At 33.9% G+C, this 72,089-nt stretch overlaps 1 pseudogene; it reads left to right on the plus strand.

The window, feature by feature from the left end:
- The first annotated feature begins 3,102 nt into the window (after nucleotides 1-3,102).
- LOC18594883 (uncharacterized) lies at nucleotides 3,103-45,328 on the plus strand (annotated as a pseudogene).
- The last annotated feature ends 26,761 nt before the right edge of the window (nucleotides 45,329-72,089 follow it).

Consider the following 72,089-nt stretch of genomic DNA (forward strand, 5'->3'; position numbering starts at 1 on the left):
TCATTTAGATTTAGAAAGCCTGAAATAGTTTATGAGAAATTGACACAATTTATTAAAATTCGTGTCACGTATGATGTATAGGTGAGCCCTCTAACAAGAGTAAAAAGATTGTGCCCGAAGACCGAGAATAGGAGTATATCGAACTTTTAGTACTGTGAGTAACCTTATCATCATTTTAATTATCTAAAGTATAATTTTAATCGATTTTGGTGTAATTTTATGAAAATGAGTTTAAATGGTTAATTTTTGGTTTTACAAATAAAATATGTTTAAATAAAATGATTTTATAAATTATCTTGAAACGAAATAACGATTTTGAAAAATAGAGTAATTGGAGACCACTGGTTTGTTGTAGATTTATGATTGGAATTGATGGCTTATGTTAATGTGTTGGCATGACTGGCTGGGTTGTGATTTATGAATTGTATGAATTGTTTTATTTTACCCTTGCAGGCTGGGTAGTAATATATTAGCCCTGTCATGCTGTCAAAATTTTATTGATTGGTGGGATAGTTATTAGCTTACTACAGTGGGCAGGTTTCCGTGGACCAGCCTATTAGAGGGGCATGGTAAACCCCGTTATATCTTACCTCAGTATCAGAGGCGCGGGTGGATGACTCCTGAGGCTAATAGTTTTAGAGTTCACTTCACGCCGAACCACCTCGTGATGATGAACTCCGCTAACGCCAAGGAACGACTATATTTTCAAAATAAAAACATGATTTATGTGTTCAAAACTTTTTAACAGCCTTGGCGGACTCGGTTGGGATAGCCCTCGATCAAGGTATCTTTGATATCTGAGTATGATAATGATTTTGGCACGAGCCAAAGTTTTAAGAAGTTCATAAGCCATACTGATTACTTGATTTAAATAAATTGATTTCATTTGGTTGAAATAAGTCGAAAGATGATAAATTACAGTTTGATGAAATGTTTTAATAGTCTCCTTTTACTCGCCTTTAGATATTTTAAATGATATTTGTTTACTCACTGGGATTATATAATCTCACCACCCTCCTTCCCACCCATTTCAGGCTCAGGATAGTCGGTAGATAGCTCATTTCATCGAGGATTACAATTGGACTGGCATCCTCAAAATATGTAGGTTTATCTCTCTAGATACTTTTGATCGTTCGTGAGCCCACGTGTCACTGCAAATTTAATTTTATACTTTGATTATCTGTATTATAATATATATGAATTTATTTTACTTTTATGCTGTAAAAAAATTATTTATGCAGTGTTCTTAAAATATTGTTTTATGAGAAAATTGAATATTTTATTCAATATTTTTATTTTATACTAATAGTCATAATTTCATTTTAAACGAATGTTTTAGACATCCAAAATTATTTTTGATTATGAAATATGTGTTTTCCACTTGCATACTACATTTTTAATTGATTTCGAAATTTTCAGTGGAAAATGATCAAAATGCCCCTGTGAGATAAAATTTTCATTTTATCAGTTTTAAGTTGGAAATAGCTCAAAATCTTTTTGAACATATTATTTGGCAATAGTTACTCACCGGGAAAAACGAGAAACTGATATTAAGCCTTATGGGGTTTCGGTTGGCATTTCGGGAGATGAGTGCCCATCGAGACACTACAGCGGTTGTCACGAACTCGAAGAGAGTTCCAAGTCGTGACAAAATCTATCTTCACCAGTAGCGAACAAATCCTCATTTTCCTGATTAGATACAGTATTAGTCACATGGCCAACTACAATAACTTCACCGTGCACAACTCGCTACAATTATTCTTTAACAACAATTGAGATGACTTAATTAACTCTTCTGATCGATGATGGACCTTGACTGAATGCATGAGCGTAAATGAGAGTGATTTGTCTACAGTTTCACCAGCAACAAGAATTAGACGAAAAAAATTCCTTGACTGAATACAAAGAAATTAGTTGAAAATTCCTATTTGAGAGTCTACTTTGGTAAACACTAAAATATAAACACTATCGCAAAGAGCATACAATTTTTCCAGATAAATCAAGTTAAATGTATAATGTTTAATTGAAGTAAATCATTGTTGAAAACTTACATATTTAATTTCTATTTGAGAGTGATTAGCACGAGGCAACAACTTTCTTTTGGATAGGATTCCGTTATTTCCTACTCTGAAAAAAAAAAAGTTCCTCATTATTTGGGAGACTCTGTGTCCGTTGTAGCTGCAAAAGTAGATGACTAGGCATAGCTTGCCTAATTGCAGAATTGGCAGAACCTATTCGTAGTCATATAGTCATGTGATTTACGGTAATATTGCAATAAATTTGACTAGGCAAAAACAAATATCTTGAAACTCGAGATTGGCTTTGCCTTGTAAGATAACTTTTTTTTTTTGACATTTAATCAAATAAACTGGTTTCTTTTTGCTATGTTTGGGAAAAAAAAAAATTTTGGATTTGATATATTATATTAATCGTGAGGATGAACGAAAAAATTAGTAAATATTCAACACATTTATATATTTGAAAGAGCAGAAAAAGGTAAATTTAAAATTTAATTTTTCAAATGTCTATCAAATTTACTACATAAAAAAGATCTAAAATATCCAAGAATTTGATATATCTCATGAATTTCATTCCATAGTTTATACTAGCTTTGATTTTTGAAATCCAAATCTCTTTTTGCGAATTTAAATTTCCACATGGAAACTCAGACAATTGCAGAATTTTTAATATCATCTCCAGTGGATTTATAAACAAATTTTTTTAGGTATATATGTTAAATTATCGAGTTTATGCTGAAAATACTTTCAGATAAGAAAAAAAAAGGGTAATGAAGAGTTGTCCATCGAGCAAATAATAAACAGATACTAATTTATTAAGTCAGTGTTTGAGAAGACTTAATAAATTATAGCCACCAAAAAGTCTTTGGTAGAATTAATTATGGACCTTCAACATTGTTCTTTAAGAATTCTCTCAAATATGCCACGCGGTAAATCTTCTTCAACTGTGCAAGGGCAATGAAAGAACGTGGAAATAAGTCCCACGATAATTCTGGTCACCTTGTACATATTGAAAGGAAACATCATCTTTCCCATTTATAAGTCAAAAGTTTTCCTTGCACAAGTTCCACTTCTACATAACTTCATGGGAAACACTCGGTTCATTTTGGCACTTATATTGGTGGTGGTGCTGCCTAATTTCGAGGTTTAATTCTCTATGAAATCATCAACCAACATCAAAACAGATCAGCTGGCTCTTCTTGCAATAAAAGCCCACGTCCACAGTGATCTGCTGGCTACCAACCGGTCAACTGCTACCTCTATTTGCAATTGGGTTGGTGTTGCTCGCGGATCTCGACACCACAGAGTCTTTGCTTTGGATCTATTTGGCATGAATCTCTCTGGCACCATACCACCAGACATGGGAAATCTCTCTTTCGTTGCTTTCCCTGACATTGGAAACAACAGTTTTCATGGTTCGTTGCCTATCGAGTTGGCTAATTTGCGTCGGTTGAAATATTTAATTCTGTCTAACAATAATTTCAACGAGAAAATCTCATCCTGGTTTGGTTCCTTCTCTAAACTTCAAAACTTGAGTTTGAATGGTAATAACTTTGTGGGAGTTATTCCATCTTCTTGGTGCTTTTTGTCGAAACTAGAGATCTTGAGCTTGGATAATAACAATCTGCAAGGACATATCCCCGTGGGAATCAGAAATCTCTCTAACTTTAGATTTTTATATTTACACGGTAATCAACTTTCAGGCTCCATACCTTCCTCAGTCTCCAATATATCTTCATTGCTAGAGATTGTTCTCAGGAACAACCAACTTATTGGTTCCATACCTTCCATCTCACTCAACATGTCCTCCCTCCAAGTAATTGATTTTACATTTAATAACCTCACTGGTCATATCTCATCAAATATGTTTGATGGTTTACCTAAATTAAAAGGGCTCTACTTGAGTTTTAACCACCTTTCTGGTCCTATTTCAATGAGTATATTCAAGTGCCAAGAGTTAGAAGATTTATCCTTATCTCATAATCATTTGGAGGGAACTATACCATAAGAAATAGGAAATTTGACGATGCTTAAGCGTCTGTATCTTGGACACAACAACCTCAAAGGTAAGGGAAATATAAATATTGGGATGCATTTTTACCATATTTCTAGTCCGTTCTTTCTCACGATAGCAAAGCCTTTTTCTTTTTTCTCTTTTTGGGCCTACAATATTTTAGTTTTTTTTTTCTTTTGGGGTCTTTTGGCAATTGGATCATTCTTTTAATTCCTTATTGCTTTTTCTATTAAATTCATTGCGATCGTTTTTTTAATTTATATATATTTTAGCCTTTTTCTTTTAGATGTAAACTATAAGATTTGATGTTCGTCAAGACTGGTTTTCCACTACCAATTCTGCTAGATTAAGAAACCACACATTCATGAACATCATACGTTATTTTATAATGAAACGAAAAAATGTAAATTTCTTTATTGCAAAACACTAATTGCTCTATTGATATTGCATCAATTAACAATTGTGATAGTTTACATTTTACCTCTTTTTGGGCTTATGATATCATCTAGATTTTCCACAGCAAGCTCTTCTATATTTTTCTGGTTTTTGGTAATAGTGTCACACTCTTTATTTAATCTCATTGTTTTTTATTCAAATTAATTTTTACCATTGATCTTCGCCTTTCTTAATTCCTTTTCTTTCATAATCAAGAATTTTATTTCTATTCCGTTCATGAATCATTCAACCAAAAAATCAAATATACTTGAATTTTTTTTCAACTTTTTCTAATATACTTTCATTATATTAAATATAAGTTGAAATAGAAAATAATAAATTAACCGCAACTGTAGACACTACACTTTTTCATTATTGGTATTATTTATTTGTTTTGTGTGTTATTAAACATTATAGAGGATAAAATAATAGACAAAAAAAATAAAAAATGCTGTATAACAGGTAGGGTGGGGATGCACCCTTCCAGGCACAACGCTGTGGCAAGAGGTGGAAATGCCACCCCAAGAACATAATCGGGTATAAAACGACTTCTCTTTCCTTCTTAGCTTGTAAAATATTAGTAAAACGATTCCGTGGGTGTGTACATATCATTTTCCATAGAAAATGACCAGTGAGTTAGTATCATTGAGCTCAAAGTCAAGGATTTGATACTCAGTTGGGCTTCAAAAACTCCTAGCAGTCATTGACTAACGATGTGATGTCAAGTTGATGCGGTTTTTCCGGATCATTGATTGGTTGGCAATTTGCATATAAGTGCGTCATTTGATCCAAATTTGTCATCAGTTTCTTTCAAAACAGCTTTTCAGTAATATTTCTCTAGCCAGCAATGGTGTCGAAATGTGTCAGTTTAATCGTAGTCGTACTTTGTTCTGTTTTAGTTAATGTACTAAGTGCAGAACCAAGCTTGGAAGTTGAAGTTGAGGCCCTGCAGGCGTTCAAAAGTTCTATCACTCATGAACCATTAGGACAACTTGCAGATTGGACAGAGGCAAATCATCACTGCAACTGGTCTGGTATTGCCTGTGACCCTTCCTCGAGTCGAGTCATTTCAATCTCCCTGGTTGATAAGCAGCTCAAAGGGGAGATATCTCCATTCCTCGGAAATCTTTCAAGCCTCCAGGTTCTTGATTTAAGTTCAAATTCATTCTCACGTCATATTCCACCTCAACTAGGACTGTGCTCCCAGCTTTCTGAACTAACTCTTTACGATAACTCTCTGTCGGGTCCAATTCCACCAGAAATAGGAAATCTTAGAAATCTGCAGTCAATAGACTTAGGTGATAACTCCTTGAATGGAAGCATCCCTGATAGCATTTGCAACTGCACTTCCTTGTTAGCTCTTGGTATTATTTTTAACAATCTCACAGGCACAATTCCAAAAGACATAGGAAACTTGGTTAATCTTCAAATATTGGTAGCGTATGGCAACAATTTGCAAGGTTCAATACCTGTTTCCATTGGCATGTTGGGAGATTTGCAATCCTTAGACCTAAGTGAAAACCAACTGTCTGGAGTAATACCTTCACAGATAGGGAATTTGTCAAGTTTAGAATATCTTCTGCTTTTTAAGAACTCATTCGTGGGAGAAATTCCATCTGAACTAGGTCATTGTAGGATGCTTATGGCCCTTGAACTCTACACCAACAAGTTCACGGGAGCCATTCCTTCTGAGCTTGGAAATTTGATTCACTTACAAACTTTAAGATTATATGAGAATAGGTTGAATTCCACAATTCCTCTCTCCTTATTCCAATTGAAATCATTAACCCATTTAGGACTCTCGGTGAATGAGTTGACTGGGACAGTACCAAATGAGCTTGGATCTCTGAGCTCATTAGAGGTACTGACCCTGCATTCCAATAAGCTCAGGGGGGAGATTCCTTCATCAATAACCAACTTGACAAATTTGACGTATCTGTCTATGAGCTACAATTTTCTCACAGGAGAACTTCCACCCAATATCGGGTTGCTTTATAATCTAAAGAACTTGAGTTTGGAAGTCAATCTTCTCGAGGGATCAAATTAATATCAATAACAATTTTCTATTGATATTGCATCAATTAACAATTGTGATCAATAGTTTACATTTTACCTCTTTTTGGGCTTATGATATCATCTAGATTTTCCACATCGAGCTCTTCTATATTTTTCTGGTTTTTGGTAATAGTGTCACACTCTTTATTTAATCTCATTGTTTTTTATTCAAATTAATTTTTACCATTGATCTTCGCCTTTCTTAATTCCTTTTCTTTCATAATCAAGAATTTTATTTCTATTCCGTTCATGAATCATTCAACCAAAAAATCAAATATACTTGAATTTTTTTCAACTTTTTCTAATATACTTTCATTATATTAAATATAAGTTGAAATGGAAAATAATAAATTAACCGCAAGTGTAGACACTACATTTTTTCATTATTGGTATTATTTATTTGTTTTGTGTGTTATTAAACATTATAGAGGATAAAATAATAGACAAAAAAAAATAAAAAATGTTGTACAACTGGTAGGGTGGGGATGCACCCTTCCAGGCACAACGATGTGGCAAGAGGTGGAAATGCCACCCCAAGAACGTAATCGGGTATAAAAGAGCTACAGTAGTAGCTACAAAGACACAAAGGGAATGGCAACTAGAAAATCAAAAAAATCCCTAGTTTTATAGGAACCAAAAAACCAACTGCAGCCATAGAGCAAACAAAGAAAGAAACCAAAAAGAAAAAACCCTATAGTAGCAATAAGAAAAACACAGCAAAATTCCCTAAAGAACCACCCTAGAAATTTAGCAGCCGCATAACCACAGTCAAACAATAGTCAGAAAATAAAAAATATATATATACAAAATGGAGAGGCAGGAGGGAGATCTGATGGGAGCCAATAGAGAAAGAGGGAGCTCGATTTCTTTGGGTGGCGACGGTGAAGAGACCCGATTTAGGCAAATGTAGAGGGAGAGCTAGTTTGAGTAGCCGACGGTGAGGGGATCTAGTGCGATTTGGCTGGAGAAAGGAAAGAAGAGCCGGCAAAAAGTGGTTTACAGGAGTTTTGGGTCCCGTTTTCGGGTAGCTGGTGAGGTGAGTGAGGATAGAGACAGAGAAGTAGGAAAGGAGCTAGTGAAAAAGGAAAGGTTTAGAGAGAAGTAAGGGAATCGATGGGTAGATAGAGAAACAAAAAAGGGAAAATGGAGAATGAGAAAGGAAAATAATGGTTTTATATTTAGGGTTAGAGTGGAACGGCATCATTGTGGAGAAAAAGGAGTTGTAATCGGAACGGCATAGTTTCAAGGAGTGGGAAGGTGGTGGCTTGTGCACAAAAATGGTGTGTTTTGGGAGGAAGGTCTGCCGGCTGTAGAGTAGCAGATTGGTTGAAGTGGGTTGTTTATTTAGGTCAACCTAACCCAGAAAGGTAAACCATTTATCATTTTCCTTGGATCTTCTGTGTTTTGGGCCAATTCATCTTAGTGGTCCTTCAGATTATTGTTTAATCATGTAGGATTAGTTTCAGATTATTTTAGCATAATGTTCAAAAAAATTCTTAGATATTATTTTTAGGTTAAAGAAAATAATACATGTAGAGGAATATAAATATATATAAAATAATATAATATAAAAATAAAAATATATATAGTTAATTAAGAAAAGAATTTAAATGTAGGAGAATATTTATTAAAGGTATTTAAACTTAGGTAAGTGAAGTTCATATGCAAAACAAAAAATAGATTGCTAAACGGAATATGTTTACAGTGATGGAGTTAAGGAGATAAATGATAAATATAAAAAAAATAATATATATATATAAATGAATGAAATAAATGGTAGGCTTAAGATTTATATATAGATTAGATTAAGTAAAAAAATGGAAATTATTGAATTATAGATGTGGTATACCTAGGTGAAAATTATAAAAAAATGTGTAGAATAAATATATATACATTGAAATATGAAAATATATATTGAAAAAGCATAAAAAGGGAAAAAAAGAAATACTTAATAATTAATATTAAAATGTGGCAAAGCTAGTCAAATAATTGAAATAACATATGTAGTAAAACCAATCATAGAAAATTGACCCTCAAAATACTATAAAACTAATTATATGAGTAATGTATAAATGATATCGATGATGGGATGATTGGTCGGGACGCGAGGAGTCGCAATTTCAGACTAATTTTCCCTAGGTTTGGAATCCAAATTAAGGCTCCACCAGTATGATGGGAGGGCCTCGATTTTGAGGTTTTGAGATTTTTTTTTTAATTTTAAATAAGTAGAAAATTACTATATAATAAATTAGTCAAACAAAATATAAATACAAAGATGGCATATATAAGAGAATCGATGACATATATTTAAGTTGTCCAAAGATAAAAAATGAAAATTGTGAAAATGGTAATACTCATGACAATAAATAAATAGATAAATAACTAAAATATTCAATGATGGAAATTTTAAAATAATAAATATGTTTAAAACACAAAATTTAAATATCTAGTTGTATAAAATATATATGGTAATAAATTTATAAGTCTTATGAAACGGGAATAGGGTAGATAATAAAATGAGAAAAATGGAATCAAAATATATATAATTATGAAATAGGATGTCTTGCCATAGATTTTGAGTGAAAAGATAGTTTATATAGTAAATATATACATTCAAATAACATAGAGATATATATATAATTCATAATATGCATAATTATAAAAGGGAAACATAGAAAAAGAGAGTCCATAAGAAATAGCAAGGAAGACATAGGAGAACTTAGAAATAAATAAATAATAATGAATTCCATAAGCATAGCATATATCTTTATTGCATCATGCATGTCATGGCATATAGATACTTTTGTTCACAAGCATAAGTCTCGATGATGGGATTTTTCGAAAATCTTGCGCAAGGTGAGTTTCTCTCGAAAAGTTTCTGTAGTACCCCGTACCTTGATATGGTGGCTAACAATGCTAGTTTTATGATATTTATATTTATTTTATGTTTTTATAGGAGTAGGATCAAAAATAATTTCAATTGGTGAAGAAAGGTGCACAATGGACTGTTGCTCTATTTGCACATGTTTCGGTTTTTCAAGTATATCTCCCACTACACAAGTCAAAATGACATGATTTTTTGACCATTAGAAAGGTAAGAGGCAGGGATACAAATTTTATTTTTACTACTTTGCCCAGTTCTGGTGGGAAGGTGGTCAAAATATTTGTTGAAGTGAAAGTACTGTGCCAGAGGAACAGAATTTGGCTGAACATTTGAGCGCTGCGGCGCTGGAAATTAAGAGCAGCGACCCTCACCGTAATTTCCACAAATAACAAGTTTATGGGATTTGTAGACACCTATAAAATATATATATATATATATATAATAAATAATAAAATAAACTAAAATATAAAAAAGTATATTAAAAAAAATTAATTAAAAAAAAAAAAGGAATGGCTGGGCGTACGCCCAGCCATCCCTTTCCCATCCCCCACTCACTACGCGTGATGGGGGGGAGGCTCTGACCACCAACTCCAGGGGGTGCCAGAACCCCCCTCGCCGGGTTGTCCAAAAAATTGGACAACCCGGCTCTTTAAATCCACCTGCAACCTGCAAAGAAAATGAGGAGACGAAAAAAACCAAAAATCACCAGCAGTTAGCCACAGAAAAAGAACAAAAAAACAAAAAAAGCAAGCAAAAAAAAAAAGAAGAAGAAGAGAGAGAGAGGTGAGAGGTCGGCAAAGGAGAAAGAAAGAAAGAAGAAGCCAACGGGGAGAAGAAGGAGAAGGAGAAAGAAAGGAAGAAAGAAGAAGAAGAAAAAAGAGAAGGGGGACCCGCGGGGAGAAAGGAGAGAAAGAGAAGGAGAAAGAAAGAAAGGAAGAAGAAGCCAACGGGAGAAGAAGGAGAAAGAGAAAGAAAGGAAGGAAGAAGAAAAAGAAAAAAGAGAAGGGGGACCCGCGGGGAGGGAGAAGAAAAGAAAGAGAAAAAGAAAAAAAGAGAAAGAAAGGAAAGAAAGGAAAGAAAGGAAAAAAAAAGGAAAAAAAGAAAGAAAAGGAAAATAAAAAAGAAGACAATGCAAGTTGACCAAGAAACAAGACAAGAAAAAAAGTGTGGGCTCTTGAATTCACCTGGATTTCGTCGGACTCAAAATTAGGTAAGTTTTGTATTTTATATTATTTGAGTTATTATATTATTAGTATTAATTTTATTAACATTCAATATAGTTTTTACAAAAATTATAAATGTATTTATAAAATAATAAATAAGAAAAAATATATTTAAGAAATCAAATAAATAATTAAATAATAATAATAACGATAACAAGAGTAAGTAAATGCGAAAAATAAAATAAAAAAAGAGAAAGAAATAGTTATATTATAAATATATTTAGATAGTTGTAAATATAATATACATACAAAAATACATGATACGAATATAAAAAAAAAATATATATATATATATATATATAAAATGAATAAAAAAATAAAATGATTATTGGAAAAATTTCACTTAAGAAAGGCAAAGAGTTGCTTTTTTTTAAGTGAATTTTTTTTTGGGTGCAAAGTTCGAGACGGATTTTCACCGAAGCGTCGGGATAAGTCCGAACTCTAAACTCCAATACCCGTTAAGTCAAATAGTCATTGTTAAAAAATAATATATGTAGGAAAATTTTGTTACATTCGAATTAATTTAAATAAATATTACTAAATAAAGTTAATCCAATCGTTTAAAAATTAATTAATTATTTATTAGATAAGCTTTGAAATCAAGTAAAAAATTGACCAACAACAAATATGGATTTAAATAGAAGACCAAAAAATAAAGTATATATATAAATAAAAAATAATAAATAACAAATAATCAAAATTTTTAAATAATCAATAAACGCGTACATGTACATACCATCCTTTTATAATGTCATTGCATGCCACTCTTATTTTGCAAATGGCGCGGGAATCCCGATGATGGGATTTCCCCGAGGAGCTCGTAAAGACGAGTTCTTCCGGGGATATCTCTAGGTGAGGAGAATTTTGAGACTTCACCAAAGCGTTGGGATAGTCTTCGAATAATTTTCCAATAAAAGATTACCGACTCCATCATTTAAAATAAACAAGTCACGACATCATTCTACGCTTGCATCATATGCATACGTAAGACCAAGTGAATAACTCAGTCTGACAATTCAATAAAAAATTTAATTAATGAAATAGGGATTAAACTAAGAAAATGCTATATTAAGATAACTTAAGATTGAATGGTACCGTTCGTAGAACGGGCGTCACGGAGGTGCTAACCCTTCTCCGTGCGTAATCGCACTCCCGAACCCATCTCTAAAACGTGGACCAGTTCTCGTTCTTTCGACGGACCTAAAATTAATTTAGGACTTCGTCGATTAAGAATCGGGTTAATAGGTGACCAATCAGACCTAGATAAAAAAGATTGGTGGCGACTCCCACACCTTGCGATTTTAATTTTCGCCCCGCGTCTGGCGGACGGGTTCCCGGACCCGCACGTCACGACAGATGGCGACTCCACTGGGGACTTCGAGAGTCAAGCCATTAATTAATCATAAGTTATCTTTAGCCTTGAATAATTTGTTGTTTTCCCTAGCATCAATTTTGCATATTTTTGTTTAATGCATTTATTTATTTTGCTATTATTACTTCACTATTTTAATAATTGCGGGAAATTTAGGATAAGGGGAATGTGAAATTATTGGTCCAAGGTCGGTATATTCCTTCTCACACACTACACATCTTGCATTCATGCATAAGCCTTCCACCCGGGCTTTATCCTTGATTAGGAGGGAGTTAAGTAGCTACGCTCTCGTGAGGTGATAACCTCCGCACGGGCTAGTGAAGACTCCCACTCAAATCGAACCTAGTCCGTTTGAAGCCTGTAATGGGTGAGGACCGGGGTGCCTTACTAGTCCGTGTGGACGACAGTGAGGAGCGATTTGGGAACCTTTAGCTCCATTTTCAACCCAAACTCAGCATGTAGAATACCGAGAGTCGCCTTTGCTTAGGTAGAGCTTCACCCGTGAGAATATACCTTTTGACTAGGTACACATGAAGGAATTTTCATAATCCCCTTGTTCTAAATGTTTCTCCGCGAATAATAAAGGTATCAGGTTACTAATTACTTTCATTCATCTTTTGGAATTTTTGTTTATAGTGCTAACTTGAACTTTTTGCATATGCATGTTTGCATCATAATTTTGTATATAGGAAAAGTATGTCATTTGACAACCATTGACAAAGTAGATGCAAAAGATGACTCCTGAATTGCAACAAGAAACAATAGCTTATGCATTGAATTACTTTGTTGAGGGGTGTTATGTGACAGATACTTTTAGTACATGATCATTCATATGTGCATAAATCCTCATTTCATGACAATAAGTATTTTCACCTGTAAATAAAGATAAGGGGTTCATTTTTTCATTCATACATGCATCTAATTCACGTTTATGATTACAATAAGGTTCCAAAAATAGCTCGACCACCTAAGCCAAGTGACCAACGTGTTCATAATACGCGTCGACGAGCAAGGATCATGGAAGAAGAACAAAGTGAGCGAATGGATAGAATGGAGAGAGCTCAAGAAGAAATGAGAGAACAGTTAGCAAAGATGATGGAATTGATGATGAGTCTCAGTAAAGGAAAAAGAGCGATTGAAGAGCCAGCTCCGTTAGAAAACCCACCAGCACAAGACAGTGAAAACCAAAGGGGTGATCCATCCTATCCCCCAGGGTTCACTCCACCACATGCCCAAACCTCTCAAAGGGTCCACCCTCAAGTGATGCCATCCATCTATTACAATGCACCACTCCCGCTAGGCCATCAACCGACTCAGGGGTAATTTGGGCCATACCTTGGGATAAATCCTGCTGAACCAGTAAATGTTCCAGACTTAGACGATCCAAAAGAGCAAGAGAAACTGAGAAAAGACTCGTCACAAACGGGGGAAAATGAAAAAGATCAGAAGAAGTACGATCTGTTGGAAGAGCGTCTGCGTGCTATCGAAGGAGTTGATAGGTTTGGTACCATGGACGCAACTGAGCTATGCTTAGTGCCGGATGTATTGATCCCTGCCAAGTTCAAGGTTCCGGAATTTGAAAAATATGACGGAACAAAATGTCCCATGGCACATATCACCATGTACTGTCGGAAGATGGCTGCACAGTCTCACGATGATAAGTTACTGATCCATTTTTTCCAAGACAGCTTGACTGGGTCAGCTGCTCGGTGGTACGTACAGCTAGATCGAAACCGTATCAAGACTTGGAAAGACTTAGCAAGAGCCTTCATAGCTCAGTACAAGCATGTGGCTGAATTAGCCCCTGATCGGTTGTCATTACAAACTATGGAGAAGAAGCAAAGCGAGAACTTCAAGGAATATGCCCAAAGGTGGAGAGATACAGCAGCGCAAGTTCAGCCACCTCTCACTGATAAGGAGATGACTGTTTTATTCATAAATACCCTCCGAGCTCCATTCTATGAGCGCTTGATCGGCAATGCCACGAAAAACTTTGCAGATTTGGTCTTATCGGGAGAAATAATAGAAGGAGCTATCAAAAGCGGAAAAATTGAAGGGCATGAAGTTGCCAGCTCAAAGAAAGGGAGTATGCCCAAGAAGAAAGAAGGAGATGTGCAAGCAGTCGCTCACGACAGCCAACAAGCCCACAACTTTAACCCATATTACCCGTACCCTCCATACCAACCCTTCTATCCGCACATAGGCAACATCACACAAAACCCATATGTGTACCAACCCGCCCCGCAACCAACATTTCAAACCAATGTTCTTCCACAAACTCCACCACCAAGACCGGTAGCTTCAACCAATAATCCTGGCAATGGTCAAAGAGGACCTAGAACTACCCTAGAAAAACCAAAGTTTGATCCTATTCCAGTCCCTTACACTACATTGTTGCCACAACTCATAGAAAATCGACTCCTTGCTCGAACCCCTTTAGAACCACTCCGACCACCTTTCCCAAAATGGTATGACCCGAATGCACATTGTGATTACCATTTTGGAATTCAAGGGCACTCCACCGAGAATTGTACTGCTTTAAAACATAAGGTCCAAGCGCTCATTAAAGCAGGACTTCTAAATTTTGCCAAAAAAGACAATTCAAATGTTGATGGGAATCCCTTGCCTAACCATGGAGGTCTGACAGTGAATGCAATACATGAAGGGATGATTCGAAGGGTGAAAAAGAATGTCGACGAGATTCGAACACCGATGGATAGAGTGTTTGAGGCGTTGTCCAAAATAAAAGCCATCACTCCAGAACCGATAGAGATAAAAGAAGTAGGACATGATCTCACCCTTTCTTGTAAATTCCATATGGGGGTTGTTGGACATTCCATTCAAAATTGTGATGGCTTTCGTCTTAAGTTGCAAAAGTTGATGGATTTGTCAGAAATCGAGTTTTATGAAGAAAGTGAAGAGGAAGAATTTTGGAAAAAGACAATTCTTTTTTTGTATGAAACCTTTCGATTCGTGGGGTGCAAGGCATCGGACGAGGTCAATCAGGTTCTACGGATATTTGATGAGCTATCAATCCATATGATCAGAGATGAAGAACCTGATGAGAAGATCCCTGTGGTGTATCCAGTACTGCCAGGAGAGGAGCTAAGTAATTGGATAGCCATGGAACTGCCCATCATCTTTAAGTCTTCCAAAATGTAATGAACAATTTTATCTAAATGCCTATGCCCAAGGGTGTTAAGATTAATTTCCTGTTTAAGTAGGGCTTTCTATTACCTTCATCATTTGAATAAATGACAATGCATAATGTGTTTCATAATTCATCAATCTTTTTGCATATTTCATTTCATCTATTCTTTTAGCCAATAAATACTTGCCCATACACCCCTCCCACTTTACCTGTTTGCAGGTCTTTAAATAATGAACACGAAGACAATCTAGACAACGATTTGAATATCGATTTTGAGATAATTCCGAACATTGATGAATTGAAAAATGAAGAGGAGGTAGATGACTACAGCTTACCCCCTGATTTGTCGAGAATGTTGGAACAGGAAGAAAAGGAGATTTTACCTCATCAGGAACTCACAGAAATGATTAACCTCGGAAATGGGGAAGAGAAGAAAGAGGTTAAGATTGGCACCTCGCTGTCATCCGATGAACGGCAGAAGCTGGAAGAATTGCTCCGTGAATATGTGGACGTGTTTGCTTGGTCATATCAGGACATGCCAGGTCTTAATACTGACATGGTTGTTCACAAGTTACCTTTGGAACCAGATTGCAAGCCTATTAAGCAGAAGTTGAGAAGGATGAAGCCAGAGATGTTGCTGAAGATTAAAGAGGAAGTAAAAAGGCAATTCGATGCTGGATTTTTGGAGGTGGCTAAGTACCCTGAATGGGTAGCTAATATAGTTCCAGTTCCTAAGAAGGATGGAAAAGTTCGAATGTGCGTCGATTATAGGGATTTGAACAAAGCGAGTCCGAAGGATAGCTTCCCTTTGCCACATATTGATACTCTTGTGGACAACACGGCAAAACATGCTTTGTTCTCATTCATGGATGGCTTTTCTGGTTACAATCAGATTAAGATGGCACCCGAAGATATGGAAAAAACAACATTCGTGACCATGTGGGGAACGTTTTGTTACAAAGTAATGCCATTTGGATTGAAGAATGCAGGCGCCACTTACCAAAGGGCAATGGTAGCTTTGTTCCACGATATGATGCATAAAGAGATAAAGGTATACGTGGATGACATGATTGCAAAATCTCATACAGAAAGGGATCATACTGTCAATCTCAAGAAACTGTTCGAGAGATTGCGGAAGTTCCAGCTTAAGTTGAATCCTGCAAAATTCACTTTCGGTGTAACCTCTGGGAAATTGTTGGGATTCATAGTCAGTGAAAAAGGAATCGAAGTGGACCCGGATAAAATACGAGCTATTCAAGAGTTACCACCTCCCAAAACGCAAAAAGAAGTGAGAGGATTTTTAGGGAGGCTGAATTACATTGCTCGATTTATATCCTAGCTCACCTGCAAATGTGATCCAATCTTCAAGCTGCTTCGGAAACGAGACCCAGGAGAGTGGAATGAAGAATGTCAAATAGCCTTTGATAAAATCAAAGAATATCTCACAAATCCACCGGTGTTGATGCCACCGACGGTCGGAAAACCTCTCATTCTGTATTTGACTGTGAACAAGAATTCTATGGGATGTGTATTGGGACAACATGATGAAACTGGGAAGAAAGAACGAGCCGTATATTACTTGAGCAAGAAATTCATGGAGTATGAGTCCAAATATTCTGCGCTCGAAAAGATGTGTTGTGCACTAGCATGGACCGCTCAGAGGCTCCGGCAGTATATGTTGTATCACACAACATGGTTGGTGGCGAAATTAGATCCCATCAAGTATATTTTTGAAAAACCCTGCCTGTCCGGAAGAATAGCTCGATGGCAAGTACTATTGTCTGAGTATGACATTGTGTATATGTCCCAAAAATCAATCAAAGGGAGCGCCATCGCCGATTTCCTTGCAGATCGAGCTAATGAAGATTATGAATCTGTAAGTTTCGATTTCCCACATGAAGATTTGATGGCCGTTTTGCATGTAGAAAAAGTTGGTCCCAATGAACTTAATCCATGGAAGGTGTATTTTGATGGGGCATCCAATGCTTTGGGGCACGGAATTGGGGCAGTGTTGATTTCTCCAAATGGGAAGTACTATCCAGCCACGGCGAGATTGAATTTCAATTGTACTAACAATATGGCGGAGTATGAGGCGTTGGTACTGGGATTACAAGCAGCAATTGATATGAAGGCTGATGCGATAGATGTTTACGGAGATTCGGCTTTAGTGATATGTCAAATGAAAGGTGAATGGGAAACTAGAGATCCAAAACTAGTTCCATATAAAAAGCTGGTTACAGAATTAAGCAAACAGTTCAAAGAAATCAGCTTCAACCATTTGCCTCGAGAAGAGAATCAGATTGCTGATGCTTTGGCCACCCTCGCAGCGATGTTCAAAATAAAAGAGGCGATCGATGTACGCCCTTTTGATTTAGAAGTCCGTGAAGTCTCCGCACATTGCTTGAATGTTGAAGAAGAGGTTGATGGTAAGCCGTGGTATCATGATATCATGCAATACATCAAGCACCAGACATACCCTGAGAATGTCACGGATAATGACAAGCGAACTCTTAGAAGGTTAGCAATGGGTTTCTTCCTTAGCGGAGAAGTGCTCTACAAAAGGAGTCGAGATCAAGTACTCTTGAGATGTGTGGATGTTTCGGAAGCCAACAAAATAATGAAAGAAGTCCACGAAGGAACTTGTGGAGCTCATGCTAATGGACATATGTTGGCTAGACAAATTATGAGAGCTGGTTATTATTGGTTGACGTTGGAATCAGACTGCATAAACTTTGCTCGAAAATGCCACAAGTGTCAAGTATACGCTGATAGGATCCATGCTCCACCAGCCCCATTGCACGTTTTCATGGCACCTTGGCCATTTTCAATGTGGGGAATGGACGTGATTGGACTTATTACGCTAAAAGCCTCTAATGGACATCGATTCATATTAGTGGCCATTGATTATTTCACGAAATGGGTAGAAGCAGCTTCCTATGCCAATGTGACACAAAAGGTGGTGTGCAAGTTCATCCAAAAAGAGATCATATGTCGGTATGGGCTTCCAGAAAGGATCATTACGGATAATGCAAGCAATTTGAATGGTGCGATGGTGAAGGATGTTTGCGCTAAATTCAAGATCAAGCATCATAACTCGACAACTTATCGTCCGAAGATGAACGGAGCAGTAGAAGCGGCCAACAAAAACATCAAGAAGATTGTCGAAAAGATGACTGAAGCTTATAAAGACTGGCATGAGAAACTTTCGTTTGCCCTACATGCATATCGAACTTCTGTGCGTACCTCCACCGGGGCAACTCCGTACTCATTAGTATATGGTGCAGAAGCAGTTCTACCTGTTGAAGTAGAAATCCCATCATTGAGGGTGTTGATGGAAACGAAATTGGAAGATGCTGAGTGGGTCCGCTCCCGCTACGAACAGTTGAATCTGATTGAGGAGAAAAGGCTGGCGGCTCTTTGTCATGGTCAGATGTACCAACGAAGGATGATACGAGCATACGAGAAAAAAGTTCATCCTAGGCAGTTCCGAGAATGAGAGTTGGTTCTCAAGAGAATACTCCCTAATCAAACTGATTCTCGGGGAAAATGGATGCCGAATTGGGAAGGGCCATACGTGGTAAAGAAGGCTTTTTCAGGAGGAGCTTTGATTTTGACTGACATGGATGGGGGAGATCTGCCTAATCCAATAAATGCGGATGCGGTGAAGAAGTACTATGCCTAACAAAAAAAAAAAAAAAAAAAAAACGGAAGGAGTTCGTGCTGAAAACCCGAAAAGGGCGGCTCGTACCTAAAGGAGGGGGTTCGTGCTGAAAACCCGAAAAGGGCAGCTCGTACCTAAGGGAGGAGGCTCATGCCGAAAACCCGAAAAAGGGCGGCTTGAGGCCGAAAAATAGGAAGATAGAATGGAATTTGGGGATGTCAGCCTAAATACACCATGGATGGAGCTCCACAATTTCACAAAGAATGGGAAGCTAAGGAATCTGCAACCTACAGATTTGATCAAAGCATCAATCAAGGACAATTCTTGAAGTCGAATATCAGATTGTTTTCTCTTAGTGGTCTGGGTGTTCATTATTAAAAGATCTAATGTCTGCCCTGTAAATTCTGTTTACCTTGAACTATTTGATTCCTCATATATGAAGTTTTTCTTCGTCTCTTTATTTCAACTCTTTCGTTATTTACCATCCCATGATTCACATAATGATTGTCATGAAAATGAATGATGATTGGTAAAAGAAATAAACTAATTAAGCAAGAAATTACACTCATTGTTCAGCAAAAGACTTAAGGATGAAAAAAGGAATGGCAGAGCCCTGAACCTAAGGCAAAGTCAAATGTCAAAGGAGAGGTTACTTAAGGGAAAGTCTGGAGTTACCTGAATTCTACAGAAGGAAAGAAAACAGGTAAAGAAGATCGAAAGTTGCAGCGAAAAATCGGATGAAGCAAGAGGATGGTCTTGGAACCTTAATGAATCGTAAACATGAAAAGCATTCGATCATGTCAATCATGCATACATGCATACATGCCTAGCCACGCACTCGACAAGAATCAAAATTAATTCATGACCCAAGCGTCGAAGGTAGAAAGTCACTCGACCTAAAGGGTTGAGATTGTAAAACTCCAATGGAAGGATTTGAGTCTTTTCATTTCATGTTATTTCCATTAAGTTAGCATTAAAGAAATTTTGTTTTAAATCGAACCTGTTGTGAGATAGGTCGAGCCTAGATTAAGTCTAGGAATTTCAATTTTGTTTAGATCAAACCTGTTGTAAGATAGGTCGAGCCTAGATTAAGTCTAGGAACTTCAATTTTGTTTTAAATCGAACCTGTTGTGAGATAGGTCGAGCCTAGATTAAGTCTAGAAATTTTAATTTTCTTTAAATCGAACCTGTTGTGAGATAGGTCGAGCCTAGATTAAGTCTAGGAATTTTAATTTTGTTTAAATCAAACCTGTTGTGAGATAGGTCGAGCCTAGATTAAGTCTAGGAATTTTAATTTTGTTTAAATCGAACCTGTTGTGAGATAGGTCGAGCCTATATTAATTCTAGGAATTTTAATTTTCTTTAAATCGAACCTGTTGTGAGATAGGTCGAGCCTAGATTAAGTCTAGGAATTTTAATTTTCTTTAAATCGAACCTGTTGTGAGATAGGTCGAGCCTAGATTAAGTCTAGGAATTTTAATTTTCTTTAAATCGAACCTGTTGTGAGATAGGTCGAGCCTAGATTAAGTCTAGGAATTTTAATTTTGTTTAAATCGAACCTGTTGTGAGATAGGTCCCAGCCTAGATTAAGTCTAGGAATTTTAATTTTGTTTAAATCGAACCTGTTGTGAGATAGGTCGAGCCTAGATTAAGTCTAGGAATTTTAATTTTGTTTAAATCGAACTTCTTGTGAGATAGGTCGAGCCTAGATTAAATCTAGGAATTTTAATTTTGTTTAAATCGAACCTATGGTGAGATAGGTCAAGCAAAGATTAAGTCTAAGAATTTTAATTGAATTTGTTCTAACATGGGTCAAGCCCAGATCAAGTCTAGAAATTTCATTTTTGTTTAAAATCGAACTTATTTTGAGATAAGTCAATTCTAGATCGATTTGATTAAACCAACTGGCTTCGAGATAAGCCAAATGTGGTGTCTACGTCTTTTCACTATCCTTGATTCTCAAGAATGTACAAAGAGGGGCAACTGTAGACACCTATAAAAAATATATATATATATATATATAATAAATAATAAAATAAACTAAAATATAAAAAAGTATATTAAAAAAAATTAATTAAAAAAAAAAAAAGGGAATGGCTGGGCGTACGCCCAGCCATCCCTTTCCTATCCCCCACTCACTACGCGTGATGGGGGGGAGGCTCTGACCACCAACTCCAGGGGGTGCCAGAACCCCCCTCGCCGGGTTGTCCAAAAAATTGGACAACCCGGCTCTTTAAATCCACCTGCAACCTGCAAAGAAAATGAGGAGACGAAAAAAACCAAAAATCACCAGCAGTTAGCCACAGAAAAAGAACAAAAAAACAAAAAAAGCAAGCAAAAAAAAAAGAAGAAGAAGAGAGAGAGAGGTGAGAGGTCGGCAAAGGAGAAAGAAAGAAAGAAGAAGCCAACGGGGAGAAGAAGGAGAAGGAGAAAAAAAGGAAGAAAGAAGAAGAAGAAAAAAGAGAAGGGGGACCCGCGGGGAGAAAGGAGAGAAAGAGAAGGAGAAAGAAAGAAAGGAAGAAGAAGCCAACGGGAGAAGAAGGAGAAAGAGAAAGAAAGGAAGGAAGAAGAAAAAGAAAAAAGAGAAGGGGGACCCGCGGGGAGGGAGAAGAAAAGAAAGAGAAAAAGAAAAAAAGAGAAAGAAATGAAAGAAAGGAAAGAAAGGAAAAAAAAAGGAAAAAAAGAAAGAAAAGGAAAATAAAAAAGAAGACAATGCAAGTTGACCAAGAAACAAGACAAGAAAAAAAGTGTGGGCTCTTGAATTCACCTGGATTTCGTCGGACTCAAAATTAGGTAAGTTTTGTATTTTATATTATTTGAGTTATTATATTATTAGTATTAATTTTATTAACATTCAATATAGTTTTTACAAAAATTATAAATGTATTTATAAAATAATAAATAAGAAAAAATATATTTAAGAAATCAAATAAATAATTAAATAATAATAATAACGATAACAAGAGTAAGTAAATGCGAAAAATAAAATAAAAAAAGAGAAAGAAATAGTTATATTATAAATATATTTAGATAGTTGTAAATATAATATACATACAAAAATACATGATACGAATATAAATATATATATATATATATATATATATATATATATATAATGAATGAAAAAATAAAATGATTATTGGAAAAATTTCACTTAAGAAAGGCAAAGAGTTGCTTTTTTTTAAGTGAATTTTTTTTTGGGTGCAAAGTTCGAGACGAATTTTCACCGAAGCGTCGGGATAAGTCCGAACTCTAAACTCCAATACCCGTTAAGTCAAATAGTCATTGTTAAAAAATAATATATGTAGGAAAATTTTGTTACATTCGAATTAATTTAAATAAATATTACTAAATAAAGTTAATCCAATCGTTTAAAAATTAATTAATTATTTATTAGATAAGCTTTGAAATCAAGTAAAAAATTGACCAACAACAAATATGGATTTAAATAGAAGACCAAAAAATAAAGTATATATATAAATAAAAAATAATAAATAACAAATAATCAAAATTTTTAAATAATCAATAAACGCGTACATGTACATACCATCCTTTTATAATGTCATTGCATGCCACTCTTATTTTGCAAATGGCGCGGGAATCCCGATGATGGGATTTCCCCGAGGAGCTCGTAAAGACGAGTTCTTCCGGGGATATCTCTAGGTGAGGAGAATTTTGAGACTTCACCAAAGCGTTGGGATAGTCTTCGAATAATTTTCCAATAAAAGATTACCGACTCCATCATTTAAAATAAACAAGTCACGACATCATTCTACGCTTGCATCATATGCATACGTAAGACCAAGTGAATAACTCAGTCTGACAATTCAATAAAAAATTTAATTAATGAAATAGGGATTAAACTAAGAAAATGCTATATTAAGATAACTTAAGATTGAATGGTACCGTTCGTAGAACGGGCGTCACGGAGGTGCTAACCCTTCTCCGTGCGTAATCGCACTCCCGAACCCATCTCTAAAACGTGGACCAGTTCTCGTTCTTTCGACGGACCTAAAATTAATTTAGGACTACGTCGATTAAGAATCGGGTTAATAGGTGACCAATCAGACCTAGATAAAAAAGATTGGTGGCGACTCCCACACCTTGCGATTTTAATTTTCGCCCCGCGTCTGGCGGACGGGTTCCCGGACCCGCACGTCACGACAGGATTTTTGAAGCTAGGGCTTTTGAGGGCTATTTAAGGGACCTCTTTAAGAGGATTTTGGACCTTTCTCAGTGTCAAAAGAGTAAAAAGATTGCACTAGAAAAAGAGGAAGGCAAGTGGCCTTGTTAAGGGCATTATTGTAATTGCATGAGAAATTAGATAAGCTGTAACTATAAAAATCTCATCTTTTCCAGCAGCTTCTACATTTCTCCAGCAACTTCTTCTTCTTTCTCCTCCCATCTCACGTTTCTCTCCTCTTCCATGAAAGCTTCTCTCAAGCTTCCATCACTCTCTCAAACTAACCTTAATTTTCACGCTTTACACACCCTGTTGTAGGGTTTTTCATACTCTTTTACTCCTTCACCTTAAACAAAACCTTAAAAGTCTTTCTTCAATACTTTCTCTCACCAGCTGAACTTTGTAGAGAAAGAAAGAGAGGTTTCATGTTAGCTTGAGGACTCTTGGGAAGAAATTTCATTACAATCACCAAGCTGAGTGATGAATTAGGACTGGTTTTAAGTTGTTGATGATGGCTAGTAATTAGAGTTATGAGTTGTGTTATGTGCTGAAATTGTTTATCTATTTCTAATGTTGCTAAAGTAGAGAAGCGAAATAGCCAATCAAATGGTAATTGGAAGATAAATAGGAAGGGCTATTGAAGCTTGATTTGGGAAACAGCTTTTGGAGTGATATTAATGTAAATTGGATTAGCTATGATGCTTTTGTGCGTGATAGGTTCCAACAAGGCCCCTCGGCCCCATTTAGACAATTAGGGAGGTTATAGTCGATTAAATGTTCAACAAATATCGATGAGTGAACTTGCATTTCAAAATGTTTTGGGGAAATGTTTACGTGTTTCAATGAATCATTTGGGAATTTTATCGGTTTTTGCTTTAAAATTTCCTGGGAACAAGCCCTTGATAAAATGTTTGATGTTGTGAAATGTGAAATGTGTAAAAGGATGAATCCATATGTTTTTGTATAATGTTGATATATATATATATATACTATGTCATAAATGGTACCATTGTGTGACAAAAGCAACCGTGCATGTGCGGGGTGAGTGTGCACCTGCCGGTGATGACGGTGGTGAGGGAGATGGATGGTGATACTGTCCTGCTATGTGAACGATGTGGTGGGATGCGCTGGGTGAGATGAGATGTTCGGCTATGTGCACGATGTGGTGGGATGCACATGAGCTGGGTGAGATGCATATGATGAACCTTGAAAATTTGCCGTTATTTGCAAATTGATTTTATTGCAACGAGAAACATTCTGTTTATACTGCCTTACTAGGATAATTGTTGAAAATGTCCCGTCTTTCCAATTTCATGCTAAATGCGGTTCCTTCATCATTAAATGATTTTACAACCAAGGGTTTAATGGAAGGATTTTAATAAGAACTTGAACTAAATGGCATTGTTTTCAAATAAGTGCATCATGTTTTCTAAACCATTCCTTGTCATTGCTTGTTCCCTTCCTATGTCTAGGTGGTCAATCACACCTAGGAAAAAAGCTTGGTGATGACTCCTAGTGTTTTCATCACGTCTAGCGGTTAGGTTTTGGACCCGCACGTTACGACAGATGGCTGCTCCGCTGGGGACTTAGAGAGTCAAACCATTAATTAATAATAGGTTATCCTAAGCCTTTAATAATTTGGTGTTTCCTTTAGTATTAATGATTCATTTTGTATACTTTTGTTTGATGCATTTATTTATTTTGTTATTATCATTGTCATTTTATTGCTTTTAATAATTGCGAGATTTTAGGATAGAAAGGCATATGATGAGTGGTTAAAGGTCAATTTATTCCTTCCCACACACGGCACGATTTGCATTCATGCATGAACCTTCTACTCGAGTTCTGTCCTTATAAGGAGGGGGTTTAGTAACTACGCTCTCGTGAGGTGATAACCTCCGCATGGGCTAGTAAAGACTTCCACTCAGATCAAACCTAATCCGTTTGAAGCCCGTAATGGGTGAGGATCAGAGTGCCTTACTAGTCCACGTGGACGATAGTGAGGAAGACTTAGGAACCTTTAGCTCCGTTTGTAACCCAAACTCGACAAATAGAAAATTATGAGTAGCCTTCCTTTAGGTAAAGCCATTCCAACATACTGTGAAGGAGGGTACACTTAAATAGGAACACATGAAGGAATACTTCTCAGTCTCTCTATTTTTATTTCTTGCATAACATTATGGAAATAATGAAAAAAAATGAAAAAAAATGAGGAATTGTAGAGCAGATGAATATGTCAATATCGACAATAATTTTGACTATTTCTCCTTAAATGGCATCTTGGCCAGTCTAGAAAAATATATATAAAATAAATAACAAAAAGGGAGTTCTTTTCTTCAAATGATATTTTTAAAAAAAAAATAGTAAGGAAAAGAAAACAAACAAAGTCTTTTCTTTTATTCTTTAAAAATTATGAAAAAAAAGGGGTTATTCCATTTAAATAGGAATGAAAAGAGAAATAAAAAGGGTTTCATTTCTTTCATTACGTTCAAAAAAGAGAAAAGACAAGGATTTTAATTTTGAATAGATCTTCCACTTTTCACTTTACATGATTTTTAATAAATTAGTTTTTATTGCACTCGCATTGCATGTACAGTGTTTAAATTTTTTTACATTTTAAGAGCACTCCATTGCATATCACTTCATCCATTCATCAAAGCATCATTGAATTTCATGCATTCGAACACATGACATTTTTGCATCCATATCCATATATTCATCTCTTGTTTATTTCTAGCCATGTTTATTCCCATAATAAAGAACCACACAATTTTATTAGGTTTGAAGGAAATAGAACAAATCTACTTTTATGAAAAACATTTAAAAAGGTTTCAGTCAAATTTCAAAATTCTTTTTCTAATTTATTTGAGTTAAGGGGGTTGAAGGATATGGAACATCAATTGGAAGTAAGGATAAGCGCACTAGAGCGCAATCAAGAAGAGTTCAAACATGATTTTCGAGAAATGAAAGGACAGATTGCCAAATTGATGGAAATGGTTGAACGTCTTAACAAAACCAATGGAATTCACCTTCAAGAATTCCAATCACTTCAAACTGAACAACACCTCAAGCGACCATTGAAGGAAGGCCAATTTGTCTTTGATAGGACCATCATTTCACTCAATGACCCAAGTAAAGATCAGGGTTTAGAAAAAGTTATGAAAGGGATAGAAGAGTTGAATATGTAGATGATTGAATTGAAGAGCTCAATATCCAATATGGGACCTCTAGGCCTTACATCACCTTCAAACAGTGGTTTGCCACTGATCACATACTTCTAACCTACCACTTTTCTACCAACTTTTCAACCCATGAATATTGGTCTGTGTCCAAGTGTGCACCCTTGCCCAAACACCTTTCGACCACCTTTTCAACAAGCACATCAAGCTTAATTGTTCACACCATCACCTACCACCCCTGCTCCTAGCCTAGGTGTCATCCAAAAACAGTCCAAAAAGAAACTACATAAACAGTTGGATCCCATTCCCATTTCTTATGGAGAACTTTTTTACCAATTGGTTCAGGATCACCTTGTTGCTACTATGCCTATGTAACCCTTGAAACCTCCATATCCAAAGTGGTACAATCCAAATGCAAGATGCGATTATCATGGTGGAGTCATGGGACATTCCATTGAAGATTGTACTGCATTCAAGCATAAGGTGCAAACATTGATAGATGCAAAGTGGTTTGATCTAGCAAAGATGGTCGAGCAACGTGATAAGGTGTCCAAATAGGCGTCTCGATGGCAAAAGTGGACTTTATTGGGACTTTTTCTTTTTGAGTAAAAGTTTTTAAGGTTTTAGGACATTTAATGTTTAGACATGGTTGTGCTTAACTTCTTTTGGAGTTTGTTAAGAAAGGATTTATGTTCGTGAACAATTATCAGAAAATGAATGTGTTCCTTGAATGATGCAAGAAAATTATCACAATTTGGATCAAATGTATCAATGATTGACTTTTCAGATTCTATTTAAGCATATTCTGAATTTTGTTTCATAACAACAAGGACGATTTCTTAAAACAAAAACCATAAAAAACAAAAAAATACAAAAAAAATGAAATGATGATTAATGGAAAAATAAATGTTTTACACAACTTAGATTTTGTTGTAATCTCATCATGCATAAAAAGTGTCCCAAATCATTCATCATCTATTGACTCATAAGTCATTTTGACATGCATTTAAACATCCATTGATTTTGACACCCATGCATTTATCATTCATCCACTTTTTTGTAAGTACTATCATTTGACTTCGCTATATACAATGAAAGGAAAGGCAACAATGTTATTGGTTTCATAGGATAAAAGATCTTTTTTCAAGTTTTGTATGAAGAAGGAGTATATTTAGGAAGATCTTTAGTAAGGTAGACCTTATCACTCAATCTAATTTATTTCCATTTTGTGAAAAGATAAAATCTCAAGAAAGCCCTTTGGCTGTTTGTGTGATACGTGGACTCAAATTAGAATCATGGGAGATGAGCAGTCAAAACGAATGGACGAGATCGAGAAACATCAAGACGAGATAAAGGAACAGTTAGAAAGGTTAATGGAGATGATGATTACTAGTAAAGAGGAAAAGTCTTTCGAAGGATCATCAAGTTTGCAGAAACAGAGCCAATTGCCGGTGAAAGGGCAAACTATGTCGTTTTTGGGGGTAAATTTCTCTAACCCAACTCCTATTCCTGACTTAGATAATCCTGGAAAGCAAGAAAAATTGAAAGTAAAATCTTCTAAGCTAAAGAAAGAATTGCAAATGCAGCAAAAGCATGACCTTTTGGATGAGCGTCTTAAAGCTATTGAAGGGATGGACATCTATGGTTCTATTGATGCAATAGACTTGTGTTTGGTACCTGATGTGATTATCCCACCTAAGTTCAAAGTACCAGATTTTAAGAAATATGATGAAACCAAATGTCCAAAAGCCCATCTCGCTATGTATTGTTAGAAGATGGTTGCACATGCACATGATGATAAACTCTTGATTCATTGTTTCTAAAATAGCCTAACAAAGTCTGCAGCTAAGTGGCATGCTCAATTGGATAGGAATCACATTAGTTCTTGGAAAGATCTTGCAAGAGCATTCTTAGTCCAATACAAACATGTCTTGGACATGGCCCCGGATAGACTTTCTTTGCAAAACATGGAGAAGAGAGACATTGAGAGTTTTAAGGAATACGTTCAAAGATGGAGGGATGTTGCTGCACAGGTTCAACCACCTCTCACTGAAAAAGAAACAACAATATTTTTTATTGGTACTCTACCACCACCATACTATGATAAACTAATCGAAAATGCTACCAAGAACTTCACTGACATAGTGATTTTAGGAGAGATGATTGAGAATGCAATTAAGAAGGTAAAATTGAAGAGAATAATGTCAATAGCATGGAAAATTGTAATGCCTCAAAGAAAAGGAAAAGGGAGGCACAAGTTATTACATGTGAAGAGCAACCATGGGGCATCAATCCATATCATCTTCATTCGTCATACCAACCTTCCTACCCCACTTTAAATCATAACTTGTATCCCTATCAACCGATTCCACAACCAATTTTTCATCTAAGAGCACCCACACCTTCACTTATGCCTCAATCATTTCCAAAACCAAACCTTCGCCAATTGCCCATGCTAATCTCTAAACTTTTTCCTATACTAATTGAGAATCAATACCTCAGTCTGGTGCCAATGAAGATAGTTCCAAATCCATTGGCAAGGAATTATGACCCTAATGCTAAATGTGACTATCACATAGGGGCAATTGGACAGTCAACGGAGAAGTGTAGGCAATTAAAAGAGAAAATCGAAAATCTCATCAAGGATGGCAGTTTGACTCTTGAGCTTATGGAACGTTGGAAATTGGTTGTGCCATAGAGTGGGCTATTGTTAGGAAGTTGAAAAAGCCTCAAGTCTCAAGCAAATTACTCGGATGATTCAGAGTTTTTATTTTGTAGTTAGATGCATGATATAAGTAGGATTTTGCTAGAAGTTGTAATTGAAGCGTTAATGTTTTGTTGAATGAAAATTTTTGAAGTTTTATGATGTTATACAATTGATTCAATAAAGGTTTTATAACATGCTTTCAAGATCATAAAAATTTTTTTTAAAAAAAGAGAAGGGTTATAAAGAAAAAAAAGGCTTTTGGCAATAAAATGTGCGCATGATCTCGAAAGAATTGATGGTTACTATTGGGAACAAACTTGTCCTTGCAAACATTCTCTAACCATTTCTTCAAACACTTTGGAAACCAAGACCATTCAAATAAAGACTATTCAAGAACTTGAGTCCAAAAGGAAGCAAGGTTTCGAAAGTTTATTAACCTTATCATGTGATACCAAAGGACAATGATCTTTGTCTAAGCGATGACCAATGTTATAATTGATTATTTTACAAAATTCTTCCTTTAAAAATCAAGCAAATCAGGCACTCTTATAAAGACTCTGAATGTGGTAGGTTAATAAATGTTAAGACTATACTAAAGTCTTAAATATACCAAAACCTCACAAATTCTTTCAATTGTATACCAAATGTGAACCTTTCGAAACCATCCTTTACCTTATTCTGGGGCATGATGACCAAAAAACAAGATTACCCAATACCTCCAAGACACCTTGGCTTTAAAAATAGCCCTTTTCCCCTTCTCATTTAGCAAAAGTATTTCTTGCTATAAATAGTTAATCATGAGAAGGTATTCTGATATTAGATCTTTGAAGGCTTCTAAGGAACCTTTATTATTAAGAGTTGTCTCCTGAGCCTTCATTTGAGTGGCTGATTAAGGAAAAAAAACACATTCTTGATGAATCCTTTCACTTTAGAAAGGTTGATTCAATCTTCAGTTGTGAAAAAAAACAAAACAAAACAAAAAACAAAGTGAGAGAATGGTGAGGAAAGTTGATAGTGACATTATGCACTTGACATAATCAAATGGTGTCAAAAGTGGAAAAAATGAAGAAAAATCAACCTTTGATCTTAAAATATTCCTTTCTAGGGATTGCCCTTCAATATAAGTAACCATAGTTGAGAAGATAACAGCCATGTTTCATTTTCCCTTCACAAATGAGAAATTATCCACTTGCTACCCTTTTGAGCCTATTAAATTGTCTCTAAAAAGCACCTCAACCAAGGATCACCTCCCACATTAGGGGGCAATTATGAAGTAAAATTTTTGTCAAAAGCATGGATGATGGAAGATTCATTCTGAGGGAAAAACGAACATCTTTTATATTGTGGGGAGCATGTGCGAATTTGAGAACTTGAAAGTTTCGAACTCAATCCATCAACATGAAGATTGAAAAAATGTAAAAAAAAATGAAATGAAAATGAAAATTGAAAATGAAAGGAAGAAAGAAAAAGCATATAAGAGAAATGGTGGAAAAAGCATGCTTTGAAAAAGGACAAATGTCTTAAAAGAGTCCTTAGCGCGGTAATAACTGATCCTTGCTTTAATCACCTTTAAATACATGTTTTGGGCCTTTGTATCCATTTTTTTCAGAACCCTTAACCATAGCCTACATTACATGCTTGAAGAAGTCCATTTTGATCAAGTGTGGATACTTCAATTGAATAGCTATCTTATAGAAAGAGATCATCACATAGAAGATGAAACCTTGACCTCTTTTCTTTGCTAAAATTACCTTCTTGAATCCCTTAAGTCATTTTGGATTGAATTTTTTAAGTGCATGATGGAACAATCAATCAAAAATAAGAAGAAGAGAAAGAAAAAAAAAAAAAAAAAAAAAAAGATAGAGAAAAAGTTAGTGAAAAAGATGAAGCTCTAGGGTGAAAACTCGAAAGGGCAGTCTAGAGTGAAGATGGGAACTTATGAAGCCACTCATGATTTTAACTAAGGCAATAACAAGAAGCAATAAAGAGAAACCATTTCAAGGTAGCTAGAATGCGTTGGACACTTGTTAAGTGTTTAAAACTCTCAAGCACCCTTAAAGATTCAAGATATATTGGAAAAATCCATACTGAATTTTGAACCTATCTCTTTCAAAATAGCCTTTTGCAATATTAAGCCTGTAATAACTGGTCTTGACATTTATCATTTTGCTACATATCATGAGCTTTAGAGAGTGTTAAATTTGATCATGATTTGAAAGGAATCTTTTTGCAAAATCAACATACCTTTATGAGTTTAGACGAAGAAACTTCAACTTTTCTTTTTTCCCTAATGAAATGGTGAAAAACTTTTATTATAGATCAAGACCTTGATGTGTTAAACCATCCCATCCATTTGAAAGACCAGATTGTCATTTGGCTCATCTCAAAATCATTTCGAATAGTAATCATCAATTTTCAAGAGATCTAAGTATCACGCATTGGAAAACTGTCAAATTGACTCAATTCTGTTCCAAACTTTAATTACCTTTAGTCATAAAAAATTGGTTTTATGGTGCAATTTTATCAAAATTCAGGATGCTTTGAAAGTAATAGAGGGTTATGCATTTTTATAAAGTAACTTCTGCTATTGTAGTATGAAGATCAAAAGTTTTAAATGATGAGACAAGCATTTTTGTGAGTCTTTTCTCAGGGATCAAGAGGTATGGAACCTTTGAAATCAAATTTGAATTGATACACTATCTCATGGGGATATCCATCTTCAGGAAATAACTTCAAGAATTGGGAATGATATGACAAGACTAGCAAAAAAGTTCTTTTGTGATAAAGTGATTGGCAATTGCAAAAAAAATCATAGAAAAATGTGCAAAGATAGGAAGAATGGCTTTCAATAGAGGAAAACACTGAAATGAAATGATGAGAATTTTTCCTTCTGTCATGCAATCATGCATGCATGCACATGACCATGCAACAGTGAGGTTGGAAATTTTCTGTGCAATAGTCAACATTCACACATATTTCTATGCATTGGGAAAGGTAAAAATTCATGTAACACAAAAACCATGCAAAGACATCAAGCTTTCATTAATTTGAGAACCACTTTGAAAAATTTTAGATAATTAATATCAAGATTTTTAAAGTTACGTTGCCTTAGTTTTAAAGAGCCAAATTTTTCTCTCAAAACCTTCGGGTAATTAGTTTCAAGATTTTTAAAGTTACGTTGCCTCAATTTTGAGGAGCCACATTTTTCTCTTAAAACCTCCGAGTGTATTTTCTAAAACCTTTGGGTACATTTTCAAAACCTCTAGGTACATTCTTAAAACCTCCGAGTACATTCTATAAAGCCTCCGGGTACATTTTTTCAAAACCTCCGAATAATTAGTTTCAAAATTTTTTAAGGTTACGTTGCCTCATTTTTTATGAGCCACATTTTTCTCTCAAAACCTCCAAGTACATTTAAAAAAAAAAAAACCTCTGGATACATCTTTAAAACCACCAGGTAATCATTTATTTTCTTTAAAATTGTGGAGCTTTCTTAATTTTCTTTCAAAAAAAAGAAAAAAAAAAGAAAAAGCTTCAAAAGAATAATTAATAAATTAGGCCAAGTACAGTGTCTACGTCTTTGCACTATTTCAGATTACCGAAATGTGCAAAGAGGGGCAGGTATAGACACTATACTTTTTCATTATTGGTATTATTTATTTGTTTTGTGTGTTAATTAAACATTATAAAGGATAAAATAATAGTAAAAAAAAAAGAAAAAAAGTTGTACAACTGGCAAGGTGCAAACGCATTACACCCTGCCAAGCACAATGCTATGCCAAACGCAAAAAATTCGCATCTGGCAGGAGGTGGAAATGCCACCCCCAAGAATGTAATCAGGTATAAAAGAGCTACAGTAGTAGCTACAAAGACACAAAGGGAACGACAACCAAAAAATCAAAAAAATCCCTAGTTTTATAGAAACCAAAAAACCAGCCGCAACCATAGAGCAAACAAAGAAAGAAACCAAAAAGAAAAAACCCTATAGTAGCAGTAAGAAAAACACAGCAAAAATCCCTAGAGAACCACCCTAGAAATTTAGCAGCCATATAACCACAATCAAACAATAGTCAAAAAATAAAAAATATATATATACAAAATGGGAGAGGTAGGAGGGAGATTTGATGGGAGCCAGCAGAGAAAGAGGGAGCTCGATTTCTTTGGGCGACGACCGTGAGGAGACCCGGTTTAGGCAAACGTAGAGGGAGAGCTAGTTTGGGTAACCGGCGGTGAGGGGATCTAGTGCGATTTGGCCAACGAAAGGAAAGAAGAGCAAGGGAAAAGTGGTTTGTAGGAGTTTTGGGTCCCGTTTCTCAATCGTCAGCGAGGTGAGTGAGGATAGAGAGAAAGAAGTAGGAAAGGAGCAAGTGAAAGAGGAAAGGTTTAGAGAGAGTAAAGGAATCGTCAAGTAGAGAGAGAAACAAAAAAGGGAAAATCGAGAGTGAGAAGGGAAAATAATGGTTTTATATTTAGGGTTAGAGTGGAACGACGTCGTTTTGGAGAAAAAGGAGTTGTAATCGGAACGGCATAGTTTCAAGGAGTGGGAAGGTGGTGGCTTGTGCACCAAAACGGTGTGTTTTGGGAGGAAAGTCTGCCGGCTGTAGAGTAGAAGATTGGTTGAAGTGGGCTATTTATTTGCGTCAACCTAGCCCCGAAAGGTAAGCCATTTATCATTTTCCTTGGATCTTTTGTGGTTTAGGCCAATTCATCTTAGTGGTCCTTAGGATTATTGTTTAATCATGTAGGATTAGTTTCAGATTATTTTAGCATAATGTTCAAAAAAATTCTTAGATATTATTTTTAGGTTAAAGAAAATAATACATGTAGAGGAATATAAATATATATAAAATAATATAATATAAAAATAAAAATATATATAGTTAATTAAGAAAAGAATTCAAATGTAGGAGAATATTTATTAAAGGTATTTAAACTTAGGTAAGTGAAGTTCATATGCAAAACAAAAAATAGATTGCTAAATGGAATATGTTTACAGTGATGGAGTTAAGGAGATAAATGACAAATATTAAAAAAATAATATATATAAATGAATGAAATAAATGGTAGGCTAAATATTTATATATAGATTAGATTAAGTAAACAAGATGGAAATTATTGAATTATAGATGTGGTATACCTAGGTGAAAATTATAAAAGAATGTGTAGAATAAATATGTATACATTGAAATATGAAAATATATATTGAAAAAGCATAAAAAGGGAAAGAAAGAAACACTTAATAATTAATATTAAAAGGTGGCAAAGCTAGTCAAATAATTGAAATAACATATGTGGTAAAACCTATCATAGAAAATTGACCCTCAAAATACTATAAAACTAATTATAAGAGTAATGTATAAATGATACCAATGATAGGATGATTGGCCGGGATACGAGGAGTCGCAATTCTGGACTAATTTTCCTTAGGTTCGGAATCCAAATTAGGGCTCCACCAGTATGATGGGAGGGCCTCGATTTTGAGGTTTCGAGATTTTTTTTAAATTTTAAATAAGTTGAAATACCCCATACTTTGATATGGTGATAAATAAAGTTGATCGAATGCAAATTGAGGTCAATTAAAATGTTTAAAAATGATAAGAGACGAAAGGAATAGTTTAGGATAAAATATTTCGCAAGTGAAAAAAATAACAATAAAATAATAATAATTTTATCGAAGGAGAATTTGTGAGATAAAAGGCGATTTGGAAGTCAAGTGAGGCTTAATAAGGTATTTTCGGTACCAAAGAGACAAGATTAAATTTTTAGAATAAAATAATATTTTATAAATAAAATAATATTAAAATATTAATATTTAGCTTGATGTCGAAGTCAATCAAGAAGAAGGATCATATGGTTGATCCAAGTGGGGGAGAAGATGACAAGCCCGACTCTATAAAAATATTTATCATGACATACATGTGATGGATAGCATGTTTGCATGCTAAGAGAGTCTTTAAAAATTTACAAAAGTCAGTATTGTACCAAGAGGTACAATAAAATTGATTTAAGCCTCGAACTAGATCAAATAGAAAATTTACAATGAAATTAAGAATTTTAAAGTCCCAAAATGGTTTAATATGGTGATTCGGAGTTCGAGGATCAATTTGGAGTCAAATTAGAATTTTCGCTATCTAGGGGCAAAATGGTCATTTACCACCTGGGGACAAAATGAGAATTTTTAGAAAATATTTTTGGCCCCATATGACTTATTGGAGTAAGATTTGAAGTTTAGAAGTGAAAAATTTTAATTTCGGTATAATTTGGAGTAAAAGGGTAAAATGGTAATTTTGCGATCCGAAATCGAAAATTTAATTTTTGAAAGGATTTTGATCAAATTTAATTATTTGGAGTGTGAAATGAGTATGAGGAGTGAAAATTAAGCATTATGGCAAATTTTCAATTTTGGGGCAAAAATGTAATTTTTGAAAAGTTCAAGGGCAAAAGTGTAATTTTGAAAAATTTGCTCCACCAAAACTTTGAAAAAATCTGGAAATTTCACTTAAGACTTGGATAAGTCAAAGGGAATGCATGGTGGAAAAAGTAGGACAAGTGGATGGCTAGAAAAAAAATGAATTAATAAAATATTCAAAATATGAATAAAATAATATTATTTCATTAAACTAATAAAAAAGGCATAAAAAAATCAGCCCATAACCCATTCTTCTTCTTCAACATTCGGCCAAGCAAGAAACAAGAGAGAGAAAGGAGAAAATAAAACCCTAGCCAAGAAATTTAAAGGGAAAATAGGTGGAAATTCAAAAATCAAGTGAAAAAAGGTAACATTTCTTAAATTTGTCTTGTGCTTTACCTTTCCCATGCATTTCCCATCATTTTCCATGGTTGAATCTTGTGATTTGAGGATGATTTCAATTCTGGTCATATGGGTTTAGAGAGAGAAAGTTGTTAGATAAATTTGATTTTGAGCTATGTTAGTGTTTAGTGTTAGTTTAGCATGTTTATGAGCAAAACAATAAGAAAAATATTTATCTTCTCCATGAATTTCTTTAGGTTGAATCTAGCCAATGGTATGTGAGGATGAGGTTGACTTTATTTTAAGAGAATTGGGTGGAAAAATGATGAATTATGAGGTTGGAAATTAAATGAGAATTTTCGGTGCAATAAATTAAAATTTTTACCTACTAGGGGTAAAAACGTAATTTATAGTCCGGACTGATAAATTGGACGAAATTCACAGTCATTGAGGTATTGTGGATATAATTGGATAATTGAAATTGAAATGGATGGAATTGGAGTCGAATTGGGGATTTTAGGAATTTACACCATGTATAGGCGAGTTAGGTCGGACACCGCAATTAAGCGATTGTCTAGACATTTCAAATCCTATCTAGTGCATACGCATGGATAAGAGCCTGAAATAATTTATGATAAATTGACACAATTTATTGAATTTTGTATCATGGATTATGGATAGGTGGTGAGTCAATTGTTTCGGGTAAGAGATTGCACCCGAGGGCGGAAGATAGGAGTATTTCTACTCCTAATACTGTGAGTAAACTTATTATCGTCTTAATTATCTAGAGTAGTTTTATACAACTGTGTGATTTTATGAAAAATGGGTTTAAATGGTAAATTGCTATGTTTTAAGAGAAATTGTGATTTTATAAAATGATTTTATAAATTTTCTGAAAAATTGAATACTGGTTTTGAAAATAGAGTAATTGGAGACTGTCTGCTTGTGTTGCAAATTTATGGTTTTGAATTGAATGGCTTATGACAATAAATGAGCATGAATGGCTAAACTGATTTTGGTGTTATAATTATTTATACTGTGTATTCAGCCTTGAGAGGCTAGGTTGCGATAAATTGTCATGTCATGCTAGAATGAATTTTATTAAATTGGTGGAGTATATATTAATTATTTACTGCAGAGAGGGTTCCGTGGACTAGCCTATTAGAGGGGCACGGTAAACTCCATTATATTATTACCTCGAACGGAGAGGCGCGTAGGGTATCTTCTGGGGTAAAGCTTAGGGTTCACTTCACGCCAAACCACCACGTGAAGGGGAACTCAGCCAACGTCAAGGAACGACTGTATTTTTCTCAAACTAAAAATATATTTTAAGTGTATACGAAATTTTAACAGCCTTGGCAGATTCGGTTGGATGCCCTGCGCAAGGTATCACCGAGTATGAGTTTTGGCACGAGCCAAAGTTTTAAGAAATTCATAAGCCAAGTTGATTACTCGATTTTTATGGATTGATTTTATTTGGTTGAAATGAGTTGAAAGGTAATGAAATTACAGTATGATGATTTATTTTAATTGTCTCCATTTACTCGACTTTAGATAGTTTAGATGGTATCTATTTAGTCACTGGGATTTTATAATCTCACCACCCTCATTTCCTCACATTTCAGGCTCAGGGAATTCCATAGTTAGCTGACTTTGACAAGGACCTTCATTTGGACTCGAATCGGTAGAAGCTGTAGGTTTCTAGCTTCCGATGCATTTTGGATAGATGTGGGCCCACGTGTCACTGTAAAAGAAATTTTATGCTTTGGTTATTTGCTTATAGTATATATGAATATAATTATCTTTTACGCTATAAGAATTATGTATCGATAGTTTTATGAAAATTATTTTACAAGAAAATAGTTTATTTTATTGAATATTTTTATTATATTCAAATGGTCAAATTTTCACTTCAAATGAACGTTTTAGATACTTAATTTTTTTTAAATCATTAAATATATATTTTCGGCTTACCTACTACATTTTTAGCAAGTTTCAAGGTTTTCGACAAAAATGACAAAAATGCCCCTGTGAGCAAAAAACAATGTTATGTTATGATTTGGAAATGATTTGTAATCCTTCGTATTTTGATTATTTGATAACTATTGCTCACCGGGGAAGTGCGAAAGCTGATACGAGAGCCTTGCGAGGTTTCGATCGACATTCAGGGTGAAGAATGTTTGTCGAGGCTTCGCGGTGGTTGTCACGGGCTCAATGGGGAGTTCCGGGTCGTGACATAAGTTAAAAATTACTATATAATAAATTGGTCAAACAAAATATAAATACAAAGATGGCATATATAAGAGAATCAATGACATATACTTAAGTTGTCCAAAGATAAAAATGAAAATTGTGAACATGGTAATACTCATGATAATCAATAAATAGATAAATAACTAAAATATTCAATGATGGAAAAATTAAAATGATAAATATGTTTAAAACACAAAATTTAAATATCTAGTTGTATAAAATATATATGGTAATAAATTTATAAGTATTATGAAACGGGAATAAGGTAGATAATAAAAAGAGAAAAATAGAATCAAAATATATATAATTACGAAATAGGATATCTTGCCATAGATTTTGAGTGAAAAGATAGTTTATATAGTAAATATATACACTCAAATAACATAGAGATATATATATATAATTCATAATATGCATAATTATAGAGGGAAACATAGAAAAAGAGAGTCCATAAGAAATAGCAAAGAAGACATAGGAGAACTTAGAAATAAATAAATAATAATGAATTCCATAAGCATAGCATATATCTTTATTGCATCATGCATGTCATGACATATAGATATTTTTGTTCACAAGCATAAGTCCTGATGATGGGATTTTCTGAAAATTTTGCGAATGCGAATTTCTCTCGAAAAGTTCCTTAGGTGAAAAGATGTCCCCGGGTCCCACCAATATGATGGGAGGGCTCAGGAAACATGTCACGACCCGGAACTCCCATCGAGCCCGTGACAACCGCCGCGACGTCTCAATTTACATTCATTACCCGGAATGTCAACCGAGACCCCGCAAGGCTTTAATATCAGCTTCTCATTTCCCCTGTGGGTAACTGTTTCCAAATACCACATTTTAAAAGATTTTAAACTGTTTCCAACTTAAACAAATGAAATATTAATTTTCGTCTCACAGGGGTATTTTTGTCATTTATCCCAAAAATCTCAAAAAAATCATCTAAAAATATAGTATGTAAGTGGAAAACACATATTTCTTAATCAAAAATAATTTTGGATGTCTAAAACATTCGTTTAAAATGGAATTATGACTGTTATAATAAAATAAAAATATTCAATAAAATATTCAATTTTCACATAAAACGATATTTTAAGAACACTGCATAAATAATTTTTTATAGCGTAAAAGCAAAATAAATTCTTACATACTGTAATACAGATAACCAAAGTATAGAATTTAATTTACAGTGACACGTGGGCCCACGAATGACCAAAAGTATCAAAAGAAATGAACCTACAGTCTTTGGATGTGGCAAGTTCAACTGTAATCCTTGCCGATATCAGTTATCTACAATCTATTCTGAACCTGAAATGGGTGGAAATGAGGGTGGTGAGATTATAAAATCCCAGTGAGTAAACAAACATCACTCAAAATATCTAAAGTCGAGTAAAAGGAGACTATTAAAACATTTCATCAAACTGTAATTTATCATCTTTCAACTTATTTCAACCAAATGAAATCAATTTATTTAAAGCAAGTAATCAGTATGGCTTATGAATTTCTTAAAAAGCTTGGCTCATGCCAAAAATTATTATCATACTCAGTTATTTGGGATACCTTGGCCGAGGGCTATCCCAACTGAGTCCGCCAAGGCTATTAGAAAGTCATGTTTTTATTTTGAAAACATAGCCATTCCTTGACGTTGGCCGAGTTCCCCTTCACGAGGTGGTTTGGCGTGAAGTGAACTCTAAAAGTTATACCTCAGGAGTTACCCTACTCGCCTCTCCAACCGAGGTAAAAATATAACAGGATTCCGTGCCCCTCTAATAGGCTAGTCCACAAAATCCAGCCCACTGCAGCAGGTCAAACCCACCATACAATAAAATTTTGATAGCATGACAGGGCTAATATATTACTACCCAGCCTGCAAGGGTAAAATAAAGCGATTCATATAATTCATAAAAACACAGCCCAGCCAGTCATGCCAATACAATAACATAAGCCATTAATTCAATTTTAAATTTACAACATATCAGTGGTCTCCAATTACTCTATTTTCAAAATCGTTATTTTGTTTCAAGACAATTTATAAAATATTTTCATTTAAACTCATTTTGTTTACAAAACATAAAAATTTACCATTTGAACTCATTTTCATAAAATTCACCAAAACCGAATAAAAACATACTTTAGATAATTAAAATGATGGTAAGGTTACTCACCGTGTCTAGAGTGAGGATTTTCGAAATACTCAGACTATTGGTCCTCGGGTGCAATTTCCTTGCCTTTATCAGAGGACTCACCACCTTGACATAGTACAAAATCGAGAAATTCACCACATTGGTACTAAATTGAAATTAAACTAATTTAGACTACTAATGCTTGATATGGAATGCAAAAATGTCTAAATTTTTGCCTAAATGCGGTGTTAGCCTATTTCGGTCTTTTACCTGATAAATTGATATACGCGTCCGTTTAAACTCCAAATTAATTTTTTTCAGTTTCTATACCTCAATTGCACCCAAATTGACTTAATGTCCCTCAGTGTGGTGCAAATTATAAGTCCCGATAACAAATTACGAAAATACCCCTAGTGGGTAAAAATTTGTATTTTTGCTCCAAAAATTTCCATTATTTTTCTAGGCTCATAATTCATCATTATTCATCATAATTCCTCAAATAACCATCAAGATCAGCAGCCAATATTCCCCTAGAAAATTCAGCATAATGGGTTTCAATGGGAGAAAATTATATTTCTAGCTTATTTTTGCTATATTTCAATATAACTTAACTAAAATCACTTAATTCAATTAAAATCAACCAAAAATCAAGCTCAAAACTCATCCATGGAGGTTTGGCCAGCATGGGTGTCCATACCCACTTTCTAATTTTGCATGGAAATGAGAAAAAAATGCATGGGTAGTGAAAATCACAAGGAAAATCAATGAAATTTACCTTTTTAATACTTGATTTCTTGATTTCTCTTGATTTTCCCCAAATTTTTCAGGTAGGATTCTTGTTTTTTTTTTCCCCTTTTCTCCCCTGGTTTGGACAGCTGAAGAAGATGAGAATTCCGGAATTTTTACCTTTTTAAAGGCTAAAATAATATAATATTATTTTATTCATTTTTTTAATGTTTTATTAATTCCTTAAATTCTAGCCATCCATTTGTTTCCAAATTTTCACCATACACTTGTCCCACATATCCATAGCTTAGGTAAAATTATCAGACTTATCCAAAGTCTTGGTGGAGTAATTTTTTGAAATTTACACTTTTACCCCCCGTAAAAGTCAAAAATTACATTTTTGCCCCAAAAATTGAAAAATTGCCCATAGACATATTTTTCATCCCTTATACTCATACCATTCTCCAATTTGTCAAATTTGATCTAAATTCTCTCAAAATCTCAAATTTTGTCCGCGGGTGGCAAAATTACGATTTTGCCCCTACACTCTAGAAATCACTGGAATTAAACTTTTTCACTGCCAAACCCTCAAATTATACTCCAATACTCAAATCATACTCCAATAAGTCAAATGGGGCTAAAAAAAATTCTTTTCTAAAAATTCCCATTGTGTCCTTGGGTGGCAAATGACTATTTTGCCCCTGGACAGTAAAAATTCTAGTTTGACTTCAAATTGATCCTCGAACTCCAAATCACCATATTAAACCATTCTGGGACTTTAATATTCTTAATTTCATTTTAAATTCTCTATTTGATCTAGTTCGAAACTTAAATTAACTTAATTGTACCATTTGGTACATTGTCGTCTTTTAACGATTTTTCTTTCAGGGCTTTCCAAGTATGCAAGCATATTGTCAATCATATGAATGACATGGAAAGTATTTTATAAGGTCGGGCTTGACAAAACATCTTTAATAAAAAAGCTTTTGCTCGTAATAGGTTTACATTCATAAAAACATAATTTTTTTTTAAAGTGTACGATAACCCCGATGATGGGATTTATTCATCAAATTTGCGAAGGCAAATTTCTTGAATAATTCTCTCAGTGAGAAAATATCCCCAGATCCCACCAGTATGATGGACAGAACAAAAAAATATCCTCAATAAAAGGTTATTCGTCCAACATCATTTAAATTTTATTTCATGCATTTCACGAATGCATCATGTGCACATCATACCCGTAAAGTCAAAATAAAATATTTTAATAGAAAACAAAATAAATGAATAATAACTAAGGAAACATAATAAATTTAAGGATTAAGGCCCCAATAGGATAATCTAAAATCAAAAGGTATCGTTCATGGAATGGGCGTCACGGGAGTGCTAATCATTCCCCGAGCGTAACCGCACTCCCGAACCTAATCCTAAAAAATGTAGACCAGTTTAAAATTCTCTCGACGGACTTGAAATCAATTTAAGATTTCATCGATTAGAATTGAGTCAATAGGTGGCCAATCACACCTAGGAAAAAAGATTGGTGGCGACTCCTAGTGTTTTCATCACGTCTAGCAGTTGGGTTCTCGGACCCGCACGTTACGACAGCAACGTGCATGATTATATTGCTTTTTATTATCTAAATTCTAAACTTTCTTTGGTAATTTTGATTGTTCCATTTGACAAACAAGTAAGCTTTATAAGTTGTTGCTAAATTTGAAAATAATTAAGAGATCAATTTCTTTATGCAGGTGAAATTCCACAACAGATTGGTAATCTAACACTTTTGAAAGTGCTTACTTTTTCCTATAATAAATTGACAGGTAATAAGTTACATTTCTTCTTATGTATGTTTAGCTTCTTTGCATAGCTGTAAATGTTGTAAATACTTAAATAATATTATTTACAAATCCTAATTGTTTAGCTCTTTGTTATATATATCTATATTACAAATTATAAAAATAGGAATGTGTGTAAAACTTTTATGATTAATTTTGTTATTTACTTATGGATCATTGGAACAAATCCAAATGACTTTTCTGATTTTGTGGCAGGTAAAATTCCACTTGAGATAGGCAACCTACCAACATTGGAAATTTTCAATTTGGGATCTAACAGCATCTCTGAACATATCCCTCCTCATATCTTTAATAGTTGAACTGTGACGGGCATTGCACTCGATTTCAATTATCTCTCAAGTTATTTTCCATGGAGTACAAGACTATGGCTTCCAAAACTTGAATGGCTTCTACTTGTTATAAATGAGTTCAATGGAACAATACCTTCGTCCATCTCCAATGCCTTTAAGCTAACAATGTTTGACTTGTCACATAATTCATTTTCTGGAGATATTCCCAATAACCTTAGAAATCTAAGAGATCTTCAAGTGCTTAACTTGCAAGATAATAATTTAGCTCACTCACCTTCATCCCCAAAATTGAGCTTTCTCCCTTCTTTAGCACATTACAAAGACTTGAGAATGTTGAATTTTTATGATAATCCATTCATTGATGGTAAACTTCCTATCTCGATAGGAAATCTCTCTATTTCTCTAGAAGAATTAGATGCTTCACATTGCAACATTCGAGGCAACATTCCAAGAGAGATTGGCAACCTAATCAATTTGATCAACTTGTATATAGCTAACAACGTACTGATTGGAACTATTCCCACCACAATCAAAAGATTAGAAAAGTTGCAACGTCTCTCTCTTGAAGACAATACATTAGAAGGATCCATTCAGTTCGAGTTATGTCATTTGCAGAATTTAGGTTACTTGTATCTCATTGGTAACAAATTATCTGGACCAATACTAGAATGCTTGGGTGATCTCGTTTCTCTTAGGCATCTATATTTGGGCTTCAATGAGTTTGCAAACTCAATACCCTCAACCTTCACAAGGCTTATAGATATCTTGCAACCAAATTTATCTTCCAATTTTCTTAGCGGGGCTCTCCCAATTGATATTGGAAAATGGGAGGTTGTTACTAGTATTGATTTTTCCAAAAATCAATTATTAAGTGAAATTTCGAATAGCATTGGTGATCTTGAAAACCTAACTTATCTTTCATTATCCGGTAACAGAATGTATGGGTCTATACTAGAGTTATTTGGTGGGCTGAAAGGATTGGAATTCTTGGATCTATCAAGGAATAATTTCTTTGGAATTATTCCAAAGTCCTTGCAAAAACTCTTGCATCTCAAGTATTTGAATGTCTCATACAATAGACTGTACGGAGAAATTCCTAACGGAGGACCCTTTGCCAACTACTTAATTCAATCATTTATAGGGAATAAAGTGCTGTGTCGTGCACCTCGATTGCAACTCCCACCATGCACAAGTAATTATGCTAAACATTCAAGAAAAGCTACTAAGCTTATAGAATTTATTCTATTTCCAGTTGGCTCAACACTATTAATTCTAGCCTTAATTGTCTTTTCTTCCAAAGCCGAAGAAAGCATTCAATGCAAAAAATTGGTCGAGAAAATTCGATTGGTTTAGCAATTTGGAGAAGAATTTCATACCAAGAGCTTCATCAAGCCACAAATGGATTTTGTGAAAGCAAATTACTTGGTGCGGGGAGTTTTGGCTCGGTATACCAAGGTACGTTTTCAGATGGACTGAACATAGTGATAAAAGTCTTTAATTTGGAGGTAAAAGGATCATTTAAAAGCTTTGGCGTTGAATGTGACTTCTTGTGCAACATTCGCCACGGCAGTTTAGTCACAATCATCAGTAATTACTGCAATGTTGATTTTAAAGCCTTGATACTTGAGTTCATGCCTAATGGAAGCCTAGAGAAGTGGTTGTATTCTCATAACTACTTTCCTGATATCTTTCATAGGTTGAACATTATGATTGATGTGGCATCTCCATTTGATTACTTCTATCACGGTTAGGCAATCTCTATGGCCTATTGTGATTTAAAACCTAACAATGTTCTATTTGATGAAGATATGGTTGCACATTTAGGTGATTTTGGCATTGCAAAGCTGTTAGGTGAAAAAGATTCAAAGGTACAAACCATAACACTAGCAACAATTGGGTATATGGCATCAGGTAATACTTAAACTTTAGACTTTTTTCTATCCATTATGATAATTCATGTAAAATCGTTGCATACTTTGATTATGGTTTTAATCACTTACATGTAGAATACGAAACACAAGGAGTTGTTTCCATAAAAAGCGCTGCGTACAGTTTTGGTATTCTTCTAATTGAAACCTTAACAAGAAAAAAGCCCACAGATGAAATGTTTGTTGGAGAAATGAGCTTAAAACATTGGGTGATTGAGTCATTACCATCTGCATTAACTCAAGTTGTAAATGCCAATTTTTTAATTAGTACCAAGGAGCAAGAACATTTTGCAATAAAGGATTGTGCATTGTCTAGTTTGCAATTAGCGTTAGAATGTTCAAAAGAGTTGCCAAAAAAGGGGATTGACATGAAAAACGTTGTTGCTACGCTGAAGAAGATCAAAATCAAGTTTTTGAAGGATTTGAATAGGCAGGCTTGATGAAAATACCATCATGTTGATGACATTTCCATTGGACTCCTTTGAATCCCAAATCGAGAAAATGAAGTTTGAGTGTAGGTTCAATGTATCGATATCAAGATGCTTTAACCTAGTAATTGGTTGTTTCCTTTTTCTTTATTTTGGAGGTGAGTGCCTGTATTGATTTCCTTTTCTTCACAAGCCGATTGCTTTAAGATGTTATCTTCTTCTTCTTTTTTATAGATTTTAAGATGTTATCTTTAATTTATTGAACTTTTAGAATTTTCTTTTTTATTATTATTATTTTGAAATGTGGTTGATTTATTATCTTGTAGCTAGAATGCCATGGTGAGTCTTGAACCATGGAGGTAGAAGATTCATGTTGGCATACAGCACTAGCTTTGTAAATACAACAATGTTCGAATCAAAAACAAAAAGGATAATCTGCTTATCAAGCTCAAAGCAATATGAATCCAAAAAGGGAGCCCCTAACCTACATTAATAGCACCTAGGGAAAAACAACCAAAACTATACAAAAGCTATACCAACTTGAAATGATCCAAAAAAATAGCAAAGATAATCTAGTGTAGCATCAAACATCCTCGAAAACTTCTTACTCTCCCCAGCATGAAAGACAATCGCAAAGGATGCCCGAAGAACATCAGCACCAAAAGACCCCTCAGCACACCGAAGTAGGCAATATCTCTCAAGGGTTGAGAGCAACACAAAGGGTCAAGCTCTAGATCGGCAACAACTAACCAACAATGTCCGTTAGCCAACCAAGCACCCTAAGACTTAAAAACCAAGTCAAGCCAAAACAAAACACCTTCGAATTAAGAACCATAAGTCTTCTTCCTTGCTTGGCACGAATTAATCAGCTGACACAAGGATGCAAAGAATATCATAAACGAACCATTTCAATCCTTTGCTTGTCTACCCCTCCAACCAACACCAACCTCTTCAACAACCCCACACAAGGAACAAGAGACAGTAACAAAAGGACTCAAACAATCTGAAACACAGAGCAGCACAGACAGCATCGGCAAAGACATCCACAGAAGACATCCTTCTTACCCCCCACCTTATCCATTCTGCTCCTCGCATTTTAAAACAAGAACATCCAAAAACAGATCAACCAAAAAAAGGATAAAAAAAAAACACCTTGACGCCTTCCCCCAAGACCAACTATACCCTCTGTCCACAACAATCCCTCTTTCATACAAACGAGATCTAACTTGCCAGCCACAACATCTCATAAAGAGGCCACCACTGCAAAACACAACCACCCACAAAAAACATAGAGGACCTGCAACTCACAACAGGAGGCAAGGTGGCAGAAGATACTAAGAAACGGAATGACTAACTCATGAAAGTCAAGTCATTCATTGGACTAGTTATTTTTTTTCCCAATCTTCTCTCTTTTTTCCTATTTTTTACTTCTTTATTTTTTCTCTCCTTTTTCCTTTTATTCTTATCTTTCTTTCTTTTTTTTCTCTCTCTTTTTTCTTTTTTTCTTTCTCATCTCTCTCTTTTTTCTTAAAAAATAAATACAATCACTACCCTTCATACTAAGTGCCCGTTTGGCCTAGCTTATATTTAGCTTATCTACTACATAAGAGTAAAAGTTGGGCCAAACAGGATTTTGTAAAAAGCTCTTAAAAAACTTTTTTTCAAAAAATAAAATTTTAAAAAAAGAGCTTTAAAAAAAAGCTCCAAGTAAGAGCTTTCTCTTCTCTTTTTTTTTTTAAAAAAAATATGTCAGCTTATTAGAAAAGCTATTTTTTCCCAAAAAGATTCTCTCTGTCAAAAAATACTCCCTCTTTCTCTTCCTATTGATCTCCCTCTCCTCTCTCCCTTTCTGCAAATCAAGGTTTTTTTTGTTCTTACAAAAATTAAGAGGAACAAAAACCAAAAAATCAGAACTGCATTCAAGTATTATTTCTTTTTTTATTTTTAAGTTTTGCTTTTCATTTTAATTTTTATCATTCTTTTTTTTGGGTTTTGAAAAGTCTCTTTATTATTTGATATTTCTCAATTTATTGTTTGATATGACAATTATGTGATATTTATTTGTTCTTAACTTTTTTTTCGTGTATATAATATTTATCGATTATGATTGAAATAAGTCAAATAGGTCAATAGTTGTTGAAATAAATTAGATGAAAATTGAGAAGTTAAAGTTAAATAAGTCATATATATGATACTTGATATACATAAAGTTAAATAAATAAATTGACATTTGTTCTCTTGTTTGATTTTGTTGTTCCTTTTCAACTTTGAAGCCAATAGAATACACATCAAGACTTCTTCCGTCATACTCAAAATCGAAGCTTAATAAAAAAATCTAAACTATTATACAAATAAGATAATATCTTATAGATTTGATATCTTGTTCGTAGTTATTTCAGTAAAGGGAATAGCAAGAGATGGGTCTTAGTGAAGAGTACTTTATATTTTGAAGCAATTGCATTATGCTCCAAGTGTTTTTGATTTAAGAGCACTAACTCATTATTGGTGTACATCACGAAACTTCTCTGATGTGCCTTGTTTAAAATTGCTTGAAAGGGTTGTCAACGTTAAATTATTTGATAAAAACAAAGACTTGCATTAATATTTGTTGCATTAAAAATTCAAAGAAGAGAAAGATTTAGAGGCTCAGCTGAACCAATTGAAGATCTTGTGATCTGTCGTGGTTCAATTGTAACTGACTTTTTTTTTTTGGTAAATAACCATAATCGAATTGGTCTCTAGTTTGAATTTCTCTGCTAAGCTTGCTTGATCTGCTGAATTTGTTGCATATTTTTCCATGATCTACTAATCTTATTCTGATTCGATATGCTTTATTACGCTTGATCTACTGTTAAGTTCTTGTTAAGCCTGTCTTCTACTGAGCTTCTGTTAAACTTGGTCTGATGCTGAGCTTGCTATATGTACCTTTTACATGCTCCCGCAAGTTGGTGGAGACACCATTTATGTCACAACCCGAAACTCCCCATCAAGCCCGTGACAACCGCCGCGAAGCCTTGACAAACATTCTTCACCCCGAATGTCGATCGAAACCTCGCAAGGCTCTCGTATCAGCTTTCGCACTTCCCCGGTGAGCAATAGTTATCAAATAATCAAAATACGAATGATTACAAATCATTTCCAAATCATAACATAACATATATATATATATATATATATATATATATATATATATTTTGGCTCACAGAGGCATTTTCGTCATTTTTGTCGAAAACCTCGAAACTTGCTAAAAATGTAGTAGGTAAGCCGAAAATATATATTTAATGATTTAAAAAAAATTAAGTATTTAAAACGTTCATTTGAAGTGAAAATTTGACCATTTGAATATAATAAAAATATTCTATAAAATAAACTAGTTTCTTGTAAAATAATTTTCATAAAACTATCGGTACATAATTCTTATAGCGTAAAAGATAATTATATTCATTTATACTATAAAGCAAATAACCAAAGTATAAAATTTCTTTTACAGTGACACGTGGGCCCACATCTATCCAAAATGCATCGGAAGCTGGAAACCTACAGCTTTTACCGATTCGACTCCAAATGAAGGTCCTTGTCAAAATCAGCTAACTATGGAATTTTCCGAGCCTGAAATGTGAGGAAATGAGGGTGGTGAGATTATAAAATCCCAGTGAGTAAACAGATACCATCTAAACTATCTAAAGTCGAGTAAATGGAGATAACTTAAAATAAGTCATCATACTGTAATTTCATTACCTTTCAGTTCATTTCAACCAAATAAAATCAATCCATATAAATCGAGAAATCAACTTGGCTTATGAATTTCTTAAAACTTTAGCTCGTGCCAAAACTCATACTTAGTGATACCTTACGCAGGGCATCCAACCGAGCCCGCCAAGGCTGTTAAAATTTCATATACACTTAAAATATATTTTTAGATTAAGAAAATACAGCCATTCCTTGGCGTTGGCTGAGTTCCCCTTCACGTGGTGGTTTAGCGTGAAGTGAACCCTAAGCTTTACCCCAGGAGATACCCTACGCGCCTCTCCATTCGGGGTAAGAATATACTGAAGTTTACCGTGCCCCTCTAATAGGCTGGTCCACGAAACCCCCTTTGCAGTGAATAATTAATATATAATCCACCAATCAATAAAATTCATTCTAGTATGACATGGCAATTTATCGCAACCTAGCCTCTCAAGGCTGAATACACAGTATAAATAATTCTAACACCAAAATTAGTTTATCCATTCATGCTCATTTATTGTCATAAGCCATTCAATTCAAAACCATAAATTTGCAACACAAGCAGGCAGTCTCCAATTACTCTATTTCAAAACCAGTATTCAATTTTTTAGAAAATTTATAAAATCATTTTATAAAATCACAATTTCTCTTAAAACATAGCAATTTACCATTTAAACCCATTTTCCATAAAATCACACAATTATATAAAACTACTCTAGATAATTAAGATGATAATAAGTTTACTCACAGTTCTAGGAGTCGATATACTCCTAATCCCAGTCTCCAAGCACAATCTCTGTACTTTTACCAGTGTACTTTGCTCACCACCTATCCACAATGTACAATACATAATTCACCACATCAATACTTGACCATTATAAAATCAATTCAGGCTTGGTATATATGCATGATATGATATACAACTTATCCGACTATCGCTTAAATGCGGTGTTGACCTAATTCGGCCTATTATCTCCAATTTTACTCCAAATCAATTCTTCTCACTTTCTACACTCCAATTATAACTAAATTACCTCCATGACTGTGAATGAGATTCAATTTATCAGTCTCGATAGTAAATTACGAAAATACCCTTAGTGGGTAAAAATCGTATTTTTGCTCCGAAAATTTCCATTATTTTTCTAGGCTCATAATTCATCATTTCTTAACCAATTCTCCTTAAATGAAAATCAAATTTATCCTCACTCAACACATGATAAATTCGGCCATTAATGATTGTGGGAGAAAATAAGTTCTTTTCTTATTGTTTTGTTTCTAAATATGCTAAACTAACTTAAAACACTAACATAACTTAAAATCAAATTAATCTAACAACTTTCTCTCTCCTAACCCATTTTTTCAGAATTGAATTCATCATAATAACTCAATATTCAACCATGGAAATCAAGAACAAAAGCATGGGTAAGCTTGGTATCAAGGAAAACTAAAGAAATTCTAACTTACCTAGCTTGTTTCCTTGATTTCTTCACTTTTTCTTTGAATTTCTCTCTCTAGGGTTTTGTTTTTATTTTCTCTCTCTTCTTGCTGGTTTGGCCGGCCATGGAGTGGAAGATGGGCTGATTTTGTGCCTTTTAAAAAGGAAAATAATAAATTAATAAAGGCATGGCACGTGGCATCATGTCATTGGTCTGTTTTTAAAACTTTCAAAATTTTAATCCTTTTTATCTCCACCACACAATTAGTCAATGGTCAAAATGAAGATAAGGGATGACCATGTGCTGGAAAAATGTCCTGGTGGTGGAAAATTACTGTTTTACCCCTAGGGTGGTAAAATTACCATTTTACCCCTATACTCTAAATTATACCGGAATTAAAATTTTTTTTCACTACTAAACCTCAAATCATACTCCAATAAGTCAAATGGGGCCAAAAATCTTTTCTAAAAAATCCCATTTTGTCCTCAGGTGGCAAATGACCATTTTACCCCTAGATAGTGAAAATTTCGATTTGACTCCAAATTGATCCTCGAACTCCAAATCACCATATTAAACCATTCTGGGTCTTTAAAATTCTTAATTTCATTGTAAATTTTCTATTTGATCTAGTTCGATGCTTAAATCAACTTTATTGTACGTCTAGGTACAATACCGACTTTTGTAAATTTTTTGAGACTCTCTTAGCATGCAAACATGCTATCCATCACATGTATGTCATGACAAATATTTTTATAGAGTCGGGCTTGTCATCTTCTCCCCCACTTGGATCAACCATATGATCCTTCTTCTTGATTGACTTCGACATCAGGCTAAATATTAATATTTTAATATTATTTCATTAATAAAATATTATTTTATTGTAAAAATTTTATCTTGTCTCCTTGGTACCCAAAATACCTTATTATGCCTCACTTGACTTCCAAATCGCCTTTTATCTCACAAATTCTCCTCCGATAAAATTATTATTATTTTCTCACTTGCGAAATATTTTATCCTAAACTACTCCTTTCGTCTTTTATCACTTCTAAACATTTTAATTGACCTCAATTTGCATTTGATCAACTTTATTTATCACAATATCAAAGTATGGGGTATTTCAATTTACGTCAATCTTGTATCTTAAGAACAAAAACCTTTGTTAAGCTAGAGGTTTTGTGAATAGGATTAGCGTTATATATATTCAACTTCTCTTCATCTTATTCCCTCTCGGTCCAAATGCATAGTTGAAAATTGGTTGTTCTTAATTAAAAATTTACAACCATAATTCTTCAATTTTCAAGCCATAATCTCTAAAAAGCCAACCCCTAACACACCCTAACCTTTGCGAAATTGCAAGTGAAGCGAACAAATTCAGGGCAATTCTTGAGGAATAGGAAAAATTTACAAACCATGATATAATATAAATTAGACATTATTATTCTAAGTTTATCAAAACAGTAAGCTAAAAATAGCAACATTCATTTTCTAAATTCTGTTGATTGCATCATAAATTTGGGTGTCTTATTGTTTGCATGATGACACAATATTTATTGCTTTATATGTCGTATTGTAGCTTATGGCTAGTCAAGAAATGCCTCCACTTAATTTTGAAATTTCAAATAAACAAAAACATAATGCAAAGTGGGATTTGTCACTACTAAAATCTTACTTCAAGTTTGTACATATGAGATTCGTAAGTGTGGAAAACTAGGAATTTCATTTAGAAATAAAAGATGGGAAGTTGTAGTACAAGAATTTAATACTCGTGCTAATAAAAACTATACCCAAAAGCAATTGAAAAATAGACTGGATAGTCTAAGGAATAAATGGACTTTATGAAAACAATTGAAGGGCAAAGAAATAGGTTTGGGTTGGAACCATGAGACGGGAACCATTGAAGCTGATGCCACATGGTGGGAAGCCAAAATAAAAGTAAATATTTTAAATTTTATATGTTTCATCTGCTATAAATTATTTTACATATGTACCTCATTTAAAAGTTTCTTTCTCTTTGATGTTTGTGTAGGTCAATCCAAAATATGCCATATTTCGATATCAAGCGTTGGAACATGCTAATGAATTGGAATTTATATTTGGGAATTTAGTAGCCACTAGTCAAAATGCATGGACACCAGCGATGGGTATACCGATTGAAGATAATGTCAAATCTACAAATCTAACTCCGTTACTAGACAGTGTTGAATTTGATGCTAAAGAATTCAATTGTGATAAAGATGGCGGCCCTACAGTAAACACTCAAATCAAGAGGAAAACACTGGCGCCAGAAGAGATGGGAAAAAAAAGTGGCAAAGGGTAAGGTAAAAACTGATACTGCAGCAAGCTTGCAAAGAATATTGGAACGATTGTGCAAGGCAGCAGAAAGTCATAACGCAGTTGAAAGTACTGAAATTTCAATGTCATCACAAGCCACAAGACAATATAGTATTCCAAAGTGTGTTTGAGCGATGAAATCTCTACAAAATGAAGGGAGATTGAGTGCAGATGAATTTCATTTTGCACACCAATTGATTAAAAAGGAAGACAATAGACTCATTTTTATTTCCTTGCCAGATTTAAGTGATAAGTTAAACTAGATTCAATATGAGCATAATCTATCAAAAAATTATGGTGGGACTAGTTGATTAGTTTAGGATTTGATTTGTTTATTTTAGGTTGATGTTGAACTTTAAACTACTTTCTTTTTGTATTTGTGTTACTTGTTATGTTTAATTAAATTGGTGTTTGAAAGAATTTGCCATTATCCATGTTATATTTATTTGAATTGTTATTTGTACTATTTGATTTGTTTCAAATAATATTTGTTTTTTTAATTGATATACTTGGATTTCTACTTATGTTGTCACGACCCGGTACTTCCCTCGAGCCCATGACAACTACCGCAGTACCCTGATAGATGCTCATTTTCCGGAATGCCAACCGGGACCCCGCAAGGCTTAATATCAGTATCTGATTTCCCTTGTGAGTAACCATTTCTGAAAATCATTTTCTAGAATATTTTAAGCTGTTTCCAACTCAAAACAAATAAAATAATAATTTTCGTCTCACAGGAGTATTTTAGTTATTTTTTCTAAAAATTTCGAAACCGGCTAAAATGTAATATACGAGTACAAAACATATAATTCATAATCAAAAGTGAGTTTTAAAGTCTAAAATCTTCATTTAAAACGAAATTTCGATTATTTGGATATAATAAGAAAATAAAAAAAATGTTAAGTAAAATATTCTATTTTCTTATAAAACAATATTTTTAGAGTTATACGTAAATAATTTTTGTAGCGTAAAAGTTAAATAAATTCATACATACTGTAATACAGTAAGCCAAAGTATTTAATTTAATTTATAATAATAAATGGGCCCCCGAATAAAAAAAAATAAAGAGGACTATAAACCTACAGTTTGAAGAATGCAAACCCAACAGTAATCCTTGATGAGATCAACTATCTATAGTCTAATCTGAGCCTGAAATGGAGGGAAATGAGGGTAGTGAGATTATAAAATCCTAGTGAGTAAACAAACATCATTCAACAAATCTAAAGTCTGAGTAAAAGAAGACTATTAAAACATTTCATCCAAATATATTTTTCATAACATAAGTATTCATTTCATTTAAATAGTCAACATGACTTATGAATATTTTAAAAGCTTGGCTCCTACCAAAATCATTCTTGGGGATACCTTGGCTGAGGCATCTAACCGAGTCCGCCAAGGTTATTAAAAATTTCGTATATATGTAAATATATTTTTAGTTTGAAAAACACAGCCGTTCCTTGGTGTTAGCGGAGTTCATCGTCATGAGGTGGTTCGACGTGACGTGAACTCTAACTATACCTCAGGAGATACCCTACGCGCCTCTCCAACCGAGGTACATATATATATCCAGATTCTGTGCCTCGCTAATAGGCTGGTCCACAGAACCCGCCCACTGCAGCAAGCTAAACCCACCATATAATAAAATTTTAACAGCATGACAGGGCTAATATAATACTACCCAGCCTACAAGGGTAAAATAAAACAATTCATACAATTCATAAAACACAGCCCAACCAGTCATACCAACACAATATGTCACAACCCAAAACTCTCATCGAGCCCGTGACAACCGTCGCGACGTCATGATAGGCACTCATTACCCCGAATGCCGATCGAAACCTCGCAAGGCTTAGCATCAGCTTCCGCATCTCCCCAGTGAGCGACAGTTATTAAATCTCACATTTCAAAAAAATCATAAGTCATTTCCAAATCAAAACAATAAAATATTACTTTCTGGCTCACAAGGGCATTTTCGTCATTTTTCTTCAAAAATACCGAAACTCGCCAAAAACATGGTGTAAAAGCTAAATATATTCATACATATTTTAAATCAAATAACTGAAGAATAAAATTACTTTTACAGTGACACGTGGGCCCCCAACTGACTAAGAAGATGTAGGGCTACGAACCCTTACTTTCTAGGATGCAACTCTGAGATTAATTCTCGTCTTAATCAACTATCAACAAATTATCCTGAGCTTGAAAAATGGATAGGAAGAAGGGTGAGATTATGATTACATAATCTCAGTGAGTAAACAATTACCATCAAAAGCATCTAAAGCCGAGTAGATGGAGACAATATAAAAACGTTATGAATACAAAATTCGTTTCAATCTATACCAAACAATTTCTTTTCATCAAAATTTCCCGGCTTATGAATTTCTTAAACTTGGCCCCTGCCAGAATCATTCTCGTGGGTACCTTCGTCAAGGTATCCCACTGAGACCGCCAAGGCTGTTCAATGACCCATACCCATAAACATGTTTCCACATCTGACACACTGTCGTTCCTTGGCGTTGGCTGAGTCTCACTCTCACGTGGTGCCCCGAACGTGAGGTGCACTCAAATCATACCTCAAGAGATACTTCACCCAACATCTCCCCTTGGAGGTAAGTATATAATTGGGTTACCGTACCCCTTTCATAGGCAGTCCACGGAAACCCCCACCACTGCAGTGACCGTTTAATATACCACCAGACCCATAAAAATTTCAGTAGCATAATATGGCGAATAAAATGAAATCCAGTCTACCGAGACCAATCCAAAACTATTCATATATTTCATGCCAACCCCAAAATTTAGCCATCATGCTACCATGTGTCATAAGCCCCAATTTCAATAACATATAAAATCATAAATTTCAACACAGTCTCCATATACTCAATTTTCCCAAAATAATATTTGATTTCAAAACTAGTATAAATCTCATTTTTATTAAAAAAAACATTTTAATTAGAAAACATAATATTTAATAATTTAAGCTCACCATTCAATAAAAGCATCAAACAAGTATAATTACTCTAGATATTTAAGACGATAAATTGTCCACTCACAGTTCTAGGAGTCGATATACTCCTAACCCCAATCTTCAAGCACAATCTCTGTACTTTTACCAGTGTAATTTGCTCACCACTTATCCACAATGTACAATACATAATTCACCACATTAATGCTTGACCATTATAAAATCAATTCAGGCTCGGTGTATATGCATGATATGACATGCAACTTATTCGACTACAGCTTAAATGTTGTGCTGACCTAATTCGGCCTATTATCTCCAATTTAACTCCAAATCAATTCTTCTCACTTTCTACACTCCAATTATACTTAAATTACCTTAGTGACTGTGAATGAGATTCAATTTATCAGTCCTGATAGCAAATTATGAAAATACCCCTAGTGGGTAAAAATTCTTATTTTTGTTCCAAAAATTCTCATTATTTTTCTAGGCTCATAATTCATCATTATTCATCATAATTCCTCAAATAAACATCAAGATCATCAGCTAATATTCCCCTAGAAATTCGGCCAATAATGGTACACTGACTCCGTGATTTTTCCTACTTAATTTTCTCTCCATAATTCATTAATTCCTACACCAAAAACTATTATTTCTTAATCAAATCACCTAGAATAACATCCCATTCTTCCTCTTTATTCACTTAGAGAATTCGGCTATTGATGGGTTTCAAACCTTTGGTGGTTTTCTTCACTTGTTTTCATGCTACACATCATTAATCACCTAAAAACACTAACATACCTAAAAATCAAACCAATCCAAGATCATTCTCTCTCCATACCCATTTTGACCAGCCATGAATTCATCATGAAAACATGTAATTTAACCATGGAAATTAAGGGAAAATGCATGGGTAAGGTAAATCACTAGCAAAATCAAAGAAATTTTACCTTTGCTTGATCAAATCCTTGAATTCCAACACTTTCTCTTTGATTTTTCCCACCTAGGGTTTGTTCTTCCTTGGTTTCTCTTCTCTTCTGGTTTAGCTGATCACTATGGGAGAAATGGGCTGATTTTTTGCCTTTTTATAAAGAAATAATAAAATAATAAAAATATGACACATGGCATTTCCTTATTGGTTCAAATTTTAAATATTTGACTTTTAATTCTTTAGATCTCCACCACATATTTCTCATGTTTATCCATTTCCATGATGAATAAAATCCCTTGGTCTGGAAAAATGTCGAGGTGAAAATTTATCGATTTGCCCCCGGGGTGGTAAAATTACCATTTCACCCATATACTCCAAATTATACCAGAATTAAAATTTTTCAATTCTAAACCTCAAATCATACTCCAATACTCAAATCATACTCCAATAAGTCAAATGGGGCAAAAAAAATCTTTTCTAAAAATTCTCATTTTGTCCCCAAGTGGCAAATAACCATTTTGCCCTTGAATAGTGAAAATTCCGGTTTGACTCCAAATTGATCCTCGAACTCCAAATTACCATTTTGAGTCATCCCTGAACTGTGACACTCTTAATTTCACCTAAAAAATCCTATTTGAACTAGTTGAGGCTTGATCGACTTAATGATACCATTAGGGGCAATATCGTCTTTTAACGATTTCTCAAACTTCCTAAATATGTAACCATTCTATTGAGCATGTAAATGACGTCGTAATTATTTTATAGAACAGGGTTTGACACAATAACAATATAACATAAGCCATCAATTTCCAATCATAAATTTACAACATACCAGTGGTCTCCAATTACTCTATTTTCAAAATCGTTATTTCGTTTCAAGACAATTTATAAAGTCTTTTCATTTAAACACATTTTGTTTACAAAACATAAAAATTTACCATTTGAACTCATTTTCATAAAATTCACCAAACCGAATAAAAATATACTTTAGGTAATTAAAATGATGATAAAGTTACTCACAATGTCTAGAGTGGGGATTTTTGAAATACTCAGACTACTGGTCCTCGGGTATAATTCCTTTGCCTTTATCGGAGGACTCACCACCTTGACATAATACAAAATCGAGAAATTCACCACATTAGTACTAAATTGAAATTAAACTAATTTAGACTACTAATGCATGGTATGGAATGCAAAATGTTTGATTAATCGCTTAAATGTAATATTCGACCTAAGTCACACTATACTCGTCTAATCGGCTAAAATCTCCAATTTAACTCCAAATCAATTCTTTTCACTTTCTACACTCCAATTATACCTAAATTACCTTAGTGACTGTGAATGAGGTTCAATTTATCAGTCCCGGGTCAATAATCACACATGTCTATACGTTGAGCAAAAATTCAGATTTTCACACCAAAATTTCCCATTTAATTTCTAGCCTAACCAAATATCAAATATCACCAAAATATCATGAAATATCATCAATTTTAGCCTCAATATTCTCCCTAGAAAATTTGGCCTCTTATAGGTAATGGAAGAAAATAAATTTTTTTCTTGTTGTTTTGTTTCTAAATATGCTAAACTAATTAAAAACACTAACATAACTTAGAATCAAATCAATCCAACTTCATTCTCTCTCCATACCCATTTGGTCAGCCATGAATTCACCATGAAAACATGAAATTTAACCATGGAAAATAAGGAGAATTGCATGGGAAAGGTAGATCACAAGTCAATATCAAGAAATTTTACCTTTGATTGCTTGATTCCTTGAAATCCCACACTTTTTCTTCAATTTTCCCACCTAGGTTTTGTGTTTTTCCTTTCCTCTCTTTGTTCTTACTATGGCCGGCCACATCAAGAGAAAATGGGATAAATATGGGCTGATTTTTATGGAAAATAATAAAATATCCTTACTTGACACATGTCACATGCTTATTAGTCCGTTTTTCTTTTTTTTTATACTTTAATAATTATGCTTCCATTCTCCACCACATGATTAGTCAAAGGTCAAAATGAGGATAAAGGAAGACCATGTGCTGGACAAGTGTCCTAGTGGTGGAAAATTACGATTTTGCCCCTAGGGTGGCAAAATTACCATTTTACCCCTATGCTTTGAAAAATATCAGGATTACAATTTTTCACTTCCCAACCTCAAATTATACTCCAATAAGTCAAATATGATCAAAATCTTTCAAAAAAATTCTCATTTTGTCCTCAAGTGGTAAAATTACTATTTTACCCCTAAATAGCAAAATTTCCAATTTGACTCCAATTCGATTCTCAAACTCCGAATCACCATTTTAAGTCATTCTGGAACTTTAAAATTCTCAATTTCACCTTAAATTCTCTATTTGATCAATTTCGAAGCTTAGTTCAACTTAGTTATACTATTAAGTACACTACCGGCTTTTAACGATTTTTTGGGCTTTTCTAGCATGCAAACATGCTATCCATCACATGCATATCATGACAAGTATTTTATAAGGTCAGGCTTTACATATGTATTTTGATATTGTTAAACAGATGTCTTCTAATGAAGTCAAAGCATCAATACAAGTTGTAAATAGAAGAAAATGTGCAAGGTTTTATCAAAACATGTATGGAGGAGCTGCTATTGCAATTGTATATCACATGAAATACTTAATGAAACAAGGAAACATATTCAATTATTCTTATGGATGGAATTAGGTACGTGAAACTTTACAAACTCTAGGTGATAGTTATAGAATGTTTAGGATGGAATCACATGTTGTATTGCAACTTACATAGACATTGATAAATAAGGGATGGTTACATCCATCTAAAGACATGACAGCATTGGAGGCGGTTGTTATGTTTCTTTGGACTTGTGCACACAGCGAAACAAATCGTAATGTCCAAACTAAATTTGAAAAATCAAAAGAGACTGTAATTCGGAAGTTCGGTGAAGTGTTAGATAGTTTATGTTTACTGGTCAATGAAATTGTCAAGGCTTCAAATTTTCAATTTGCAGAAGGTCCATCCAAAATTAAAAATGATCATAGATATTGGGCTTATTTTCAAGGGTGCATTGGTGCTATAAATGGATCACATGTTCCTGTTATTCCTCCTGTAAATGATCAAATTCATTTTATTGCTCAAGAGGGATATCCAACACACAATGTCATGTTAATGTGTAATTTTGACATGCTATTCACTTTTGTGGTTATTGGTTGGCTTGGCACTGCACATGATACCCGTATCTTTTCAACTGTGTTTGAAGAAATAAAAAACGTGTTCCCTCACCCTTTAGAAGGTACAACTTATAATTTTTATTGTATAAGGTTTGACATTTTATATATTTATCTCTTGAATTTTTATAATGAACTAATACTTAAAAGCTTTAACCATTTTCTTAGATAAATATTATGTAGTGGATGCTGGTTATCCTAATATGAAAGGGTATCTAGCACCTTGTAAAGGTAAAAGATATCACACTCCTGATTTTAGAGGTTGCAGTCAGCCAGAAGGTATAGAAGAAACATTCAACCATGCACATTCTTCGTTAAGAAATGTCATTAAACAAACAATTGGAGTTTGGAAGAATAGGTGGCATATTCTATGTGATATGAAGCTATTTCTGTTGATAAAATAAGAAAAGATTATTGTTGCGACAATGGCACTTCATAACTACATTAGATAGTGTTGTTATAAATGAGGAGTTCATTACGACAAATGTGATCATAATCCTAATTATATTATTGAAAGTCAAGAAGAAAGAAGTAATGATGAAGAAATGAGTTCATATACTTCTAAAAGAACATTGGATGATAGTTACATGGGCAGAGTTCACAACCAAATAGCTACTACATTGATAGAAAATAGAAATCGTTAATTTATGAGTTATTTATGAATTATGTGTTACTTATGAATTATTTATGAAACTCTTTTTTATGATTTATTATTAATTATAAACTTTATGTTATATAAAAATGCTTTTTATATTTTCAAAATTTTATTTTAAATAGATAAAAAATATGGTTAATTTTTTCTATTTTGAACAAAGAAATAGTGATTAATAGAAAGTTATTTATTAAATACCCTTTATGGTAATTTTAACCAAAATTAGAGTTTATATAAATTATTTTGCCAAACAGCTTATCTATAGAAAAGAGCTTATAAAAAGTAAATTTACCAAACAGCTTTAACTTAATTTTAAAAACCATTATCTTATAAGAGCTTTATAATAGATTTTAAGTTAAAAGAAAGCTAGACTAAACATGCTCTAAGAAGGAAACCAAGAGCCTTAGCCAATCAAACAGAAAAATCCCCACCCCCCCCCCCCCCCCCGCCACCATCAATTGCTTAAGCACTCACCCCGCAAAAAGAGTCCCTGTAAAGGTGGACTAAGTTGAAACAATCCAGCTTTACCCACCCCAACCAAAGTGGTTACGAAAACAAGCCTAAGTTAGCCCACAATCCTCTTATCCAAAAAGAAAACCAATTGAAATCAAACCCCTCCCCAACCCCAATCCACATAGTGGTTGTTACAACAAAAGCAGCAAGTCCTACCAAAAAACCCCAGAAGAAAACAACCCCAATTGGGCCTCAATCACTATGTGAGAAATTTAAGTCTTGCGTAGTCTCAGCCAATAAAAATTCTTTGTAAATCAACTTGACACCCCTCTTTATTTCCAGTCCATCTCTTATTTTCTTTGTTTTTGTTTTCCATTTTTTTCTGCCATTGCAACAGTTTCAAATTCTTTCTTTTTCTCATTTCTTTTTCTTTCTTTCATTTTCTTTTTTTTTTGTATAAGTATATTTTTCTTTTCTTTTCTTTTCTATTTATGTTGTCTTTTTTTTTTCTTTTTAGCAAAGACTACTTGCAGGAGAATCTGCGATCATCTCTCAATCCATAATCCCATCATCTAAAATAAAAAATTAGTCAAAAAAAGACTAAGAGTACGAAGTAAGCGACTACATCCTTAAGAAAAAAAAATCACACATCCTCAAATTCCATGATAGAACCCGCATTTTGGGTATGCTCTACACCATTTAATTCCCTACACTTCAACCTCTAGATAAAACATAAACAAACACATCTATATCACGTTCTCCTTATTCACCTACGTTTCCTACTCAGCGTATCCTAACCAACCCACTCACATGCCTTAAAACCACACATCCTCTTCTCTAAATTCCACACCCAACAGTATATAGGCAAACCTTAAGCCAATGGGATAAAATAAATTTACAAAAAAGTATGCCCAATTATATGTCACCATCTTGCTGTCAAAATTCCTATGTTTATCCCCTCCTTTTTTTTTTCCTTCCTATTCTTTTCCTATCTTCTTTTTTGCTCTCATCCATTTTTCTCTTTTTAGATCTCACAAATAAATCACAACTAGATTTGGGTTCTTTAACCTTACTTTGCTTTGCTTTTCCAATCACACATTTCAAGCCTCATGTATCTATTCCAAATTTTTAAAAATACTCTCTTCATCTGGTGCTGCTTCCAACCAGGACATCTTACTCACTTCACACACCTCCTCTGCCCTCCCCTAATTAGCTTATTCCTATTCACCATATCACTGTCTGTCAAAGGCTTGTTTACCTACACATTGTTCTTCTCATCCTTACAATGTTTTGCATCTAGTTAAGTTACAATTAGATTTCCTACCGTTTCTTTGATTTATTACTCAATCAATAAACAACAAGTCAAAACTTTATTCATTGATCAAGAGAAGTACAATATTAGGATATAATAATTGACTAGATCTTCTCTCAATTTTATGCATATAATCTTAAAACTTCTAGGTATAAGATTCAAGTTCCAATATGTATGGGTTTCATTCAACTAATTTTATTTTACTTTGTTTGTTGGCTTATTTAGTGCCTATTTGACCCGACTATTTTTCAACTTTTTAAGAAGCTCTTAAAAAAATGTAGCTTTTTTTAAAGAAAAAAATCTTAAAAAAAAAGCTTAATGAAAAGCTCTAAAGAGGAGCTTCCTTTTCTCTTTTTTTAAAAATATGCTAGCTTTTCAGAAAATATCTCTCTCTCTCTCTCAATCGATCTCCCTCTCCTCTCCCTCCCTCTGCAAATCACCCTCACCAATGCAAATCGCAATTTCCCTCTCCTCTACCTTTCTCTACGAAGATTACTAAACAACGAAAATAGAAAACCTAGCAATAGAATAGCAAAATATGGGTTTTTTTGTTCTTACAAAGATTAAGAAAAAAGAAGATACAAATTTCAAAGTGCATTCACGTACTATTTAAAAGTTTTCTCTCTTCTTGATCAAAAAGGATTTTAATGTCAAATACATTGTTTCTTCTTTTCTCTTTTTCCTTGGGAAATTGAAGTATCATGATCCGATTGTTTACTAGATCAACAAAAATCTAAATCCTATTACTACTATACAAAGTTTGAGAGTTGTTTCATTTATGTATGGATTTCTTTGATTTTAAGATATGAAATTGTATATAAGTTTGCAACAGACTTGTTTCATAAAATATTTTTTATATTTCCAAAAATTTGTTTTAAATAGATAAAAAAAATTAACTTTTGTCTATTATAAACAAAGGAATTTGTGATTAATAGAAAGTTATTTATTAAATACCCTTTGTGGTAATTTTAATCAAAATTAGAGCTTATATAAGTTATTTTACCAAACAACTTATCTATAATAAAGAGCTTATAAAAGTTAATTTATTAAATAGCTTAATTTTAAACTTATCAAAAGCTACCCCATCACGAGTTGAGCTGAAGGACAAGGTTGTTTGGCAAAAGTATGCTAGTGGCTTATGCTCTACTGGTTCCTTCTGCAAAATGGTGTTAGAAGAGGGTAAGGATAGTGAGTGTGTGGAAGTTAGAATAGAGGAATATGGTACCACATAAAGTTGAGGTTTTTCTATGGCAGCTCAAGGAAAATTGCTGTGAAAAGTGAACTTGTTAAGAGAGGTATGCTAAGTAGAAAAAATTCTGTTTGTATCTTGTGCAATGCCAACCATGAGACGGTTCATCATTTTTTTTTCATTGCAAAGAAACTCGGGGATTATGGGGAGCTTGGTGTAGTACATGGAATGTGACTTGGTGCATGTTAGGTGATGCAATATGTTTGACTGTGAAGCCAATGGTTGGAATTATACTTGTATGAATTTATACATTGTGAATGATGATGCCTTGAGAGCTCGTATAAGTACCAAGGGTTCAAATGTAGATCAGAGTGTTTTATATAAGAATGATGTTCGTGAATGAAATGCCACACTTATATTGAGAGGTTCCATAACATGTGATGATATTTATGTGAATATGAATGTATTTATACTGAATGATTGTTTGGACGAATGTGATGGATGACAGGCCCACACATGTTGACTAAAACACTTGTTTAGGCCTAGTGGGCCATACCTTCGCAGGTCCTTGCGCTATTCATGGGTCCTTAGAAATCGATCATGATAAAGATTGATAGATTTTCTAGTAAAATCAAAGTGTGGACTTATTTATTTATTCTACTTTATCAAAATCAAGTAAATTAATTTGGTCTTGATAAAGAGATAATCTTATAGTCCATAATACAATCTAATAAAGTGGATTAAACTTCATGTTACATGTGGGCTTAAAAGTGTAGTCCTTTTCTATGTGTATAATATCTTAAATTCTATAATGGATAGGACTACAAATTCACTATATAAAAGTAAAGCTAGGTCCCATTTCCTGTTTATACAAAAACATTACAATTCTCACTCATTAGAAAGTTAATAGATTGAGTAAGATCCTAGTGCACTGAAACTCAGTAGTTTGCTTGATCAATATTATTTTCAACTTGTCAAATCATGTATAAAAAATCAAGTGCATTTTTATATATTAAATTCTTGATATGGTAAATTTTGGATTAGTACAATTAATTATACATAAAGTTTAACAAGAAATTGTTAGCAATTGTAAGGAAAGAAAGTTGCTTGAATTTTTTTGTTAACTATTTCTGAAAAGCTTAAAGCTCTTGCCAAATATAGTATGGGTGCTTTATTAAGGGAAAGGTTGCCGTGGCCTGTGTTGTTGCCACTGAAAGAAAGAAACAAAGAAAGATTTTCAAAAATGAAAAGAAAGAAGGAAAAGTTCAAGTTTGTTGGGTAATTACCCTCTAAAAATTACATAAATGCCTTTAAAATTAATTGTTTAAAATCTTTTTAAAAATGTTAAAATAGTTTTTTAAAATAATTATAGTAAATGAATTCATAACTGAATTATATGTGTCAAATTATTAGAATTGAAAAGCTAACACAATTTAAACAAATCTTAATCGAGTTAAACAAGTTTAACGTGCTTAAAATGCAAAATTATTATGTCTTAAACTTGTCAACACAATAAATTATAAAAATACATAATTCTAAACTCCAACCTTTTAACTTGTGTCTTCTTATATAATGTATTGGTAACTCTATTGGCACATTTGGTTCACAGAACATAATGGAATTGAATAGAATAGGTATTTTGTAAGAATAGAATAAAGTAGAAATAGCATAAAAATATTATTATGTAGTTTGGTTGACGGAATGAAATAAGGTAAGAATTACTATTATGACTTATTAAAATATTTGGTTGGTAAAAATAGTTTTAGAATAACAAAGGAACAAGTGATAAAAAGACAATAATAATACTTTTTATTATAATATATGATTATATATTAAGTTTTATTTTATTTTTAAATATTAAATAATTTATAATTTATTTAAAATATTTATAATTTTTAAATATTAATATTTTATTTACAATTTAATGATTAATATTTTAAATTATTAATATTTTATTTATAATTTAAATATTACTATGATTAAAATATTAATAACTTTAATTAATTTTTAAATTAAAAATATTAATTTTTTATATTATATAATTAAAACTTAAACTCTTTATTATACTTTTATTTTCATTAAAAGCAAAAATACTATTTATATAATTTAGTAAAATTTATACCAAAAGACAAAATTAAGTAAATTTTTTCTTTCTGATCATTTAATTTTTATTTTCTCTAAGCTTTACTCAAATAAAAAGATTGTGAAAGTGGCAAATTTGAAGTGTGAGTTGAATCGATTAAAGGTTGCCTCAATGGAGAAGTTAGAATGTCCGTTTACAAAGAGTGAAGTTTGGGAGGTCATTAAAGGTTGTGGTGGGAACAAGGCACCAGGTCTGGCTAATATTAATTTGAACTTCTTTAAAGCCCAATGGTACGTGATGAAAACTAATGTTATGAAATCTGTTGAAGATTTTTATAAGCTCGGAAAACTTGGCCATGGTGTAAGTGAGGGTTTTATTACTTTAATCCCTAAAGTTTGTAACCCATATTCAATTGGTGAATATAGGCCTATTAGTCTTGTTGGGAGTGTTAATAAAATCATAGGAAAGGTGTTGGTGAACAAGCTGAAAATGGTTATTGAAGAGGTGATTGGGGAACAATAATTTACGTTTGTGCAAGGCAAGCTAAGGGGTTTTATGTTTAAGATTGATTTTGAGAAAGCTTACAATAATGTAAGTTGGGATTTTCTGGATGTTATAATGGCTAGAATGGGTTTTGGGGAACGTTGGAGGTTGTGGATTATGGAATGTGTGACGCTTGCCTCTATAAGTGTGTTGGTGAATGGCGTTTCCTACTAAACCTATTAAGCTTAAAAGGGTTTGCATTAAGGCTACCCTCTGTCTCTTTTTCTTTTCAATATTGTTATGGAAGCTTTTAATTGCATGATAAGAAAGGCTAAGGAGATAAATGTATGTTCTGATATTCAAGTAGGGAGTAGAGGTATAAATGCGTCTCTTTTCCAATATGCGAATGACATTCTGTTATTTTGTCCACTAAATTTGGAGAATTTGTTGAAAATGAAGAGGGTCTTGAGGTGGTTCAGATAATTTCTGGTTTAAAGATAAATTTTCACAAAAGTAGTTTAATTAACATTAGTATTGATTGGGATAAATTAGAATCATGGGCAAATATGATTCACTGTAAGATTGGGTCTCTCCCATCAACTTATTTGGAATTATCACTTGGGGCTTCTCAAGTTTCTCTGAAAGTATGGAATTCTGTTCTGGAACATGTAAAGGCTAAGGTAGATGGATGGCAGACTAAATTATTATCAAAAAGAGGTAAAATGGCATTACTAAGGTCAGCAATTATTAGCTTGCCAATCTTTTTTATGTCTTTATTTCAAATGCCTAAAGGAATGATAGAGGAGTTGAATAAAGCTGCAAACAAGGTTTCTATGGGCTAGTTCACCTCAATGTAACAATATTCATTAAATTCCTTGCAAAAATGTTTGTTCTTCAAAATCGGTGGGTGGAATTAGGTTGGTGGATCTTGAGGTTATATTATACAAAAATACATAATTTTCAACTTTAACCTTTTTATTTACGTTTTCTTATCTATAATCTATTACATAAGTAAAAGGAAGCCCCCCTCTAGCCACATGGAGGTAATAGAAAAAATAAAAGAAGTATTGAAAAAAAGAAAAAAAAGAGATAGAAAGAAAAAGAAAAAACATATAAAAAGAGGCCCGTGTGAAACGCACTAGCCATAGTCTCGTTATCATTTAAAGGAAGCTTTGTACGGTTTTCATGCGGTCTCTCTTTTTGTTTACAAGTGGCCTATTTAATATTTTGACAATTGGCAGTGCAAGATGGGCTTTAAGATGGTTTTACTTTCTGATTGTGTTAGGTAGGCTTCATGCCCTCGTTCTTTTCGTTTTTCCTCGGGTTGTTTTGGTCGTGCTTATGCTCGTGTTCTTTTTTACTTTTGTGGAGGATTCATTTTTCTTTGGGTATTTCTCTCTGCCATTCATTCGTTTTTGCCCTTTCAGTCTTGCTTTCAGTTTTCATACTATTGTGCTCTTTTAAGTTTCATTTAAAGTATCACATGACGATTTTTGGTTTTTCGGTATTTGTGTCCAGTTGATAGAGGTTGTGTGGGGGAAACGTGGCTGGCTGGCAGTTGTTTTCGTGTCTGGGCTCTTGGGCTTGTCTATTCAATGTCTGTCATTTGTTTGGTGTAATCACTGTTCAATTTGTTATGGGTCTTTGAAGCTTCCTTCGAAGGTTTCTCATATTGGGTTTTTGTGACCAAGACAATTTTCTTAATGGTTTTTGTTTCAATTCTTCACCTTTTTTCTCCCTGCACTTTTCTACCTTTCGACTGATAATTTTTGGGTTGTTTGTATGTAAGCCTTCATGTGTCTCTTTCTTTCCTTTTTATTTCACTTTCAGTTTCCTTTGCTGATTTGTAATTATTTGTACATATCTTCGATGTTTTATGCCTTTAGCGTTTGTTTACAATTATGGTAATTTTAGGGGTTTTTTCCTTTTGTCTTTTATGACATTTGTTTTGTATTTTTCCAATGATGATGTTTCTCCGTTCTTGGGTCTTTAGGCATGATATCCTTATTGCATATTTTTATTTGTTTGTCTTCAGTTTTCTATTGTGCCTTTTAAATACTTCTATTCCTGGATGGTTTTTATGACTGGTAAATTATTTTTTTTCTCATTAGTCATGGGTCTATGTATTTATATTTACTGGTTTATATTTTTTGACTAATGTCACTGTTTCTTCTTTGTTTGGTCTCCTTTCTGTCAAAAGTTTCATACATCTCTTTGTGTCTTATTTAATAAAGCTTTATTTGTGCACATGGAAAGAACAAGAAGAAAGGAAAACGAGAGGGCAAGAAAAGAAAACGGTAGAGGTAGTAGAGATACTGCTTGTTTATGCTCAGAAGAGGAAGAGAATGTTGATCGAGGCAGGGTAGTCACACTCAAGGAAAATGAATTGACATTTGAAATGAGTAAATTGGTGGGTTTAGAGTTTATAAAAGGAAAAGAGGAGGTTCTGGAATTTTTTTAGGCCATGGAAGAGATCAGACTGTAAGGGATTCAAGCAGGTATTCTGTTCTGAACGTTTTGTGTGTGTTTGGGTGTTATCCTGAATATGATAATTTCATGGAATGTTAGAGGTCTAGGTAGGAATTAGAAAAAATGTGCAGTAAAGAAATTAGTCAATAATCAAACGCCTAATATGATTTTTCTTCAAGAAACTAAGTTACAAAAAGTTAAGACGAATCTATTTGAGTCATAGTGGGGGATCAGAGGGGAGAAGATTCGTGGAAGCTTATTACTTCGATAGGACGATCAGGGGGATTAGTCAATGTGTGGAGGGAGGATTTTTTCCAGTTGAGTGAACAGGTGCAAGATAGACATTTTCTCGCAGTTATAGGGATAGTAAGAGGAGTGGAAAAAGTTTGTGGGTTTATTAACATATACAGTCCCAATGAAGAAAAACTTAAGAGGAAACTATGGGAAGACCTTGAGTGTCTGATAAAAACCAAGGACATTAAATGGATGTTCGGGGGAGATTTCAATACAGTTAGAAACGATCAAGAAAGAGTTGGGAAAGGAGAAATGAGTAAATCAAAGGAATTGTTTAATGCATTTATCAACAACCTTGCCTTTGTTGATCTTGAACTTTCAGGGGACAAATTTACTTGGAGTGGATTTAAAGATGGGTGGGCCTATAGCAGAATTGATAAGTTCCTATTGGGGGTTGAATGGCTTTAGATTGAGCCGAGACTCATCCAGAGTTGTCTTCCCATCTCTTTATCAAACCATAATCCGATTGTGCTAAGGACAACTTCTTTCTCGTAGGGGCCTAGGCCATTTAAAATGTTCAATTTTTGGCTTGATCATAAATGTTTCCAGCAAATGGGTAAGGCCCATTGGAGTAGTGGTGACGATGTGGAAGGGGGCAAACAGAAGTTATGGGAAAAACTAAGAGGCCTAAAGTCAGAAATCAAAGAATGGCAAGCAAGGGAGATTGACTACACAAGTAAACAAATCCAGAGGGTGGAAGAAGATTTGAAGTGTCACGACCCGGAACCTCCCTCAGGCCCATGACAGTCGCCGCGACGTCCCGATTGACACTCATTATCCGGAATGCCAACCGAAACCCCACAAGGCTTACATATCAGTTTCTTTCCTTTCTTGTGAGCAATCATTATTAAATATCGAGTTTTTAGAGAATATATATTATTTTAGATCAAAAACAATCAAAATAAAATTTTCGCCACACAAGGGTATTTTGGTCATTTTTTTCTCAAAAATTTCGAAACTGGCTAAAACGTAATATACAAGTACAAAACACATAATTCATATTCAAAATGAGTTTAAAAGTCTAAAATCTTCATTTAAAACAAAATTACGGTTATTTGAATATAATAAGAAAATAAAAGAAATATTAAGGAAAATATTCTATTTTCTTATAAAACAATATTTATAGAGTTATACGTGAATAATTTTTATAGCGTAAAAGCTAAATAAATTTATACATACTGAAATACAATAAGCCAAAATATTTAATTTAATTTACAATAACAAGAGGGCCCCCGAATAAGCAAAAGTAAAGAGGACTGTGAACCTACGGTTTGGAAAATGCAGATCCAATGGTAGTCCTCGATGAGATCAGCTATCTACAGTCTATACTGAACCTGAAATGGGTGAAAATGAGGGTGGTGAGATTATAAAATCCCAATTAGTAAACAGACATTATCATAAATATCTAAAGGCGAGTAAAATGGAGGCAAGTTTAAACAACAAATTTCAACCCATTTCATAATGTTTCCAATTTATTTCTTAAACCATAAAATATTTATAATTTACCAAAACAGTTGTTAAGGCTTATGTCTTTTATTAAAACAAGGCTCAAGCCAAAACTAATCCTCGGGGATACCTTGGCCGAGGCATCTAACCGAGTCCGCCAAGGGTGTTAAAATATTCACACGTGAAACACATTTTTATTTTTAAAACCAACCGTTCCTTGGCGTTGGCCGAGTTACACATTCACGTGGGGGTTCTGTCACGACCCGGAACTCCCCATCGGGCCCGTGACAACCGTCGCGAGGCCTCGACAGACATTCTTCACCCCGAATGTCGATTGAAACCTCGCAAGGCTTAGCATCAACTTTCGCATCTCCCCGGTGAGCAACAGTTATTAAATCTCGCATTTCAAAAAAATCATAAGTCATTTTTAAATAAGAACAATAAAATATTATTTTCTGGCTCACAGGGGTATTTTCGTAATTTTTCGTCAAAAATCTCAAAACTTGCTAAAAATGTAGTAGGTAAGCAGAAAATATATATTTAATGATTTAAAAACAATTAAGTATCTAAAACGTTCATTTGAAAGCAAATTGTTGACAACTAGTACTATTCAAAAATAATAAATAAAATATTCTATTTTCTCATAAAATAAATTTTTATAGAAATATTCGTAAATAATTTTTCGCACATGAAAGTAAAGTAAAAATTGTATGAATAGAAATACAGATAACCAAAATATAAGTTTTGATATGCAATGACACGTGGGCTCCAATTGTCCAAGAGGATGTAAGACTGTGAACTCTTACTTTCTATAATGCAGTTCCGAGCTTAGTTCTCGTCTTCCTCGACTATCTACAAACTGTCCTGAGCCTGAAAAATGTATAGGAAGAAGGGGTAAGATTTTATAATCCCAGTGAGTAAACAGATACCATCTAAAGTATCTAAAGCCGAGTAAATGGAGACAATTAAAATAAGTCATCATACCGTAATTTCATTACCTTTCAGTTCATTTCAACCAAATAAAATCGATCCATATAAATCAAGTAATCAACTTGGCTTATGAATTTTTTAAAACTTTGGCTCATGCCAAAACTCATACTCAGTGATACCTTGCGCAGGGCATCCAACCGAGTCCGCCAAGGCTGTTAAAATTTCATATACACTTAAAATATATTTTTAGTTTGAGAAAAATACAGCCGTTCCTTGGCGTTGGCTGAGTTCCCCTTCACGTGGTGGTTTAGCGTGAAGTGAACCCTAAGCTTTACCCCAGGAGATACCCTACGCGCCTCTCCGTTCGGGGTAAAAATATACTGGAGTTTACCGTGCCCCTCTAATAGGCTGGTCCACGGAACCCCCTCTGCAGTAAATAATTAATATATACTCCACCAATTCAATAAAATTCATTCTAGCATGGCATGGCAATTTATCACAATCTAGCCTCTCAAGGCTGAATACACAGTATAAATAATTCTAACACCAAAATCAGTGTAGCCATTCATGCTCATTTATTGTCATAAGCCATTCAATTCAAAACCATAAATTTGCAACACAAACTGGACAGTCTCAAATTACTCTATTTTCAAAACCAATATTCGATTTTTCAGAAAATTTATAAAATCATTTTATAAAATCACAATTTCTCTTAAAACATAGCAATTTACCATTTAAACCCATTTTCCATAAAATCACACAGTTGTATAAAACTACTATAGATAATTAAGACGATAATAAGTTCACTCACAGTATTAGGAGTAGAAATACTCCTATCTTCCGCCCTCGGGTGCAGTCTCTTACCCGAAACAATTGACTCACCACCTATCCATAATCCATGACACAAAATTCAGTAAATTGTGTCAATTTATCA

Source organism: Theobroma cacao, chromosome 7 (assembly GCF_053813885.1).
Source record: "Theobroma cacao isolate CCN51 chromosome 7, ASM5381388v1, whole genome shotgun sequence".
Lineage (NCBI taxonomy): Eukaryota > Viridiplantae > Streptophyta > Magnoliopsida > Malvales > Malvaceae > Theobroma > Theobroma cacao.